The sequence below is a fragment of the Platalea leucorodia genome (assembly GCF_965183815.1).
Source record: "Platalea leucorodia genome assembly, chromosome: 2".
NCBI classification, from domain to species: Eukaryota; Metazoa; Chordata; class Aves; order Pelecaniformes; family Threskiornithidae; genus Platalea; species Platalea leucorodia.
The window spans coordinates 47702783-47774871 of NC_138824.1; the positions used below are offsets into that span (position 1 = coordinate 47702783).

Here is a 72089-nt window from a genome sequence, read left to right on the forward strand (position 1 = left end):
AACAAAACAATTTTCAGATAACATCCAGGCCTTTACTGTTTAGATTTTTTGTGCACTTATTCTCACATAATGTCGTTCAAGATGTTTTAAAATAGAGACAATATTCACATCGTTCACAGAAGACCCAGAACCAATTTAAAAACAAAGTAGCCATCAGATTAATGGCTGAACAAATCTTGGAATATTCCTTTTTCCTAAGGAATACACACTAAAACTGTTTTCTACTTAATCATACCTTACTGATAGTACAAAAAATACAAGTATTGCTAAGATCGGAGTGGAAATGTCCTGTCCAAATAGGACTTCACAATAGCAATGGATTTCTTCTTGTAGTATCCATCTGTATTGACTTTCAATGCATGAAGCATATTGCCATCTGTATTTTCTACCATTTCCTCCATTTTTCCCAACAGATCTCAAGGGTTTGGGGATTTTTTTTTTTTTTTGTTCTTTGTTTTCTAACTGGAGGTATTTTCTCACATATCTCCCACATTCCTTCATAATCTGGTGCGTATTTATATTCTTTGTTCCGTATTTCTACTCTACTGTCACCAGTTTTATCGACTCTGCCTGACTTCTGCACATTCCATTCAACCCCATTTGTTAAATGGAAACTTCAAAGCCATTTGTTTGTTAAACATCGTCTATTTCCATAACAGCACGTGTTGGCTACTGTCAAGACTAGATTTTTAACATCAAATCTGTCTTTGAAAAAACACTGAAAAAGCATACCATATAAATTTTTAAAACATTGTGATTACTTCTCAGTTTTGTTGTTTGGGTTTTTTTAGGTAGTGTCCACCATCGATGTTTGTTATACACAAATACCTAAATTATTATATTTTATTACAAGGCATTTTAAAAAAAAATAGTTATAAACTCATAGATTTTAAAGAGACAAACTAGTTTTAAAGAGAACAACTTCAAACTGGCACACACTCAAGTGTGTACTCCTGTGATGACTCTGCTTTGCACTGACTTCTCTCACAGTACATACGCCTGTCCGAAGAGGTGGGACGTAGCAGATCCTTCTTACTCGCTGTTAGACCCTCCTCTGTCACCTGTGTGAAATGCTGTCAGCCTTTGCATTCATTCTTCATGGCAACATCCAGTTTGTGTCACAGTATGTGGAAATACGACTTTTTAAGAAGAATCCACTCTGAGAGACAAGCACACACTGCCTCAGCCTGTACTTACGGACTCTGTACCATTTCCTCTAGATTCATAGCTTACTCCACAAAACTGGCTAAGCAATCATCTCTCAGTGGCAGCTTGCTACACTCTCTTTTTCTGCAAAAACACCAAGCTACACTGAAGAAGCTGTACTGCTGCTAATGTGAGCATTGGCTCCCTGAATTTGTCTGAAGTGTAGCTATGTCTGTTTGGCACATAATGTTCCTTCACTTCTGTGGTCTCCTGCCTTAACCGTACTTGTGGCCAGCAGAGGTAATTAGTGTAAGTTGTAAGGGAGACAAGAGACGTAGGGATCTGACCATGCTACCAGTTTAGACAAAGTACAGCTATGCACAGCTATGATGAGCTTGCCAGAATATACCTGAACTAGTTTAAAACTGTCTCTGTGACTAACAGGAAATAGCTGTGGCAGTATAGAGATCCGTGCAGGCTGCAAAATCCATCCTAGACCAAGGCAAATATTTGAGATGTTTCCCACCCTGAGCTCTGTGTTGTAGTAATGACATTTAAAGCCGGTTCAGATATAGCCGCGTGGTATTTGGACATATCCAAGGACCAGATTTGCAAGACTATACACGTGTACATACACACTGAAGAAAGATGACGACAATGTAATTGAAAATCTGTATTCAGCTGCAAAATCTTAAAAGCAGCCCAGCGTCCCTGTCGATGCCTCTGGCATTGCCTGTGCTGCATAAAAAAGGAAGAAAAGGTGAAGAAAACCAAACCAACCTCCTGCTGTTTATTTCTAAGAAATTTAGTTCCAATGGTTTCTTTAAGCTAACTTCCTCCTTGAAGTAGCTATCTAAACTCATATAGAGATCAGAAATTTTGTGTAGTTTACATAACCAAGATCATGTAATTAAAACTAAATAGTTTATAAACAGAGTTTGAAAACAGTGAGGAAAACAAATACAGTCAGTAAATTCACAGCCTGGTTTCAGGTCGGTCCATGAGTAAATTAGGTACATTAATTTCATTAGATTCACATTTGGAAAAATCTATTTATTTCCCACTGACATTATCTGTATTAGAGGTCTGAAAACCAATGTTCAAGATGTAAAATGAAGCTACAAAAACTGAAATCTTATTTTTTGTTCAGTTTTTGGATAGAAATGTACAGCTTTTATTCTAAATTCTTTATATGGTACAGCAAGCAAAATAGGACAGTAAGCATAGTATTTACTTAAAATAATACAAAATTGTAGAATAATATCAATATGCAGTATTGGTTTTATATATGTTTGTTAAGGTAAGATTAACCTAGTTCTGAAATCTATCTATTATGTAAGTTTCATCAGAAACCTTAACAATTTGAATAGGCTTATACAGGTGAAGAAGTGTAAAGTTAAATATAGTGCTTTCGCATTTCCTGGCCATTGATTGAATAAGGAATGAAAAACAAGTTTAAAATTGCCAACAGTCTTGTACTGCTTGCCTTTGTGCCATTACGTTCAGACTTGTCTGAATTCAGATCACATCCTTCAAGTCAACTTTTTGCAGAACTGAGCTTGCAACAGTTATTACTACCAAGAAGATTCTTTTCTTGGCTCGTTTTCATGGTGGAGCAAAGTTTAAACTGTTGTAAACTTGCTGACTAATTGTTATTAAGCTTTTTCTTTACTAAAACAAATCTGAAGCAATAATTTCTTTTAAACGTCGTTTTGACACTATTTTGTTTACATGCTATTTAGAACACTATTCATGTTTCCTTAAATACAGATCTTTTACAATAAACAATTTACTGCAGGATCCAGAAAACAGTGATAACCGCTACTGCCACTGTAGGCCCTTAAGGTTTAAGAAGGTCAAACTGAAAAAGTAAATCTTAAAACTAATATTAAAGTGGTTTAGTCAACATGACTTGTTCATCTAAGCAATAAAGTCCTAACAGTTCTGAAATACACATTTCTCACATTCAGTATCTATTTTGTACAGGAGAGTACAAGAGAGATGTGGACATACTGGAGAGAGTCTAACAAAGGGCCACGAAACCGATGAAGGGACTGGAGCATCTGTCCTGTGCAAAAAGGCTGAGAGAGCTGGTACTGTTCAGCCTGGAGAATAGAAGGCTCGGGGGGGGATCTCATCAATGTATATAAATACCTGAAGTACAAAAAGTGCAAAGAGGATGAAGCCAGGCTCTCTTCAGTGGTGCCCAGTGAGAGGACCAGAGGCAATGGGCACACACAGAAACACAGGAGGTTAACATCAGGAAATGCCTTTTTTTTTTTTTTTTTTAACCATGAGATTGACAGAGCAGGAGCACAGGTTGCCCAGAGAGGCTGTGGGGTCTCCATCCTTGGAGATATTCAAAAGCCATCTGGACATGGTCTTGGGCAACCAGCTCTATGTGGCCCTGCTTGAGCAGGGGGGTTGGACCAGATGACCTCCAGAAGTCACTTCCAACCTCAACCCTTCTGTGGTTCTGTGATATGAAGGTGCCTTAGTGCTTACTGATTACTTTGCATTATAGATTAATATTATGCCATAGTCAAAACCTCTGGAACCAGACAGTTAAATTAAAATATACAATTACAATATATTTTGAAAATATAAAGATCTGACAGAAATGCATGACCTTCTTTTACCCTTCTACCAGTACAATGACATAGCCTCCTACCCAAGTACATCGTTTTAAAAAAAAAAAGTTACAATGCTCCACAAAGAACAAGAACTGATAGATGGACATATTTAAAGCCTCAATTAATCACATCATCTGTTTTGAGTTCCCTAAGTACACTGATAATATTCCTGAAGAAAAAGAAGCTGAGTCTCTGTATATCTGATAAGTTGTATCACCCACCCAAAATTTGTCCCTCCGTATGAAACTCCCTCCTCATGCACACCTCTACTACCTCTATTGAATCCACCCCTGCCTCTACTGACTCTTTTCCCAAGCTTCTATGGAATATTTTCTAATTTCCCTGTTAAAGACATTCTGGTTCTTGCCTACTGTCCTTTCTTCCCTTAAAAGAGGTGCTTCGCACAAGTTCAAAACTGAAAGTTACATCTTAATAAATGCTTACTCAATTGTATTCTAACATTTACAGACTGAAATGCTATTTGGTGGCTATTCACTAATGCCCAAGTTGGAGTTTCTAGGAGAGTGTATTCCACAGAGCTGAGATACAAAAAAACACTTAAAAAAACGGTGGAAGTCAGATGACATTTTCAAAATTTCAGATCAACACTCCGTTTCTTTTTTATACACTTTTCAGGAAACGTCATCCTGGTCTGAGATGTCACATGCAACACTTCAGAAACAGTTCACTTCGGGGAAATTTGTTTCTAGCAATATATAAGACACTAGAAGTTAAACCTATTACATGAATGGTCCAAATTCCATTTCCCATGAAATCTGGTAATAAAATTAAGAGATTTTCCTTCTGTTTGGTAACAGAAGCACAGTGCAGTACTCTGTACAGACTATTCTTAAACTCAATGTGACCTTTACTAATAATTGTTCCTTTCAAGACAGAATAATTAAACATAGAAACTTTCATTATATATGGAGGTAAAGAGGAAAAAGGAGGAAATCCTGTTAGGAAAATAATAACATTAATCCATTTCTAACCTGTATTTCTCTGCCAACTTTGTTTCCTAACTGTTAGGGCTTTCGAATGTGCAACAGAGTTCTTGTATGAAGAACACAACAAATGCAACGAACAACAGAGTAGGCCCGCACTTCCCAAACTTGTTTTGTTTGGGTAGCTTTAGTAACCGCTGCATTAGCCAGATACGGGCTGCAAGCGAGGTCCTGGGCGCACGCAGAAAGCCTCACGCTTCCACTCCCCACCTCCCCCATAATCCTGTATATCTTCACTCCCACCCCCGCCTAGAAACAAAACTCGGAGCTCGCTCTCCACTTCTCTGCCCTCCTACGCGCACATACTGGCACTTCACTCCCTCGAGTCTTCACCCAGCTTATCAGTAATGACTGCCTGCACGAAAACACTTACCCCGCCGCGCAGGTCAGCCCCCACACAAGCGAGCAGCCTGGATGAAGGCGATGAGCTGGGCTGCAGGACAAAGTTCTGCATGCAAGCCATTAGTGACAGCAAGAAGCTGCTTTCGTGAGAGCATTTACCTTGCAGATCAGTTACGCTCCGCAACACGTACAGACACCCCTCTCCACTGCAGCTAGGAGCTGTATCTACAGCTATTTTGAAATTGTTTCGTACCACAGCTGCATCTCTGACAGTCTGGGAACCCAGGAATGAGTCATCCTCATCTGATGCGCCACTATGGGTGAAGGTGTTTTTCACTGGTTTTACCCCAGGAAGTCAAAAACATATAAACACATAAACATTTGCAATTTTAGAAGGAAAAGAGGAGGACAAAGTCACATTTTCTTGTCAGAGAATGGCGCTTTGCCTTGAATTTTCGAAGGAAAACACGAGTTTGAGTTACGAAGTGTTCGTAACTCAAAATTGTTACAGGGAGATGCCTATTCAAGATCATTCTCCACATCCAAAGGATGGTCAGTGTCATATCCTACATTTTCTCACCCCATGAAGGCAAGTATCTAAGCAAGGCACCGTTTTGGGACACAACAGCCTCACGGGATAGTACTACAGATAAAAGAGCAAGGAAAAGGCTTATGTGCAGACATCTGGTCATGAGCTAGGCACCGCGTATGCACAGTCAGCTGGGAAGGGGCTGAGGATGGCCGCCAGCGCGGCCAGTCAGCTCGGCTGGGCTGGGCTGGGCTCAGCACAACGTGCAGGCCTGCAGCAGGGCCAGGGCCTCTAACAGCTCCCGGCCTAGCGGATCGAGGGCAGGCAGCAACCCTCGGCGCCTTCAGCGGCGGCAGAGATGCCGAAGCCCGCAGGCGGGAGGCCGCCGGCTCCGCAGCCCCGAAGGAAACACGGGGAGAGGAGCGACGCCGGGGCGGCAGGCGGGGGAGGGAGGCGGCGCGGCCCTGCCTCCGCGCCGCAGCCAGCGCTGCCGCACGCCCACAGACGCGGGGAGAAGATGGCTGCCGCAGCCGCAGCCCGCCCCCCACGCCCGGCGTGGCTCTGCCGGCGCCTCCCCTGGCGGGGGCGGTACACGGGGAGGGCGGTGCCTGGGCCGGCTCCGCCGCCGGGGGGCGGCCGCGACGGGGGAGGGCCGGGGCGGCGGCGGCAGGGCCGAGGGACGCGGCGCCGGTCGGAGGAGCTGCGGCGGCGGCGGCTCTGCGTGTCCGCGGGCGGCCAGGATGGATCACCACCAGCCCGCCAGCCGCTACCGAGTGGTGAGTGAGTACGGCGGCCCCGCTCGCCTCCCTCGCCTCCTCGGGGCGGCGCGGCGGGCCGGAGGAGGGGGTAGCTAGGGCGCCCTTCCCCCCCGGCCCTCGGCTGCCGGGCTCGGGGGTCTGGCAGGGCCCCCCCGGCGCTTCTCCAGCGCCGCTACGGGCCCGAGCGCGGCCCCGCCGCCTCCCCTGTCCCGGCGGCGGCGGCGGGGCTCTGACAGCCGGGCCTTGGCCGGGCGGCGCGGCGCCGGCGGGAGGTGCCCCCCCGGCGGCCCTCTGAGGGGACGGCTGGCCGGCCTCGGCCGCGCCGCCGGCCCGCACGGGAGAGCGCCTTTGCCCGCCCCCCTTCCCCTCCCTCCGGCTGCCCCTCGGCGGTTGGTCCGGCTCGGGGGGCGGTGGGTTTTCCCGAGCGCGTCCCCGCCGGTGAGGGGGTGGCCGGCCTCTCCGCAGAGCGTCGTCGAAGCAGGACTGCAGTTCACGCCTGCCTCGCTGCGGAGTGAGGGACGGGGCAGGGTCAGGTATCGCTGGTTAGCGCCTGCCGGGGGGTGAAGCGGCGTTTCTGCTCCAAACCCCTGTTTTTAATAGCGCGTAGCTGTCTGGCGCAGGGCTGGAGTGTAGTGCCTGTATGTGTGTTGTCATCTTTAAGGCCGTGTGGCTGTGTGTGTACACACACCCACACACCCACACACCCACACACACCCTGGCTTACTGACGATTAGATGCAGGGGGCTGTAAAACGCAGGAGGCTGACCTTCAGTAAGCCTCGGCGTGCCCGTGTACGCACAGGCACACATGCACGTACGCACAGGAGCACCCTCGCTTGCTGAAGCTCAGTCTTTCGGCACTTTTCAGCTCGTTGAGTCCAATTTCCATGTCCGTTTCTTTCCTTCCTAAACTTCACTACTGAAATAATCGTTTAGGATGCAAAGATTTTCCTCCTGCCCGAATTGATGGTACTGCTTGTTTCTCGCAGTCATTAGTTTAACGTCAGTTGTAGTAATCTTGCAGTCATTAGCTTAATGTCAATTATACTCGAAATATGTAAGCTTTTCTGACTATTGGTTGCAAAAATTACTTCGGTGCAGTCAGTCTCCTCAAAAGTTTCGATTTTATTCTTTGGTTTCTTGTACTTCGTGGCTTTGATATGTATGTAAGGTTGTACTATAGAAGTCTGAAATGTTTGCTACTGTTTGTAATTCAAATTTCTACTGCAATCTTCTAGCTAAATCCTGAATTATTTTTCTTACTGTTTGTGTTTTACAGCTTGAGCAGTGAAAACAATGTCCACAGAAGTAATCACATTTACTTCTGTGCATATGTAGAACTAAATGCTGATACTTGTATTCAGATTGTTCTCAGGTTATGATCCAAAAAAAAGGTAATACGAAAACCCTTGTAATAGCTTTGGAATATTTATTTTGATAGTCTTACAACGTGGGAAATTTCTGTATGCTCTTGGACAACTGGGATTGTCACACAGCTGACGAACACACCTAGCACCCTGCGACCTCTCAGGAGTGACGTATGCCTTTAGGATGCTAGTGGGTCGCCAAGTGCTTTATGGGTCAGGGCTTTCCAGCATGCTGCTTTTCCTGCGCCACGCTGTCATAACTTGGAATCAGCAGAAGTCCTAAAGTCATTCCTCCTTCTTCGCAACGGAGAACGAAAATGCTGGCAGAGCATTTTCTTAAGAGCCTGCAAATGCTATCCTCCCCGAGGCCTGAGGTAACCTGGATATGTTTTAAAAGGCCTTAAAAGTATATGCTATTAAAGTTCAGACAAATATAAGGGAAATTTTAATTCCATTACTCAAAGGAGTAGGAAAAAATACAGTAAGATGGAATGAAGAAATAATTTACCTCTGTAATATTTTTATGTTACATTTGATTAGGAACTTCCAGTGATAGTGCTTGTGCCCAAGTTTGGGTAGACGCTCTTTGGTGCAGGCTTCCAAAAGGGCTGATCTTAGTATTTGACAGCAGGAGTTGGCCTAGTCGGTTCCCTGCGTATATTAAACTTTGTGGTCAATTTGTGTCACTGAATTTTGATATGGAAGTGTTCTCTGAAACCTGCGTAATTACAGCACATTAAGTTCTGTTGAATTTGTTTTAAGTCACAATGAAAGTGCTGTATTAATCTCTGATATACTCCAGAGTTTAAAATACGACCTTACTGATTACTGTCCCATAGGAAAGAGTGTGTTGTTTTGTCTTCTCTCTGTTATATCTGACTGCTAGACATTGAGATTTTTGTAATGTTATTTACTTACTGTGTTGGGTCAGAGAGTGGAAGGAACAAGGCAATTGCAGATATATATAATTAGCACCTGATTATTCAGGCATGTGATCTTAAGTGTTACAATGTATTTGCTTACATAATGGCTATGATAGGTAGTAAGCAATAGATTATTGCAGATTTTATGGTTGTGTCCTAATTTTTAAGGACGAAATATAGAAGAGAAATACGACTTAATGCGGCTAATATCGCATTAGTTTTGTGAACGTCCCACTGCCTAGTGCTAAGCTTATGAAATCTGACTAGTTCTGCTATGCTCACTGTATGTCTTTTTGTTTTTTTCCCCCCATGAATGACAGCAAACACTTTTTTTTTTTTTTTCAATTGTACTCATTCTGCCTTTACTTCTAACTGATCTGTTTTGCGCTATTCAGGGCAAGTTCTCTTCTAAATAGAAAGAGTTATAGGCGTACGTTATTATTGAAAGAATTACTGTCTTGCATTTCTGTTCCTGTCAGTGACAGTAGCGCTTCAGTGAAGTTGAAGGAGCTATCTCACTGCTGCCTCTTTTTATTTGTGGTTTCTTCAAGTAAGTTAAACTAAAAGGTTTTAAGAATGGCAGGCAACTTAGTTTTGAGCTTTAGCACAACAAACTGGTTTTATGACTGCTTATGACACAGAAAACGTGTGATCATAAAGCTAACCCTCAGCTTCTCGTGTTTTTTATCTCTGTCAGAAATAGCACTAAAGCTTCGTTCTGCATCTTATTCTTTCTTGTGCACCTGCGTTTTATTTAAAAAGCAGTTTAAAAATGTTCGAACCAGGCAACTGTTAAAAAGCTGGTACTTGGAATTGCAGCAAAGTGAGTGTTATGAGCAAAGAGCAGGCGGTACATCGGCATTACGTAACTCTCTGCCACTGGCATGTGTGATTTGTATTGCTTTGTGACCCTCCTTTTTTGTCCTCTCTTCATAGGGCAAAAAAACAACTAATTGATGGGTAAGAATTTGTCATGCTTCCCTGCAGGAATGTGACATCAGAAGTAAATTAGCCAACCTTTGCTGTCTTGCTTTACTTCCTTTTTTTTTTTTTTTCCTTCCTTAGTCACTTGCATGCAGCAATCCTTTTGGTAAACGTGTTTTAAATTTTACATTCATTACAGGTATAGTCAGTTCAGTTGCGTCGTTTCCTCATTGTATTTTTTAGTTTTTCTTCCCCTAGTCTGGTTGTTGTCGGATAAGGGGACTGAGGCATCAACTTTAGGAGAATTATAATAAAAATTCTTTAGCAATCATTCTCCTGGTTATTCTTTTTACCTTCTAGCTCTTTGTCATCTGTGCATTAATTTGTGCATTACTATCTTGTCTGAAATGCCTGCTCCTCATCCAGCTTGTTTGCAGAAAAAACGATTTGAATGATGCTTTGTGAATCTATACTGAAACAAAGAAAAAGAAATGCAGCCGTTCTCTGCAGTGCATAAAACTGGGTGAGCAACTAAGTAGTAAAGCTCAGGATTGCCTTTTTTTTTTCTGTGAAATGTGATTTTCCAGATAACCGAGTCATGAGGGAAGACTTCACGCGCATATGAGTGATTTAGGCACAGAAATCCCATTGAAGGCTGCAGGGCTTACATGCTGAACTGCTTAAGAATTATAATCAACTCACCGCTCCCCCCAGTCTTTCTTGATTAAAGCCTTGCGTTATCAGTCTGGGGTCAGGTAGTCATCAGTCTTTAACTTATGGGGTGGTCGGAGCTAGATAGCGAAGTGGTGAGATGGGTAGGTGGCAAACCAGGACAGATGGAGCCAAAGGCAGCAGGCTGTATGGATGCCAGTTTAGCTGTTGCTGAACTTGCTGTGCCACTGTAGCACCTGGGTTTGGTGGCGTTTGTAAGTGATGTGTGATGCAAGACTCTGAGACAGCAGCCTGCTATTGTACAGCACTATACAAGGGTAAAGAAATTGTGATTTTTAAAAGGTATGTGAATCTTATATGAATGTAAGTGGTGTGTGCTTTTTAGAAACAGGGTTAAGAGATGAAAATTGCTACTGTAAACACTTTATTCCAGTCCATTTGCCTGCATAATGCTGCATGTTATGAATAGTTTTACAATTATCTCAGATAAGGCTTAATTTTCTTTATCTCTTAACTCCATTGGCATTGACTTTTTACTCTCACAATGTCATCTGGTTAAAACCCTTAATCAAAGTCAAGTTGTCTTTGTAGGTCTCAAGCACATGAAAGTCAACCTACACAGGAAATGAGCGCAAAGACAAATCTCTTCCTCCTTCCTTTCTTTTCATGGGACTGAGCCTAACAGTAATTGGCAAATAAAAACCCAAATATTGTTTATTCTACACCTTTGATATAAGACCCCTAGATTATATCTAGCATATTTTCTATAGTACTTATTGTCTTTGGAGAACTCTTATGTAATTGGTGTTACTGAACAGATCGAGCTAGCTTATGTTAGGGAAATTCTGCTGCTTTCCACAGGTCTCGTGGTGAAGTCGTAACTGGCAGATAAAATACCGCGTTTAGGGGACTACCTTTATGGTACTGAAGAATATTGAGTAAAGATGCGTTAAGTGATAAGCGTTACTGTTGCTTGCTTGTGACAGTTGCACTGATATTTTTAGTGATACAAACCTCTTAATCCCTGAAGATAAAATTTTTCAGTGCACTGGCTTTTTGCACTTGAAATGCCTAGCATAGACCTTTAACAGTTTAGAAGGGCTAATGAGGATCTTCTGAAATGAGGCAAATGACACTTTCAAACAATGACTGTCCTTGAATCTTAATTGTTTTTTGGAATTTAATAGTAAACATTTTGAATTTATTTCTGTAACATTTTTACCTGTGATAAATTTGTCTATTACAATAGGGTTTTTTTCTTGAAAGAATAGGTTTAATATTTTTACAAACACTTTTCCCTATTTTTTATGAAGAATCCTGCCACAAATGAAGAAGAAAAATTATAAAGGTTGAGGTATGTTTGCAGATACAGTAGTGATGCAGATAATGCTTAAAAAGTAATACATTTTACATTTTTCTCACTTATTAGTTAGATTTTTAAGTACTTTCATGGTTTCATATGAACAAGGAGATAAACCTCATATGTCTTTGTGTGTTCCTCCCAAATCAAGGTGATGAGGTACTAGACAGGTACAATCCTTTCTTTCTGTTCCCTGTTGTAAATTTAAAGCGAGGTGGTCTAACTTTGTGCATTGCCATCACTGTCTGGTTTTTGGATCTCTGTTTTGGAGGGCCAGAGATACAACACCCAGCTCTGCAACTGATTCACAGGAAGAAACGCTGGCTCACTGGTGCAACAGGAGTAACAGCAGTTACAGCAGCTTTCTGGTTCTTCATGTGGGCACAGGTTGTGGCATGTGGGCAGTTTCCTTTCTTTTTGGCGTGGGCACAGAGGGACATAAGGTGGTTTTTATCAGCTCTGCACACAAATTGGTTTAGTTATATGGGGCACCAGTTTTACTGTGCTGAACAAAATAAAATGAGTTGTAAAAGCCAGCAAGATGTACCTGGGTTGTTCCACTCAGGTTTTTTTCCAAAGGTCTTGGTTGAGTCTGCACGAGGGTAGTGCAGGAGTAGAGGGTGCAGGGCTGGTCCTTTCTGGTGGCAGCAAGCTTGTTGGCGTGGCTGAGACTATCTTGTGAAATTGTGGATTTTTAGGTTCTTGAAAGACACACAAAACCAAAAGAAAGATATACCTGATCTGAGCAGTGACACTAAGTCATGTAATGTAAAAGGATAGCTTCAGGCTGTGGCACGTGTACATGCCACATCTAATAAGCCTTCTAATCTTATTTAAAAAGGCAGAAGTTAAGTAACAGGAATAAAATGCCTTCAAATAGCAGTGTTCTTAGGAAAAGTCAGCTGTGAAGTGGCCAAGCTAGGTGTTCTTTTCATGCTGCTTTAAAAAAAAAAAGAAACTCTGAGCACTCTCTCAGCTTGTTTGTATCTGAAAAATGCGTTGGGAACCACATCAGCATAATCTCAGAAATCAAGCGCTATGTTAATACAAAATGTTAGTCTTCTAGATGGGGAAAATGAGGTACTTTTGACAAATGGCTAGTTCTAGGCTTATTTCGAAACTTTCTTCCCAGTGACAGTGTTGACAAAACAAGGAAGATGTGGCAACTGGTAATGTCATCACACCTAACGTTGTGAGACCTCAGTGCTCAGTTTACAGTCATAGATCTGAATGTTGTGTGGAGTTTCACAGCCTCAAACCTCCTTCTGGACTTCAGGTGTGTCAGCTGCTTTGGAAAGGGGAACGAACAAATTGACGTATACCAGTACACCCACATTAGGCAAGTCATTTTCAAACGGAGAAGAAAAGTAATCTTAAGAGATTATGGGTAAAAAAAGAATGAAAAAATTGACAACGTGTTAGGTTGGAGCAGCACTGCCGACTCTTCCTACTGAAACTGAGCTATTGCACAGCCAGGACTGTGGGTTTGAGCTGCCTCAGGCTTAGGTCTCCCACTTCCTGGACAAGTACTGTCACAGCTAGCTGATTTTACTAAAGTGGGCACCCCCTTCGCCAGCTGTGTTTTTAATGAAAATGACTAACAACTTCTGTTTTGTGCTGAAGTCATTTCAGACTTGCACAGCCGGGGCTGACAGCACATGTCACGATGCGGATGCCTTATGGCTTTGAGATTTACACTGAAAGTGGAAAATGTATTTCCTTTTTAACATTCAACTGCTTATTCCACTTAAGCATCATTTCCATTATCGTAGGCTAAGATTAGCCTAAAACTGATATAGTCTAATTTAGTCCTCAATCACTCTATAGCCAAAACATTAGATATTTGAGTCACCCTCCCCCCCCCCCCCCCCGCCCCATCCCTGGCTGTGCCTCCTCCAACTGTGTTTGGAACAGACAGAATGATTTAGAAAACAAGCCTCCAAACTTTGGGTGGTGTAGACACAACAAAATCTGGTCAATAGCCTGTATATTATTTTACTTTATTTCTGTTTGTAATACCATTTTTCTTTTTCTTGAGTTACTGTTCAAGGTGTTTGGCAGAGATTTGTCATCTTCCTTCTTGTAAAACATGACTCTCCGGTAAAAAAAATTAAAGAAAAATTTTGGTCTCCAACTATTGTATGGTTACTTAACATATTCACAGACATAGTTTGTCCATTTTAGCTTTGAACAATATCTTACCTTTTGACAGTAATCCTATAAATGTTGGCTGATTATTGTTGTAGGAGAGGTCAGAAGCATGTCCTTGGTAAAGGTGTATATGTAGCTTGAATTATTGAATGAGTTTTTGATCCTTTGATTAATCCAAAAAGGTTATGTAGAGCAGCCTTGAGGAAAAGTTATTGACAAAAGGATGCTTACAGTATCAGTTATCTCCTTATTGCAGAAAATTTTCTTTTTTTTTTAAAGTAGCACAAGCTCATGTTTAAGCATTGCTTTGGTAATGGTTAGTGTAGTTAATACTTGTCATCTTTGAGGAGTGAGTGATGCCTTTGGTAAAGCATGAGACAATTGGAATAAGAGTCCTGGGTGATACTGAGGCCAATTATCCATTTTGATCGTGGTATTTTTGAATCAATTGTCATGTTTTGGAATTTAAGGGAAACAGTACTTAAGGTATTTTTAAGGAATGTACTGAAGCATTAAGACTCTTAATTGAAACTCCAGAGTTGTGGTCACAAAATTGACTTGTATCAAATGCATAGATTAAATGGTTAGGAAGAAGACTCGCACAAGCTGTTTACTCTTAAAAACCTGTTTGAAATTGTAGAATGAGCGTGCATAATTCAAACAAACAAGCAGGCCACTGAAGCCCTGCAGTGCTGGGCCACAGCTGATGATGAGTGGTGTGGCCTGTGTTCCTTTATCATGTACCTCAATGTCTGCTTTTTACTATTCCCTATGGTTTACAGGTAGCACTAGTTTGGTCATCTTCCACTCTCCTCTGAAGAGCTGAGCTTCCTAGACTGCTGCTGCTTTTGTAGTTTTTATTTAGCTGCCTTACGATCAAAAAAAACCTGACCTGCTGGAAAGCACCTGCCTCTAGATGTATGCATCATCTGTCTAGCAACTGAGATCCAGAGAATGGTCCTTTGGGCCACATATTTTGTAGGCTTGCTTTAAAATGCTTAGTTGACACGCTTTAGCTCTAACAGTAGGGTTGAAAAACCTTTATACTATCTGTTGAAACATAAAAATGCGTTCTTTAAAGAAAGGGCTTTTAATGTTCATTGTTGTTGTGTTTGTCTTTGCTACTAAACTTTGCTACTAAACTTTATTAAAGCTGCGAGTGCCATAGTGGATGGAAGAGAAAGAAGACCACAAATCCAAATGAGAATCTTTTCAGTAGAGCCTGTTCTTCTGCATGCAGTGCACAGAGTGTGTTCAGCTGGTGTTGTGTATGTGTGTGGGTTTTTTAAGCTGTTGAAATTTCTGTCTGTATTATCTCTCTAATGATTTGATTTACTGATATCTTAAATTAAGGAGCTTGAGTACTCCATTTTCCAGTTACTAAAAAAATGAGATATGCTGAAAAAGTCAGGCACAATTGACCTTCTAATAAGAATAAAGAGGGTTTGCTCTTATTGATTAATAATATCCTCTGATTTATGTATTATTTAGTTAATGATTTCATTTCGGGCTAACCAGTACTGTAGAGTAGGAAACTGTTCCTGCTTGACTATCTTTTATTCAAATGCACAAGCAATAAAACCTCTGTGTTGTCAATAAAGTTGAGACATTTGAAGTTTTTCTTAGAGTTTTACTGCAGAATTTTCCAAGACACTTACTTACCTGTCATACAGGAGACACAGACGCGAATCATTTTTTTCCCTACCTCTCTCAAATCAGGCACTTTAAGGTGAAACTGTGTGCTTCTTCTGCAGTTCAGTTACCATGATACTTCTCCAGGAAAAAATCCTCTTTTTCTTATCCCTCTACCTGTAAATTGAATTTGCCATTTTTAGCATCTTTCTGCATTGTCTTCATTAGGAAGCGCTGTGCATGAACCTTCCTACTGTACTTGGGCTTTTAAGTGAAACATGCATAATATATTTAGAGAATAATACTCAGCTTTTTTAATCAACATTGAAATTTTCAGCCCAGGTGAATGTAGGCTAAAATGGAAGCTGGAACTAACTGTTGAATATTGAGTTTGCTCCTGGTGACAGCCCTGTCCATTTCCTAATTTTACAGGCTTTCCTATTCCCTCTACTTTTCCAGTTTTATGTTTTGTATGCTCTGTGCGCCTTTAGAGTGACGGGGATCTACTTTCTGTACTGATTCTATAAAGCTGCTGGTAACTAATGACATGACCTTTTGACTTGCAATTCTTGGAGCTGTCACTGATGGTTTGCTGAAACTGTTGGCTAGTGGCAGCTGCCAACAAATCCTGATGAAACATTGTCCATCGTCAGGGAAGACGCTGAGAATGAACAGGAAGCATCACTGTATGAAACCTGGGACCTGCCCGCGTGTTGGGTACCGTGTGCCGTTTTGGGGTCTCGTAAGAGGAGCCTCAAGGAGCTACGGAAGGTGAAGGGAAGCAGCCGTCTTAAAAGTGGCGTCTGGAATGGGTGGTGGCAGTTGGAAGTGATCAACGCTTAAAAAGGTCACCAAGGCAGTGGACAAAGCAGTTGTGGAGCTGTTATTCACCAAATTAGCAATATTAAAACTGGAGAGCACTCACTGAAATTCGATTTGAATCGCAGAAAAGACAAGGAGAAGCAAACACATGCGGTTTGCTAATACACAAGATCATTGAGGCAGATAGTACTAGCAGATTCAGCAAGACAAATTCACACACATCAAAACCCTAACAGATGCAAATGGAATAGGCAGAGATGTACACTTTACCAGCCATAATATAACAGCTGTGAATGTCGGGGGAGTCTGAGGAAAATGGGTGGTGAATAAGTGACTAAGGCTTGTATCCTGATGATTGTGTTGGAGACAGAACATTTCCTTAGTCTGACCACTGGTTTCAATAACATGCTTCTGTTTTATTAATGGGTCTGTGTTATACGCTCTTACTTCCAACTAGAAAGTCTTCAAGGAGGGGAGCCTTATTTTGGACTTTGTTTATAACATTTAAACCAGTTCCTCAAGCTTTTTTCGAGTTACCATTTGGCAAACAGAAGGCTACGTGGTACATGGTAATCTTTTTAGTAACTTCTAAATTCTAGAGTAACTCAGAGTTGCAGTACTTCATAGTGTACATGCTCTAGAGTAAGCTTTTTAGCAACTTTTTTTGTAGAAATATTTTTATACTCATGGTTGAAGATTTGAAAGATGTTGGTCCCAGCCATAGTCTTTATTATTATTAGAGACTTCAGGTTTTTGTTGACAAACTTCACAATTAGTTCCTATAACCATGCAGTAGGAAAAACTTGAAAACTAATCTTGATTTATATTTTTACAATAAATATGAAGCATATATCTGTTTGGATCATACCAAAATTCCAGTATTCAGAATGAATTCTGAATAATTCTTTAGTAGAGAAGAAACCTTAAAAAATAAGTGGAGAGAAATGGATGTATTTTAAAGGATAACTCTACACTCCTAGTCGTGTTAGTCTTGGAATATTTACTTTTCTAAAAGAGTTCTCATATTGACACATGGTATGTTATTGTCCTTTACTAATAGCTCCACTTTTGCTGTTAATGTGGGGGATGGGAAGGAACAGATGTCTTAGAAGCCATAGAGAATGAATGCAAATGTGTATGTTGTTTTGTTAAATGTATAATTAATTGTTAAAATCTGGATTATAATCCATGAAAAATGAAAGAGCAAGTAAAATGTTATATGTAAAGTAGCCATTGGGATGGATGGAGAGAGAGAGAGAGATCGATCTGTATATCTATCTATACACACACACACACACATTATATATAAATATATATGTGTATAATTTTTTTATTTATTTTTTTTTTCTTCACAAAGTCCTGATCACTGTTGTTGGGGGTTTGTTTTTTTGTTTTGTTTGGTCTTTTTTTCTGACATGCTTATAAGCCTCTTTAAAAAACAAACAAACAAACTTGAAAAATCCAGTAAGTTAAAGATCCCTGGTTAAAGAGAACTGACTAAAATAATTTAACTATCACTTAAGTGAAGTGCATGCAAAACACTTTCGATTGCTGTGGATCACTTTATTTTTATGCGAGGAGTCTCACTTTGGCAGATGAGCCATTCTGCTGCAATATATTTTTCAACGACATTCAGTATAAATCTCTTTGGATTCTTTTCAGTAGAAGTTTGTCTCCAGAGGTTGTGGGTTTCCATGGTACCTAATCCTTATTTAGCAGACACACTTGGTATTTCTACACAGCTGTGGAATGGCAGCAATGGACTTCTGTTCTGCTTTCCTGCTTCGAGTGCAGATTTTGCACCTTTGACCTTCTAACATATTGACTGGTGTTGAACACTTTCTGCAGAGATGCATCAAGGGGGGGGGGGGGGGGGGGGAAGAAAAACACTCCACTGTCATGAAGGGCCGTTGCTAGATCTGAGTGTGTGATAATTGATGCTTGACAAGTGATGGGATGGTGGGGAAAAAAAAATGATGTGGATCTGTTCTGTGCAGTTGGGAATTCTGATCAAATTTGATCACTTACTTTTAAATACATAAAAGCAAAAAGTAGCTGAAAGTTGCTGGACTTCCATGTTTTACTAGAACGTACTGAAGAGCCTTATAAGCTTAATTGCTTGGTACGTTGGTAGAGTATTTATTAATCTGAAGGCTCCCCAGTCCCTAGAGGTTGATGTTTCTCTGGAGTGTTGTGGTTGTGGCCAGGACTGTGTTTCAGAAGAGATTGCGTTTGGTGCTGAACTGCAAATAGCTGCCTTCCTACTAGCTGGGAAGTTAACACTCTGGTCTGCATGGGTTTGTGGTAAGTTGGTGTTACAACAGGAATTTGAAGAAAAAGGCATGATGATGTTGTAAACTACCTTACTGGTAGCGGATAAAAACTGATTCTGATGAGAAAGCTAGTAAGTTAAAATACAATGTGGTTTGTTTTTTTTTTTTTTTTTTCCCCCTCAAGAATTCTTGTATTTTACAAAATTGTGAAATATTTCTTTCAAAGGCCATTGTGGATATTTTTTTTCCTGATAAACAAGAAAATTAAAACATTTATTTTGCAGAAGGATTCATTTATCTCTTCTGCTCTTGTAATTCTTATCTAAGTGTAATTACAGATTATTGGTTTTAGTTTTGATTGTTCAGTGGCTACTTGCAACCTAAATTAGGGCTGATTGATCTTAGCACTTGAATGGCATTTATGGGTTAATGGTATAGGTTTTATGGGTTTTTCTAAAAACAAAAAAGTAATAGTCGATAGCCTGAGCTGTTGAGACTATTAGGTGTCATTCAGAAACAGTAGAGATGGGTAAACAGAGGTCAAAGCTGTCTCTAACATGAAGTATTTTTATAACAGGTTCAGAATTAAATTTTATTGCAAGATTTCCTTTTGTTTTTTTCCCTTGAAAACCCCAAGGTTAATATTTTGCTATTTACAGATGAATAAACCTATTTTTAGACTACTAAAGCTGAAAAAGTGCAAAATGTGGTTACAAAACACGCATTTAATACACAGCCTGTATTTGTTCAAGTGAAATTATTTTTATGTAGGTAGAGAATTCTGCTTTCATGCCTCAATCTCAAGCTTCATTTGTAGGGAGCAGTTTAGTACAGATTTACAAATTACTACCAGTAGGCAGGTGTAAAAGGCCTTTGAATTTTTCAGCAACTGAAAATATCAGGTGTAACACAGAGAGGTAAGAAGCTTCCTGAAAGCTTAATGAAGATGGTAGCAGTTTTCTTTTTAACCTACTGTTGGTTACACCTCTCATATTGACTATGGTAGAATTTCTGTGGAATAAATACCTGTGTACCAGTATGGAAGATGTCATGAATCTAATGCAGAAACGTTGGAATGCTTTTTGTGCACTGCACAGGCAATCTTGAGATGAGTCTTCCGTGCGCTTCCCTCTAGCACTAGAAGCTGCAGTAAGTGGCTATTTTTGGTTGACCTTTTGGCATAGTCTGAAAAACTGACTCTAGAAGACCAAAGTGTTAACTTCTCCGAAGTGAAGATGACGAACCTCTGCTGCTAAGAGTGTTGCTTTTTGTGGAGGAAGTGTACCAACCGACTGGTTTGCATACAAAGGTTGAACTTGCATGATCTACTTAGTTGTCTCCACACTTTTACTTAAAGCAGAGTATTAGGTCCAGCGTTATGGAGTTTCTATGCATTGTATTTGTTTTAATGCAGTTTGAAAGAACCTGTGAACTGGTCGGTGTGAAGTCAAAACTGGAGGAGCCAAGCTTCTTCAAAAATGTAGTACCATTTGAAAGGCTAGAAAGGAGGACACGTTAAAAGTCCTTGTAATTTACGTTTGCTAGTGAGAATGCTGTAAAGCTCTGTGGTGCCCCAGGCAGAACCATCACTACTAAAAATTACGCAAAAGCTTACCTAAAAGTCAGACTTTATCAAGATGAGCTGGTAATAAAGGTATAAAAGGAAACATGAGAAGAAAGCTGCCTAGTTGTTCGTTGGTTTTGTTTTGGTGTCGTCCCCCCCCCCCCCATATGGAAGTATCTTCTGCATAATTCTATGCTATGCTAAAGAAATTATATAAATAGCATGAAAATAGTGTATGTTTATAAAAAAGGTCTTTTAAAACGCTTCCAATGTGTTGTTGAATTTAATTATGTTGCAATAATTTTATAATGTACTGATTTCTCTAAGTCATATTTTATGAAATGGGAAAACAGCAGCTTTTGAAATGTGCATAAAATCAGGTAACAGAAATAGTGAGTGCTTTTTGTGTGTTACACTATGACTAGAGCTAGCATGCGCTACTTTAATGCACTTTATCAGAAAACATCATACTAGTCTTGTGTATGTATGGTACAGGTGACATAAGACATCTTACTTATCCTTTTTCCCTGATATTTTTTTTTTTAAATTTGTCCTATTTTAATAACACCTGTATTGCCACTCTTGTACAATCAGTCAGTTCATCACAAATGAGCAAACTCTGTTTATCCAGGGAAGCAAATTTTTGTAGGTCAGACAAAATTACTATCTGCAGATGAATGAAAAGTGTTAAGTAGAGAATGAGATCTTCCTCCCAGTTTAAGTTTTTATTTTTGAAAAGCCTGAAGAGTAAAAGCATCTGCACCAGTTCCCTCAGTAAAGGCTTCTGTACCAAGCACTTTCTTGTGGTTCATGTTCTTTGTAGGTTGTCAGCTGATTTCAGACATTGCGTCTGACTACTTTGGAAATAATTACAGAAACAAAATAACAGACTTAAGGACATAAATTGCAGGAGGAGATGCAGTCCTCCTTTAAAGAAATTATTTATTAAAAAAAAAAAAAAAATAAAGACAGCTGGATTTTCCAGCCTACTTTGGTGCTGAAAGGTCTGACATCGATTTTAACGTCTTCTGAAATGAAATAGTAAATCATTGTTTTATAGAGCTTTTTGGGGAAAAAACCTGAAGAGAGTATAGGGTAAAAATCATATGAAGGAAGCTAATGTTTTGTGGTTTTTTTTTTTTTTTTTTCCTGTACTGTACGCTCTTTAGTAGTTACCATGAGATTTTGAGTCATTGGTGGCAGAAAATCTTTTGCTCCTTGATTGAACTTTGAATTTTAAGTGTCCTAACATAGGTATATCTTGAGAATATGAGAATCATGACTTTTGAGCCTGTAATGTACTGTAGTTCAAGGGCTGCAAAAGCAGGGATTGAAATACTTGTATAAACAGTTTAATATGTCTAATAACAAAGTATTCCCTTTTCTTAATTGTAAAGCTCCATATAGCCAGCCAGATCCCTGTGTACAGACTAAGATGTGAAGGAAAAAAATGTCTTTGTGTCCTGCTTTTCAGATGTGAGGGTGGGGGGCAGGGGATGGTACTTATTTACAGTTGTCTGTAGTTTAATAGGTCGTGGCAATTGTTTTGACCATAATCTTGGCAAAAGCAGCTGTATTGCTTACTACCATATCATGGTTCATTGGGGGCTTGGGAGGGGGCTGGGATGATGAACTGTGAGTTCCCCTTGGTACTTTAATTAAAAAAGCGGGCAAAATAGTCTTACTATTGGAAAAAAAAAATATTAGATACGATTTCTATACTTTAAATGCTGTTTCAGGTAACATTTAAGTAAGTAGCATAAGTAATGCCTTGAAACAGACATTTTCTGTTCCCTTCTGAGTTTTTTTAGCTTGGTTTCTATGGCAATGAAACCTATGTAGAGTGTCAGTCCTCTTCTTTCCCTGTCTCCAAAAATAACTTCTAAGTTTACCAGCCAGTATAAGCCAAAATTAAACAGGAAGGGGGAGGCTCAAAGGTAGTCAAGTTCCTACTGGTTTCAAGCAAGCGGGTGACTCCACAGAGAATCAGTGCCCTGTGAAGACAAGGCAGAGTTGCCACAAGACAAAACGATATAACCACTGCTGTCTGCCCTGCTAGCATAGGCAAAATTTCCAGCTTGCTGGGGCAAGTTCTGCTACAGTTGTGGGTTTTTATTGTTTTGATATGGTTTTCACTCCAAAAAGTTTGGACAGTGGAGTCCCCTGAGAAAGTTATTGCCCTGAGGAGAGACTAGGAGACAGGACACCTGAATGAGAATTAACAAAAGCAGGTTTCTGTTCATGGAACAACTTGTGTTTATTACTCTAGCTGTAAACACTCAACCTGCTTAATCCACTTCTTGTGATTTTTATGATGGGGTATTCTGCAAGGAGTCTTATGATTTTTCTTCAAGTTGCTGCATTAGGATAACCTTGATGCCTTTCAGAATTTCTGAAAGGTCTGTATAGTAGAAGACAGGATAAATAGAAGTGCTTGGTCCCTGAATATGAGTCCTACAAAACAAAGACCTTTTGAATGCACTAAAGGGCATAACGGGACTCTTTTGTATGGAGCCCTTAGGATGGAATTTTTCTGTTTCCTAATTGCAGTTGCTATAACAATTGAATGACTTGTTAACTTGGTCTTTGAAGGCAAGAAGTCTCATGTGCATGTTCTTCTCCCATGCTTATGTTACCTCCATCGTTTGTAACTGTTACTAAATTACAGATAATTTGGAGAAAGGTAACTTTCAAGAAAGCATGTTGAAGACACAAAATTGATTTCCTCAGTAATGACAAAGTAGGTTTTGAGCAGTAATATGCTCTTTGACCAGTGAGCTGCTGTGGATCTCTGTGTGTCTTGAGGATAGTGACAGCACATAATATGGCTTGGTAGGGAAGAAAAGTTGCAGTTACTGAAGTGGAGGGCAAAAGGAGAAGAAGGGAGAAATCCATTAAGTAGGCTTTACTTCTTACCCTGCTCGTAGACCAGGTTGTTGTGGTGGGGTAGTCAGAACTACACACACACATCCCAAATGAGGGTGTGTGTACCAGCCATTAGTGTAAAATTATGCCAGTAATGTTCTATTATTTGTCTCATTGCTAATCAAATGACAGTTTTATTTTAAAATGGTTTTATTTTAGCTATATCCATTGCAATACTAGATTTTTCTTGTGAATGATTGTACTTAATTTAGAACCATAACATTTATAGCTCTCAGGCTATTTTTCTGACCTGCTCAACCTTTTTAGAATTGAGTGTTTTGTCTTCTCACTTGCGTTCTGTATCCCTAAATATAGTAGGTTATTTTGAAGTGGTTTTGTTTTCTTTGGCCTTAACTACTCTAAATGGCTATACATATTTCTCAGGTTACTACTTCTGGATCACAGATTAGCCATTAAATGACCTGATTGCTCAGTACTCAAAACGCCTCAATAACACTTATCAGTTCCATTGAAGGTGACTTCTCCGTAATAGTATGTGCTCATGTGTGTATTGTGCTTGTGTATATATATACTTACATATGTGTGTGCATATATATGTAGTTTGTATGTATAGATAAGCCCTTTAATCTTTAAGCTATAGTTCTTTCAATACAGTATTTGGAGGGACTCCTGAAAAACAGTGAAAAATGCTTTAGCAACTAACTTTATCAGTTTTTCTAATTTGACACATATAAAGAGAAGAGTGTGGTAGAAGCCATAAGAAAATTGCATGAAGTTGTTCTGTTGCACTAACTTCTTTTGAAGTGTTTTCTTCTTTTCCCTTGAACTATCTTTTCAGTTTACCTGCCTACTGTTGAAATATCTTCTATGCTTGTAATTCCTGCTGTTATCCTTAGTTTTTCATTAGAAAGAAAGACACGGAATTTGTAATCTACAGGACTTGAACGTGAGCCAGCGGTGTGCCCTTGCCCCAAAGAAGGCTAATGGTATTTTGGGCCGCACTGTGCAAAGCATTGCCATTAGGTTGAGGGAGGTGACCATTCCCCTCTGCTCAGCATTGGTGAGGCCACAGCGCTGTGCCCAGGTCTGGGCTCCCCAGTACCAGAGAGACGTGGGCATGCTGGAGAGAGTCCAACAAAGGGCCCCCAAGATGATGAAGGGACTGGAGCACCTCACATGTGAGGAGAGGCTGAGAGAGCTGGTACTGTTCAGCCTGGAGAAGGCTTGGGGGGACCTCATCAGTGTATATAAATACCTGAAGGGAAGGTGCAAAGAGGATGAAGCCAGGCTCTTTTCAGTGGTGCCCAGTGAGAGGACCAGAGGCAATGGGCACACACAGAAACAGAGGAGGTTCTCAGGTTCCCTCTAAACATCAGGAAACAGTCTTTTTTTTTTTTTTTTTTTTTTTTTTCTTTTTGCAGTCTCTATCCTTGGAGGTACTCAAAAGGTACTTGGAGGTACTCAAAAGGATGTGGTCCTAAGCCACTGGCTGTAGGTGGCCCTGCTTGAGCTGGGGGGTTGGACCAGATGGCCTCCAGAGGTTCCTTCCAACCTCAGCTATTCTGTGAACTTTTATATACTTCGATATAAAACAATTTTGGTGTGAATGTTACACTACTTAACAAGGAATTTATCATTCTTCTCAGAATGTGTTTTTTTCAATTATCTGATTGTGCTTTGCCCAATATGAAATTAATGTAGCTGTATTCTTAATTCTCTAATTATTCTCTAATAATTTTTTTCTGTAGGGTGTTCATAGAAACTACTAATTTGAAGTTACAGAATTCTTTTTTCAGATATGTTCAACTTACTAATCTTATTTTTTAAATATGGTGCTGCAGTGGTTGCCTTCTAGGCCTCTTATCTTGTAGTTTGCACTAGTGGGAACTAGCACTTTTTTGTTTAATGCTGCTACTCTTTCTTCCTAAAGTTTGATTCATAAAAGGACCTGGGGGTGTTGGTTGACAGCCACCTGAACATGAGCCAGCAGTGTGCTCAGGTGGCCAAGAGGGCCAATGGCATCCTAGCTTGTATCAGGAATAGTGTGGCCAGCAGGACCAGGGAGGTGATAGTGCCCCTGTACTCAGCACTGGTGAGGCCGCACCTCGAGTACTGTGTTCAGTTTTGGGCCCCTCGCTATAAGAAGGACATCGAGGTGCTGGATCGTGTCCAAAGAAGGGCAACGAAGTTGGTGAAGGGTCTGGAGCACAAAAGTCTTATGAGGAGCGGCTGAGGGAGCTGGGGTTGTTTAGTCTGGAGAAGAGGAGGCTGAGGGGAGACCTTACTGCTCTCTACAACTACCTGAAAGGAGGTTGTAGCGAGGTGGGGGTCGGTCTCTTCTCCCTAGTAACAAGCGATAGGACGATAGGAAACGGCCTCAAGCTGCACCAGGGGAAGTTCAGGTTGGATATTAGAAAAAACTTCTTCACGGAAAGGGTAGTCAGGCATTGGAACAGGCTTCCCAGGGAAGTGGTTGAGTCTCCATCCCTGGAGGTATTTAAAAGACGGGTAGACGTGGTGCTTGAGGACATGGTTTAGTGGTGGACTTGGCAGTGCTAGATTAACAGTTGGACTCGATCTTAAGGATCTTTTCCAACCTTGATGATTCTATGATTCTATGATATTCTGAACACTATCAAGTTAGCTAAAATAATCAAAAATGCCTTTTCGAAGAAAAGATATTAGTTGCTGGATCCGAATTCCATGGTTTTAATCAACATTCTTGCTTATCCAAATTCTTATTCTTGTATATGCTTAACTGGACATGTCCTTTTAAAACTGCTTTTTAAAAAACCAAAAAACTGAACAAACCAGTAATTTAAAGTTTTATAGGGAAAGGATTCTTTCCAGACTGTATAGAAAAGCAGAATGTTTTGAAAAGTCTTAGAATTTGAGTGGAGAAGCTCTCTGACAAGATGCAAGAGTATAAAAATACCAGTTACAGAAGTAGAAATGTGTCTTTTTTTTTTTATTTATTTCTTCTAGATTGATACAGTGAAGGATAGTGTTGCTCACCTGTTGTATTGTAAAATGGGTTAGTGCATTTTATCAATGTATTTAAGAAAATAAAAGCAGTATTGTTAAAATACTTTCTATTATATGAATATTTTATAGTCAGCATTTTCCCATGTAGTAAACACTAAAACCCCCAGATTTTTAAGACTCTGTAAATATCGCTGATGAGAAGAAATCCATTGCGGGGGCACAGGGGGAAGGCAGTTAAGATTAGCCGTTTGCTTAAAAGGATTTAACTGGACTGCTTAAAGTAGTCACGTGCTGTTTTGTAAATAATTTTTGTTTTGTTGAAGAGTAACCTTCTCTCTTTTTGAAGATGATTCTGCAAGTACTACGTTGTCATGGAAAGTATTCCCTGAATGCGTCTGAAATTTGTGTGTTTTTCTTCTAAGCTTCACAATGAGGATGACCCCCCAGAGTCTTCAGCAGCTGAGCAGCCTTCCACGTCTACAGAGACTACGCAGACTCCCCAGACAGCAGCCTTATCTGAAGCAGATACTTCCCCTCCACCTTACTGTAGCATAGCTGTAGAAGCAGCTGCAACCTCAGGTATTTCTCTTACATAACGGCTTGTCAGGGAGGAGTGTGTATGAATCAGCACTTGGTTCAAAGTGGTACGATGCCATGGTATGTGGGTTTTTTGTTGTTTGTTTGTTTGTTTGTTTTTTTCCCCTACGCACACAATTGCAGTAAAAAGCTATGCTTTCACGCACAGCCCTTTGTCTGGTTTATTCAGAAGAAGCACACTTCTAAATTACGCTGATTGTTCCAAATTACTAGACTAAATAGATGTTCATTAATTAGTATAATAGGTTTTGTTTAAGTGTGAGTGTAGTTCAGTTCCACATTTAATCTACATCTTTGAGTAGTGCTCCATTATTAGACCTCATTAGCAATTTTCGTTGCCTCTTTATAAAAAAAAAAACCAAGACACCAAATCGCTGATTTGTCAAAACTCAAGCTTCTTAAATGTGTGCTATTGTTTGGTGAAAATACTGCCATGAAAAGATTCATTTTGCTTTAAAGGCTCTTGAACTTCTTGTGGAAAATGAGTAACAGAGGTCTTTTTCTCCATTTGTTCACTGCTTCCTTTCTCATGAGATTGTGACTTTTCTTTGGGGTATCGCAGACTTAACAGCAGGCAACATCGAAGTCCCTGTTTAAGCAAAGTTGCTTGGATTTACATCTTCCATGTGCCAAATAAATATTTTAGGAGTAACCTGCAACCTAATTTTTTTAATGTTGATTAAAGGAGCAATTTCCTGTCCCTGTTCTTTGAGACAGCGTTTGCAAGTATAATACATAGCTATGCAGAATGATCCCTATATATAACATCTTTGTGGTGGTGTGCTGACAGATCTTTTTACCATGTGAGCTGTGCTGACAAATCTTTACCATGTAAGCAATCTTGTTACAAAATACTGTTGGCTGTAGGAGGAAGCTCAAGGTGTATTTTAAATAGTTTTATTAATTTTGTTAATAATTCTATTCTGTATGATGATGTTTTACTATTTCAATAGGTAAGAATGAAGTCTGTGGTCCATTTTGATAGAAGGAACATTTTTAAAAGGATGTGGTGAAACTGAAATCTTGGAAAAACTGATTTTCACAGAACTGGAGTTGGCAACAAGGCCATGCTAATAAAAATACAGCATGATTATTACTGGACTTAAGTAACTAATTGATATTGATAATTAAAAACTTTTTTTAGGACGTTTCTGTGCATGTTTTTTGCATGATTTGATAAAGAGTCTTTGGTTGGAATGCCTAGGGATGTAACTCAGCAGCTATGGTTTTTTGTTCATAAATTTGTTGGCTCCTTGCAGCATCTAGGTTAAGGTTTCCACCTGGAGTAGCAACTAAAAGCATCATCAAGCTGTTCACTATTTTGTTTTATAAAAATAAATTTTTTTTTAAACTTACAAGAACTTGAAATACAAATATCATCAATTTCAGCCTCTATTGAAAAAAGTGTACTTTAAAGCTCAATAGTTACCTGCATGTAAAATTTAATATTCTTGACATCTTTCTGGCTTAAAAATGCATAACCTCTTTATTTTGAACAGAAACACACAATGAATTTTATCCTGTACCACCTCCATACAGTGTAGCTACCTCTCTTCCTACTTATGATGAAGCAGAGAAGGCCAAAGCTGCAGCAATGGCAGCTGCTGCAGCAGAAGTTGCCCAACGAGTAAGTGATATAGTTCTGCTTTATTTCAATTTTGTGAAACATGTTAGGCTAATATAATTATTTATAGCAATTGCTCCCATATTATGGCCTATTTATTAAAATAATGGTGGGCTGGTGATTTAAATATTTTGGATGCTTAGGTTTTGTATAGATAGTGTAAGTTAGTTCTAAAGTACTATGAAAAGTGTATCATATTCACTCTTTTCTGAGGCATAGCTGCTGTCTAAACAGCTTTAAAAGCCAAATGTTGCCCTGTTTTAATAGTTTGCCCAGTATTTTGTCATCTTTTAATTAGGTATGCACTACTAATGTTACTTTGTAGAGTTATTGCTGGTATTTAGTGCTTCAGATGGTTAAAAAAAAAATAATTAATGAACAAAGTAGACCTTTAGAGAGGAAGAATTCCAACAGTCTGGAAGGGGCAAACCCCCAAATAATGTTGATCTTTTTTAAAAGGAAAGGTCCCTGTTGTTTGCTCTGTGAAAACTTTAATACTGAAGTTCAAAGAAATGTTCCAAGTACTTAAACAAAAAACACCCACACCACGAGTTATGGTAAACAGTAAATTAAGTAATAGGTATAGATTCAGTGTTTATAGTTTTGTAAGAATTAACATTATAAAGAATACAGTCTTCAAAATAGAAAATTCATATCTGCAATTAGTGTTAAATGTTATTTTTGTAAGCAAAGTTCTTCCTTTTTTTTCCTCCCAAGTTTTGGACTGTGGAAATTCTGCTGTTTGATAGTATTGGCCATAATATACTATACCCAAATTAGGCTTCCAGTGCTTTTACTAAAAATCTCCATCTTGAGAATGTGATTGCATTTGAGATGTATTTAAAATCTTACCACTGCAGCATGCTTGTGACTGGAAAAAAATTCTGCTCACCCAGCGGGAGGCTGTTCCTTCCCTGACTGCGGTGCAGCAGTCACAGTGCACAATACTCACCGTAAGGTATGCACAGCTAAAGTTAAAGTGGATTTGTGTAACATCGACAGTGAAGGTGTTACAGAAATCTGTTGTACTAAATGCAGTAGGGAACCAGGGACATTTGAATGGTTACTTGCCAAGTTTCTGCTATGAGGTGATGTCCGGTTGTAAACTTCTGACTGCTTTAACAGGAGCATGGATTCCACATAGTCTGTCCTTACTGCTTGTCATTTAATTAAAACTTTGCTGAAATACTGGTCTGAATGAAACCCTCAATCTGAAATTATAAACCTTTAAACTTACTTGGAACAATAGCAACCCAAACCTTAACTTTTAGGGTACCATTACCAGTCCTGTGACAGTTCAGACAGGACATGTGCAACTCTCTTGCAAAATTCTTGTTGTTTTTAACTTTGTATGTCTAAAACCCTATGAGGTGTAAGTTTCAGATATACAACCAATCTTCCTTGACCTGAATTTCACAGGGAAAACCTCGGGTTTTATTTCAAGAATAAAGCTAAGCAAAAAAACCCAAACCAAAACAAACAAACAACAACAAACCAAAAAAAGAAAAAATACCAAAAAAACCCCAAAACCAACCAAAAAAACAGGGTTTTTTGCTGGTCATTTTAAGCTTTTTTTTTTTTACTTTGGAGAGTTGTTTCTCACAAGTTCACGTCACCATGTCAGAAACATCTTTTGCCCTTCCTCAGAAAATCTGCCTGGTTTTGAACAAATTACAAGTTTTTGCAAGATGAGTTTCCACAGTTGATACAGCTTCAAATTTAGTAAATGTGTGGAGATTGTCTTGCATGAACAAGTTTAGACTGCTTATAGCTCTGAAGAGGATGGGACTGCAGATATGCTCTCCCCAGAGAACATTCTCAAATGTTCTGTATCAGTAGGATTACAGGACTAAAAGTAGATACACCTTATGACTACCCTTGACTGCTTTTGGTGAAAACACTGGAACTGAGAAATAGGAATTTCTGGTGTGCCCTGAGGTAGTTTTATTATTCTTGGCCTTCGGTTAGAAGGGAAGGGGAAAGCCACTTGGTTCAACTGCAAGGACATCAACGGTAGGTGGAGGGAAGAAGGACAATGACTCTGAGCCTCTGAAGCTTACGTGTTGTGGGAAGAGAAGTCTGGTTTTGGTTGGGCAAGGAGGTAACTGGCTCAAAGTGAACACAGGCAGGGATCCGAGAGGATGGGTCTAAGTGAAAATAAGAAAAGGCAAGGGTGAATGGAGAGCAGTGGTGTGGAGGGAATACAGAGACATTTTAAATGAGAAGCAGGAGGGAGAAGGATAAACTGGGATCGGTGGAGAAAGGAACCCAAGTGGGGATAAAATGTGGTACTGGGAAAGGATCTGAAGCTGGTGTGTGAGAAAAGAGGAGTAGGGAGGGAGAAGGAATCTGGAGTTAAGAGGTAGGAGAGCAGGATATAGTGACAAAATGAGAAATGAACTTTTATGTAGTCTGCTTTTCCAAAATATACAGGAGAACTTGACATTCAAGAACTAGGTGCTGACACCACAAGAATTTCACTTACGAAAAATCAGTAGGAACACACCATCATTCCCCCAAAGCAGATTGACTAGAAAGTTGTAGAGTTACGGCAGTGCTAAGTTAGTATCAGAAGTCTACTCAGTTTACCTAAAAGCCACAGTCCCGTTGACTGCTAAAGATCTCATTTGATAGAATTTCTGCTCAGTTTGCTTCTGTGTTTTCTGGCTTTTTATTTTCTTTTTTTTTTTAAAGCACACGCATGCACACACACAAGCTATATTAAAGAAACAGTATTAAGGTTGCAAAGTTGAGATTTGGGGAAAAAGTAGGAAATGCTGAAGTTGAGTTCTGGTTTTGTAGATGATATTAAAATTATGTGCCAGTGCAGTTTTAATTAATGCCATTTTAATTACCTTACCACGTGTACTGCCACAAAATCCCTGCCTTATTTAATACCTCTGATGGACTTACACTGGGGTGGACTAAGACTGTAATAAGACTGTCTTAATCTGGCAGATGGCTGGAATAAGGAAAGAAGGTCATGTTATGGTTAGAGTGGTGGTTTGCCATCTTGAGGGGAAGGATTATGATCCTTAGCTCTGAATACCAGGGGAAGAACAGATAAGTGACTTAAACTTTGCACTACTGGTGTGTAGTTAATTGTTTTCTCACTTTCACTGTCTTGGAGATTGCAAGCAGTGGACAGCTGCAGACAGTATCTGACTTGTGTATTGCACATTTTGCAAAACATACACAAATGATATAACACGTAATTTTTTCAGTTTTTATTTTCAGCCTTATGAAATTAGTGCTCTTATGAATGTGAACTCTGCTATGATCTGTGCCTCTAGTTTCTTCCTTGTAAAATGAGGATATATTGCCTCTTCACTACAATAATGTGAACAGTTGGAAAAAGCTCAATATCCTTATGTTACCTTGAGTGACACATGAAGCTGATAATGGTATAATCCAAGGTATGCAGTAAAGAAGGCTACAAACCTACTCATTGAGCAAAAGAGGGGAAAATGGTATAAAAAGGCAGCACGCTTAATAAACAGCTTTCATATTTTTTTCCCTGGATCATGTAGGGATCTTACAAAAAACATTAGTGTGATCATATTAAAGATTTCATCTGTATGCACAGATTGTACGAACAATCTAAACTTAACATTTACTGAAACTTTCAGTACTTGTTTGTAGTTCCTTGTGTAGCTTGCTTTACAAGAATAAATTGTGTACAAACATTTAGTGCTCCCCGATAGCTCCATGTATCAAAGAAATTGTAGCAGCCCTACGTCATCAGTAATGATAGCATTAGTTACCCTGGCTTTTGATGTTTTCCTTTTCAAATTCTCAAGGTCAGTTTTGAAAGGTCAATTTAAACGAACAAAAATATTGCTAACAGTTAAATGACTTGTTTGTATGTTGCAATGAATGGCTTTTACTTAATGCTTTTCAGTTGCATTTGTCTTATGTTTTTCTGTTTTTACATGCTTAGCACGCCCAGTTTAGGGAGTCTAGGAGTCTGTTTGATGAAATATTCCTCAGTCGTCCAGAGGTATGGTATAGTTCTCTCTAGTTTAGACTTTAACTATGAATTTTCCTACTGGCAAACAAACGCTTCTGGGGTTCGTTGCGCCTTTTTTTCCCCCGCCATTAACTAGTCCATATTGTTTCGTATGCTGAAGATATCATTTATGGGGTTTATTAAGTAATTTGACCCTTTCCTCAGAAGTTTTTCTCCCTAAATCCATTGCATTGAGAAGAGTTATATCAGTTTAGTTATCCAAGGGGTTCCTGAAAACTGGGATTCTTTACTTGATTAAAGGTGGTTACCTCACTATGTGCCATGCTAAGTTTCAATTTGAAAGAAGATAAAAAGCATCTGGGGGGGAAAAACAGTCCTCTTTTTGCAGAATACTACAGAGAGCACTGTAGTTTCAGAGAAGTTAATAGGTTTGACTTCAACAGATGCTGTGTACCATTCGATGTTCTTTCGCTTAGAGAAATTACTCTCTGTGACATGCCATTTATGTTGATAATATATTTTGCTGTGTAAATATTTCTCTGGTCATAGGAACAGTAAGTTTTCTGTTTATACAGATCTCAGCATATTTAGCAAACAAGAAGTATTGTCTGTGATTCTTAACATGGCGAAATTTGTCAAAAATCAATATGAGATACTGAAACAGTATTATATATTTTATGGATATGTGTGTGTTGTTATTTTACGTTCTTCTCATGAAAAATAAAATATATATATAAAACCAAAATATATAATTATTCTCATTGATAAAAATGTCAATATCTAATAGAAGTGTTAGTATGAAATTACGTTTAGTTCTAAGCATCAGCAGAGGACAGTTATTCTGCATTGTCCCTTTTCATTCCTCAACGAATGGTGGCAAACAATTACAGTTTGAAGAAAGACTGGGGCGGTTGACACCAACTAGATCAAATGAGAGCACTGTGAAGGACAGCCAGTATTAGTGGGGCTTGAGCAGTGGCCAATAAGTGTCTTCTGTCTTCAGGACTGATCGTAAAACTACATAATACTAAATAATGTAGATATAGGCTGAACGTGATTTAAGTGCAGGAAATGATTTCATTTCTTAAACATTCTCTTAGTTTTCATACACCAATTTTTGGAGACAGTAAATAGAACTCAATTTAATGTAATTCCCTTTTGACACGGAGTGTAATAAATACAATTTGTTCACACTTACTACAACAGTGCCTACTTGCAGATGTCTGCTCACATGTCCCTGGGTTGTATATTGACCTGTGTTTCTCACATGTGTAAGCCTTAGAGAAGCCTGTGCATATAGAGAAACCTGCTAAACTTGTTATTGTAGTTGAGCAAAATTTTCTTTTTCTGAAGCAACCTTTTGCATAGAGCGTAATTCACTAATTGGTTTGGAAATGCCAGTATGAAGTACAGTAGTTAGCAGACAGTTTAAAAAAAAGCCCAAGAATTATTTTATATGGGGTTTTATAGACCTTCTGAGATTACAATTGAAAGTAATTTTTGTTCTTCTGACTTGAAAAAGGAACTTTTGTGGCATACATTTCAGAGATGAGCACATTCAAATGCATCTCTCTGTTTAATGCATTTTCAGCCCTTCCTTCCCTTCCTTCCCCCCCCCATCAGTCTTGTGGCTGCAGCAAAGTTGAGCTAAATAAACTAATGCTTTCACAGTCACTTAAGATGACCATTTAGGGACATCTGAAATTATGTAGAGTTGGATTATAGCCCCTTAAGATTGTTTTTCAACTACCTTTTTGTGCTTTCCTTGGTATTGTCTAGGTGAATAGCAGTGTTTTCGAAGTAAGTTATCTGGTAGAGAGTCTTAGTTAATCTGAAAAAAAAAGAGCACAGCTGGAATTTCATGGCCGTGTTACAAAGGGTAAAGCTGGCTGCCTTGAGTTGGTACAGTTTGTTCTAGCACATTTTTAACCATAATTGCTATACCCTGGTAAATAATTTTGCTGTGTTGACAAAGGTTAACATGTCAATCACATGACAGAGCTTTAGATCACTGTGATTGTTTAATAGTCTTTTAGCGATGAACTTAATAAACAAAATAACATTTGGTACAGCAGCTGAATAATGTGTTAAAATCAGAATTACATTATTTCAGTAGTAAGTGTTTGCTGTGGGTGAAACAGCTAAGTAAATCTCACTTGACTGATCTCCCTTGATTTCATTTTTTTTAACAGATCATTTCTTATCTCAATTCTAATACATTATGATTAATTGGAGAAAAAATAGGAAAAGAATGTTACTCATGCTATGTCTGGACCACGTGCGTGTCTAGACCATATTGCCGCTGCTACTGACGGCATTATTTAACTTGTATCATCCTGCTTTGTTTTGATATTATTCATTTAAGTATAAAAATGGTGTGTTTAACTGGTTTTACAGTTTTCATCAGGCTGTCTTTAGTAAGTGCTGTCATCATGAAAACTTTCACGTTTGCCAGTCTACAGTTGCAGCAGTTTCAGTCATGCGCAGAACTGCATCCGTAAGATCTGCCAGGTTCTGTACTCAAGTACTGAGAAACCAAACAAACTCATACTTTCAGTATTGTAAGATCTAGTATTTTGGCACGGTGGAAGAAATCTTTGGATCGTTTTGACCGACATCTCTGTTTACTTTTGTTTGACTTAAAGTACTGTCCTTTTTGAGTTTAGAAGACTTTCAAACACTTTTAATGTGCTCGCGCCCTCTAGTGTCCCCGGAGGTTTTCTTTGCTTTTCCTGTGGGTTATAGAATAGTCAAATTGGTTAGTGCAATGCTGTTGCATCAGCAATTTATTTTAAGATACTAACCTTATTCTAAAACTTTATTCTATATTTTAGGAAGCATTAAAAGACTTTTCTGGCAGGAAAAAAAATAGAACATAGTATGTAATGATTTTTTCAAAAAAATATTTAATAGCTTGGCTGCATATCAAGATAGTTACAGTAAAAAAAGAGATTTCTCTTGGTTTTGATTGTCATAGTACTCATCTGAAATAATTTCTAGCTTCATTTAAGATGAATAGGCAGTATGTACATATCTTTTACAGAAACTTTTCAGTTAAATTGGGGCTTTGTCAATATAAGTAACAATTAAGAGTTGTTTTATAGATATGAATTATTTTTCTTTTAAACTTCCTTGATGTGGACGTGTTACAGAAATGTCAATTTTCTTCTAGCTTTAGAAACATAATTAATACTTTAATCCTACATATAGTTATTCTAAAATAAACTTTTCACTAATTTATCACTAACCTGTAAATCCAGGAAGAAGAGTATCCACCACGGGATGATTTCAGTGATGCAGATCAGCTTAGAGTGGGCAATGATGGCATCTTCATGTTGGCATTTTTCAGTAAGTTATCTTGTATCCCAGACCTACTGAGGTATATCTTAATTGTACCTTTTTTCTATGGAATATAAAAGATAGCTGTGATAAACTGCGTTAATGTACTGAAATGAATGGATTTTTTACCTGTACACAGATACAAACACTTCTGTTCCACATGTAGCAAATATGTTGCACTTTTTCTTCTGTGGCATCTGTCACAGATAAAGGGACAAAGCAAAATCATAGTGAATGTTTTGAGGCGTAGCAAGGCTGCACTGTTAACTATGAATTGGGAAATTCTGTCATCTTCTAGTTGGACTACCAACTTGAATTAAAGGCTGGATCACAGAAATCTGGCAATTGATTTTTAAGTAGAACAAATTTGAGAGAGAGGTGATATACCATATAAAAGTTGCTGATGTTAGCGTAGTGAATTAAATAGCTGTAGGTGGATTTTTGAAACAAATCCAACAACACTTATTTTCAGGTTGAACTAACCACTAGCATATAAAAATGTACTGTCTTCAGGTAACGTCTGACTGCAACCAGCACTACTATAGCACTTCTTCAGGTACTGTGTGTGTGTGCATTGTGCATATCTCTTATCTTGTAACTTACGTACTGCACTAAGTAAAGTTAGATTTAGCCACTATAAGTTACTTCTAGAAAGAAGCTGCTTCTGTTTTGCCAATTGCATATTTCTTTCTAATTTCTGGGGATATTTTTCCTTTCTGAAATAAATGTGTTTAGCAGCCTGGATGGAAGCTTGGTATGGGGGATCTAGCTGTTCTTTTTAGCATTCATCAGGATGAAAGCTGATTGATTAGCCACTGAAATATCCTTTTTATGTCTTGCAACCTAGATCTCATCTTAGTTCTGTTTTCTTTAATGTCTTTCACAGTCTCTTTATTTAACTGTTACAGATGCAGGTTACAGAACTTCACAGAAGTTTTTTTTCATGTCAGTGTACGATGTACTAGGACAATGTGGTGTTTGCATCTTGGGATAAAAATATGTGTGTCTACCTTACATAGCAAATATATATATCCATATATATGGTAACAAAGTGAGTTTTGTAGTCCGACCTCTTTCTGTAGTTGGACCATAGAAAGGGTATATATTCTTGGGGGCAAAGGGGGGACGACTTAATTTTTCTTTTTTCCTTTTTTCCCTTTTCCTATGTGCTACAACTTTTTGTATTTAACCTATTTAGGTTCTGTATTGTGTGAACTTGTTCTTGCTTTTAAATCCTGGTTCAGGCCTTCATTAGCACTGCACTTGGAGGTCAAGTGGATTGTTGGCTCTAATATGTTTTAAGTCCTTAAAATCACAGCTGAAAACAGACTTGTTAGCTTGCAGCTAGCAGCAGAGTAGTAGTAAAAATCCTGCTATGCAGAAGATGAACTGGAATCAAAAGCTCCAGAAAGGCTCCAATGATGTTCACATGCAGTTGGCCAAAACTGTATGCCCTGAATCTTGCGTGCACCTTCAAGAATGCAGACGTTTACGTGGATAAACTGGCAACTTTCTCTTCAAATAGCTGTTTAGCTGAGACTGACTGCACAGAGCACTACTTTTACACATTTGACAAAAATACTCTGTAGATCATAATTTTTCCTGATTATTCTGAGACTATGTTACTGCCAACTTTGCTCGTCTATGAATGAAATGTATAAAATGAGTGCTTACACATTGCAAGATATTTATGCAAGTGTATGCTTATTTGGGATCTGTGTTGGCTGTTACGGATACCAGTTATGTATGGAAATTTGATAAAGTGTACTTGTTTGTGTTCATAGTATGAGGAGTTCACTAAAACTCATAGCATTTATAGACCTCTGATATTAATTTTCAGTATTTTTTCTTAGGGAAATAGGAGAACTAAATGAAAAATGAGCTTAACTTAATAAGGGTAGATCATAAATAGTGGGTGGTGTATTCTTGTCCCTCTAATAAGGAGATAAAAGTCTCCATAAAGTTGATGTATGTAGATTTAAGAGAGCAGGAATTAAAATGAAATTTACAGTATGGCTATCTTTTGGGTTTTTTTTCAGGCTGGGGTATGTTTAAATGCTGCAAGTAGAGGTGGCAGATCATAGAGAGCCTTGAATAATTTCCCTCACTTAGTTAAAATGCAGGAGAACAGTGTCAGGAACTGCGCTCTAGTGCGAGGAGCATGGAACAAATGGCTTGTTCCAGGTGTGCTCTCCCACCTCCTCCCGTGACTGTTACGTACAGCGTTGGTAGAAAGATCTTGGGGGGGAAGGGGTCAGGCCACCGGTTTTAAATATAAAACAGTGAAGTTAGCTTTTTAAATTTCATTTAATTCAACTGAAGTATAATAAAATAAACTTTTTACTGAGCTTGGCTGCGTATTGCAATCAACTAGTGATATGTAGCTACCATCTAGTGGTAGCTGCCCAAGTTGCACAAAATTGCTGTCTTGAGGCCATCTAGTGGCCAGATCTGTTTGTTTGGGGTTTTTGTTTGTTTTAGGAGCTTGGTGCATGCAATTTACAAACCTGTTTCCCATCTGAGTTGTAAGGTACTGTTCTTTATGTTCATGTTTAGTTATGTTTAACATAACTAAATAGAATGACACAATATACTCTAAAGAATAAAAGTCCTTTGTGTGAACAGGTGGTTTTTTTAATTTAGCACTTCATTCAGAAACTTAGTGGAAAAATTTGGAAAACAACCTATTTTATTCCTAATATGTGGTAAAGTCATATGTTTTAAGAAATTGGTTTTGCTGTTGAAATTTGTGATTATGTTGGTGGGCAAAGAATCTGCTCTTTAATGGTCAGGGCTGGTGTTTGTCAATTTCTGATTTTGAGGTAAATTAATATATTAGCGAATATATTCATTTTGCTATGAATGCAAAATGCAGCAAATCTTGCTATCAGACCATTTAATATATTTTTTTCTATTATGTATTTTTAAGTCAGCTGTGCCTTATACAGCATAGTAGAAACTTTTCAGAATGCCAGAGGAATTTAATAGGCGAGTTTCTCAGTGATTTTTTTTTTTTTATATGCACAACAAAAAGGAGGAATTTCTGAGCTGTTTCTTTCCATTTTGAACACAGCTGTAATGGTGATAGAGCAAGTAACTGTCATGACCCTTTCAGTTTGATTTTCATGCTTAATCTGCCCATAGTGGAAGTCTTTTGAATTATGTCTGATTGGCTCATCCTGGTTCATTATGTGAAGGAGGTCGTTTTGGGCAGTAATAAAAGGCTTATATGGTTTTCCCTTATATTTAAGGAGTGCTTTAGAAATATCAACCAGCCTTTTTACCTGTGGGCCCCAGAAGGAATTGCAGAACTCATCTGGATTCTTTGAAACCATGGAAGGGAGTTCTGGGTTGTCCCTACAACCTAGGAAAAATAAATATTAATTTGAACCTCATGGATGTGTTAATAAGGAGGAAGAAATGGAGAAAAGTGTTCAATCATACAGCTGAAGTTTAAGTTCTCATATAGAGATCTGATTTGTTCTTTTTTAATCTGGACAATTTAAACACTGTGTACAGCTCACACCAATAAAATCTCATGATGTGTAGAAAAGTAAATATACATATTGTCCCAGATGCTGTATTGGAACAGATAATAACTGTACCAGAATTTTGTAAACTGATGTTCATACAGTTTTCAAAGCTCTTAGATGCTTCAAACAGTCGATAAACTGTGCACAAGCTAGGATATCTACTTAGGGGGGTTTCAAGCGGGCACAAGTTGGAAGGCAGAGTTGTAGCACAAGCTCAGGGTGAGCACAGCCTCCTGCTGTATGCTTCCCAAGGGGTGGTAAGCATGGTCTAAATTTCCAGTGGAAGGATTCTTCTGTGTGAGTTTAGGAAACCTGACTTCTGTATGTCCACATGACAAATGTTGTGCAGGTTTCCCTTAGTCATGCAAGAGAAGCTGAGGGGAAGTCGTTTGACTGAAATTGCAAATGTTGGAAGGAGATAAAGGAACTGTTTTGGGAGTGCTTATTTCTCTCTGGTTATCAGGGGAGCCTGGATGACCTTCATACACAATCATCTAACTTCTTTCTTAATATAGAAAGAATTTGACTTACATGGTTTCTCCGTACATGTTGGATATAATGCAAAATCATTGGAGTGAGGAAGCTGCTAGTTGGGTGTTAATTAAAATTTATCAACAAGGGTAATGAAGCAGTAGAAATAAATTGCCTAGGGAAGTTTTTGAACATTCATCACTGAGTAGTTAAAAAAAAAATTGTCTGTTGAAGTTGATAGCAAATGCTTCTAGCGATCATCATCAGACTTCAGGTGAGCCCTTCGGGAAGGAGCAAAAATGTGTCCCAGTTCAAGAATGGAATAAATTCTATGCAGGAATGGGAAAAATAATTTCTATTAGTGCGTGATCTGGAAAGTATTATTTATTGTAGTATGCTTAGTGAACCTAGGCCAGGTATGAAACTTTAAGCTCTTTGGTGTTTGCTGTATATTAAAGTAATAAGTCATTGGACAAACAAATCGTGGAATAAAGGATGTAACTGAGCGTGGTTGCTTTTTGTGTATATAGTTGCCATTATAATCTTATCACAGGCTTGAGCCATGGTTAAAATTTGGAACCAACATAGGTCTTCAGACCAGTTTTGCCAGCTTCTTTTTACGGTACTGAATGTAAGCTTAAGGCAAGTGATTAATGTGTAGCTGTGGAAAGCTAAGTAAAAAAGATCAGCAAGTGAAGTGCAAGAACAATTGAGGACAAAGCAGATTTGTTCTAGTAAGCTTGTCATTGTTGCATCTTCTGATATATTGCGATATGTACAACTCAAAACCTTTGCACAAGATAGCTTAATAACTTGAAAAAAACTAAGTTTTCTTTGTTTACTGTAAATTGTGGGAGTAGAATGAAAGGATGTGTCAATATTGCTTTGCAACTTAATGAGCACTGACAAAAAGCAAGCATGGATTAATAAATTATTAACGACAAAGTACAGCTTCATACATCGTCTTTGCCTTGCCCCTGTAGTTATTGGAGAATGAAGAATGGCAACGGATACAAGCTTCTTTGTCAAAACCAAGTTGAGTTCTTTTACCCCAGCTTGCCAATAGGCAAAAGACTTTTGATTTCTAACTTTAATTTTTGATATGAAAATCCTATGCTGACCACTGCCCCTTAGAAGAGGACTTTGGGTGTGGAAATAGCTGATGGGTAGCTTTATTTTGCGTGTCAGATTCCAAGACTTTTACAACATTCAGAACATCTTGTGCTTTGTATTTTTCCTGGGATTATCTTGCTGCAAACCATAAAGAGAAATACAAGTATAACGTAATTGTTGTGGGCGCTACATTGGATATCAAGATGACTTTATTAAAAAAGACCTTTAGTCCAACCCTCCTCCTCCCAAAAAGCAGCTTCTTAGCTGTTTTTAATTATGAGTTTTGTTGTCATGAGGAAATAACTCTAATGGTTATATTCTTTTTACATGAATTCCATTAATATAGACTTACTTTCTCCTCTTGTTGGCATTTCAGGAATGTATAAAACTCAGAAATCTTACTTTTATCAGTCTCACTTGTCTGTATGGTGTTAGAGTAGCAAAGAAAGAGGCTGAAGTCATGATGCCAGCGCAGTCAGTGCGAGTTTCATCTCAATGATTGAAATTTATTAAAAGAAAGAGGACAATAGTTGAAACTTGGGCTCAAGTATGAATCCAAACGCTAGCGACCTCTGGGATAAGAAACAATTCTTGCTGCAGAGTGTTTAGTCCTGCAGTGCGAGTCTAGAAGATGAACAGAGAACCTGGCTGCATGAAGAGGATGGGCAAACAGAAGTTAAGAATGCTTTTTTTAGTTAAAACCATGATGTGGTGGTAGCAGCCTGTTAGACTTTCTATCTCATTTTTGGGAATGGCTTTCTTTGTTACGATAGCATGTATTAGTGTCAGACCAGGAACATTGTCTGTGTGAGAATGTCATGGGAAGCTGAAGCAGTATGAAGGACAAGGTCATCTCTTCAACTGCTGAGCAGTGTCATTTACATTTCACCAAGTGAGCGGATGCAGGCAAATAGTGGAGGGTTGCACTTGTTGCAGCATGAAGCTCGTGCAACGACTTAGTTGTCTCTATTTACTAGATAGAGAAGGAAGTAGATACATCTAGAGCAAATAGCAGATGCTTCCTTTTACTAGTCTGTCCCTTCACCATTGTATTTTCTCTCTCAGCTTGGTGAAGAAACTTGTGCTGTGACTTCTCTGTGGCAATATAGGGATGAAAATTATGAACAACTTTTATTGCAATAATTAGGTGGAATTATACAGAAAATAACGTTAGTAACACTTAAGCAGATGCAGCGTAGGCCACAAAGCTCAGACAAACTTGCATGACTGGCAGAAGATATACATGGAAATCATCATGGAAAAAGATAGATAGGTAGATGAGGCTAATCTTGGTGTGGAGAAAAATAATTGGAAGATAGATAAAAATCTTAATTGTTGTAGTCTGCTCAGAAGCTGGAGATGCATTTCTGAAAGGAAAGAATGGATTTTGCAACGAGAATGAGACAGTGAAGACGATTTTTGGAGTAGCAATAGGACACAGGGGAGGTGAGAGAGAAGCAATGGGAAAGAGTGAAAACATGTAGACATTATTGTTGCCCATCTTAAGTTTGTTAAAATGATGCAACACCAAGGCAGTGTTCGGAGAATCTCCCTAATACGTTGCCTGGGTTTTACAGAGGTGGAAGTAATATGTTCCTGATACCGCTGAAGACGGGGAGTTTTGATTAGGTCCTCACTGCAGAATTTTTCTAGTGGATGGTTACAGATTGAAACTTAAATAATGAGATTTTTCTTCTGTATATAGTCCAATTTTATTGGGCTATGCAAACTTGCATAGTTTACAACTTTTGTATAGTTTATGCCTTTTCTTTCCCACTTGCGTTGTCTGCTTATTTGATGGAACAGCACACTGATTAAAGGAAAAAAGCTATTGTGAACAACATTGGAACATGCTGATGCCTTCGTTTTCAGGAGTTGGGCAAACAACTTAGTGTTAAATATCCACTTAATACTCATTCAGTGGCTGTGGATTCTATTTTGAATATTCCTTTAAGTCAAATTGAAAGGAGGGTAAAATTGTCACTGTGTTCAACTTGGATTATAAGAACTAATTTTTTCCCCCTCCTGTATTTATGATTGGGAAATATCTAATTTTTATAAAGCATGTACAAGTTAGTTCAGGTGTTTTAAAATTTCTTATTTTTTTAATATTAAAAAATTATTAAACTATTAAAATTGTAGGTTTTCTGGGAATTCCTCTAGTCTGCGTAGTCCATTGGAAACATGTCTATCTTCTGTCCTTTTTTGTCACCCTTTGTAGCTTGAGTAGTGGGGAGAAAGGGAGAGAGTAAGCTGTTACGCTGAGACAGGAACAGAGACGCGTTGAAGAACTGCCGTCTGAAATCTGGTACCCTTAAAAGTACAGTGGATTTGGAGAGCTTGCTTAACAGAGAGAAATCCTGTTTTCAAAACAATGTATGCAAGCTTTCTCAAATGTAAATGAGTTTCTTGTGATTTGGAAAGATAGGTAAATGTTAGGGTCACAACGTTGTTCTTATGTAATTGAAATGCTTTCTCTTTTTTTTTTTTTTTCTTCTCTGTTTATAGCAATTTGGATCAGCATTTATTATTCGAAGTTGTTTGTTGTGTTTTTTGGTTTGGTGATTTGGGTTTTTTTGTGTTTTAAGATTAGTAATTAGCACAAAAGTAAGCTTTCTCATTGCCACCATCTGTTACCTATGGCTTTGTCCGAGGCAAGATGTTTTCTCACTTGTACAAAATGACTGTGTGATGTAAAGTCTTCCAAAACTTCTCTTGGAACTTGAATTTCTTTGCAGTTCATGGAATCCCACTTCAGTTTTACAGACTAATTTTGTATTTGTGGGCAAATCATTGCATCTTTATGTGGATTGTTGGAGGAGTTGTAACAAGGTTTTAAATTACAAAAAAAGTGGTTGTTTATAGATAATCCTCCCAAACTGTCTTTTATTTAAGAAAACTGTTGATCAATTTTCTGTTCCTAATGTTTCACTATAAGTGTTCAAACTTTTACTGAAAAGACAGACTTTTTTTTTCTGTGGTGATTTAATGTGTGAATTTTATGTGGGTTTTGTTTTTTCCCTAAGTGTGGGGATTTAAAACATTAAGGATTTTTGTGCAGGGGTTTTGTTCCCCTCTGCCCCCCTTTCATTCCTGCTTGCCTCTTCAGTGGCTTTTGTGTTTATTGTGGGCTTCCCAAACGTTTTCAGTTTTCCGCTGTCTTGTCCTCTCCAGAACTCCTGAATTGTCGTCTTCCGCCAGCTCCCCCAGCTTTTGTGTTTGATGGTTTTCTCATTAGTTGCCCTCACTTACTCCCAAAGGTGGGACATCACCTAATTGGGAATTCCCACACTTTGACCTGAGGCATGCAAACTGAAGTCAGTATGGATGATGTTGTTGATTGCCAAGTACATATGCAGATGATATGAAACTTTAAAATGTAAAACTACTGGGAGTTGTGTAAAAGTGTTAATTGAAGTAACAGTGGTAGTTATGTTCAATGTCCTTTTTGTTTCTTGATTTCTTGAGCTTCTGTTTAAAACTTCCAAGGCTTCTTATATCTTATGCTTGAATACAGATCTAAAAGAGAAGACAGTAACCAATGAAACATCAGCTTCTCAACTTATCTTCATTTCTATACGTTTGCAGAGCAAGAACGGATACTTTTATTCTGTTTGATCCAAACTGGATAAAGCTGAATATGCAGCCTTGATACATGCACGTATGTGTGCATATAACTCTATTTTTGGTTATAAAAGTGTAGCAAGGTTTTTTTTCTTTGTTTTAGTCTAAGTCTTGTATGTTATAGTCCTTTGTTTGCATTTACCCTTAATGTCTAGTGTCATCTGGTTAGATTTCTGTAGCAATGTAATACTTTCTTTTATGTGGCATTTTCTCTTGTTTAAAGTAGTAGGTTCCAGCCTGTTTACCATTTGCTTTGTTATTAAGTGACTATACCATGGGGGATGTCTGGGTTCAAAGTCAATCTCTGAAAGCCTGAATTACCGGAAGGGAATTACTGACTGTGTAAGCATGTCCTTATTAGTTTAAAAGTTAAATTAATGTTAAGTCTGTTTGCTTAGCTATACAGATTAACAGAAGCTACTGTTTCTTTTATTTTATAGTGGCGTTTATTTTCAACTGGATTGGATTTTGTTTATCCTTCTGTATAACAAATACCATAGCTGGAAGGTATGGTGCAATCTGTGGATTTGGTCTGTCCCTGATCAAATGGATTCTCATTGTACGGGTATGTTTCCTGATTCACGCTGTACAGACCCTGTTTGTAGAACCAAACCATAACAATTTATTCAAGGATGTATAATAATGGAATTAAAAATCAGTATATTAAATTCCAGTGCTTAACAGTGCCTAGAATTTTCTCTTAACTTCTACTTTAGTAGAGAATTCACGTGCTATATATTCGTATGTGCTTACTAATGATGAAGCTTAATCTGTTTTTATCTGACATAGCATTTTATGTTCATCTTTCCATGAAAATAAATGCAGAATGACTCATTCTTTGCACAAATATTTAAAAGCATCCAGAAGAAGTGGAACAAGTACCTAAAATGTCACTGGTGGTATAGTGTCCTATATGAAAGATTTATAAATGGCTCAGCCTATTGGGGGTGGGGGATGGGGATCAGAAAACATTTCTTCCTTGTATCTGATCCTTTTATTCCTTGTAAGATACATACTGAATCAAGTCAAAACTGAATATGAAGTTAGTCACATTTTTACCATCTTAGATGCTCAATTTCTTTATATTTTCACTGCAAGACTAGTTACTTTTCAGAAAGGTACGTTAGCCAAATGGGAGTTAGTTAGCTGACTAAGTGGATGCTAGATGAAACGTAATGATTCTTTCTAAACGTGAATTCTATATGTCAGTGAGACACGACATTTAAAGTCTCATCCTGTGTAAAGAAGAGAAAGATCTTGGATAACTTAGTCATCTTTTATGTCCTGCCAACTCTGATATTTTTTTTTTTTTTTTTTCCCCTGTGTGTGTGAGCTAGTAACTTAACTTGATTTGGTCTTAGCACGGTAATACAAGGATTGTAGAGAGAAGAGATTGCATGGTCCTTCCTGGACATGTCCTGCATTCCTGCATCCTTCTTAGAACTGAGAGTGATTTTGGTTTGTTTTTTTGGGGTTTTTTTTGGTTTTTTTTGGTTGTGGTTTTTTTTTTTTTTTTCCTTCCCCAGGTCAGGGGAATGCTGCTGGACCAGATGTGATTCTGGTGTATTTAGCTGGAATTCAGGGTTTAGGATGAAATTTATCATAAGGGAATGAGAAGATACGAATTTTTTAACTATGCATTCATTGCGGATATTTTCAGCTTCCCTTGAGGCATGCTAAACAGAGGGCAGAACTTGCTCATTGTGTCAGTTTTATTATTCCTGTGTGCTTGAAAACGTGCTCATAACAAACACAAAATTAATATATGCTAAACTTCCTTGAAGAATTACCGTGTTCTAGACTATATTTTAATTCTTGTATATAATCTGTTACTAATTCTAAAGTATTAGAGCTGACCACTTCCAAGACCTCAGGGGTGGTTTTTTTTTCATAGTGAAGATTATCATCTTCCTGTGTTGTCTCCCTTTCTAGAGACAATAGTAGAAAGCTCATAAGGTATATGCCGACAATTTTGTTTTAATGGTGACACACAAGCATGCGTGTGTGCACAAAATTGTTCCGTTCCTTTGTTGCAAGCTCCTCCGAAGGCTTGTGCTGCCCTTTCTTACTCAGTCAGTAGCACAAAACTTTATAGCATCTAAACAATCCGAGTTCACGTATGCTCTCTGTGTCAGTTTTTACTGGGGGGGAGTGGGGGGGTGGAGGGAGGACAAAAGCATAGTTTTGCTGTTGAGGAAATTCTGCAACCATGGCTGCTTCTGCCTAAATAAAGTGTGAGAGTAATGCACATAGGCAGTATTTGATTGCTGGTTTTAGTAAATCTTCTTTCCAATTAAATTGAATCGTAGCTTTAAAAAAAGTGTATTGGTATATATGTTTAGAGAATTGAAAATACTGACTGTCAAGTGAGATGGGATTAATAATGTTGTCAACTTCCTGGGAATTGAGTATTCATTGATATTTTAATGAAGTGTCAAAATATGAAATGCTTACTCTGCCCAATCATGGAAATGCTAGTATTTATATAGGGATAATGTAAGTACCAATTCTTTAGTTCAACTTAGCAGTTCTGTTTCTTGATATTTTTTTTTTCTTGGATTGCCCATAGAAATGATTATAGTACAGGATTAAACCTTTAAAGAATTCACATGATCTGGCTTTATTCTGGAGAAAACATGCAGATCTCAGTGCACAGTTACTTGAAGAAAAAAACAACTGTATCTAGAGTTCTTTAAATGTCTTGAATTTTTATCTGGTTGCATATTTGGCCCAGTATCTTCTCTTCTTTTTTTTTTTTTTTTTTTTTTTTTTTTAAGGACTAAACTGAATTATGTGCCTGAATTATGTGTTTTCTTGGTTGATACTACTGAAATGTCCTAGAAATGACAAATGGGAAGCACTGTGGCAGGATGCAGTAAACATACTGAATGATAGTAGGATGGGCAGTGTATGAAAATGTGCAGAGCTATTAAATAGGTTATTTTAGTCCTTCTGGCAACTTTTCACACATCTCCCCATTGGTACTTTTTATGTGAGTTTTGGAGACATTTGATTAGCCTTTTTATCATTGAAGCATGCAGTCTGGAGTCTGGTAAAGGCACAGATACCTGTCTCCAATACCATCACACCCTGCCCTCCAGCTGCCTCCCACATCACAGGGAGGACAAAACTGTCTACCATGGTCACTAACAGGAACAGTTGAAATGCCACTTCAAGGTTCATTTAGTTGTGTTCAGCTCACTGCTGGGAACTGAATGCTGGTTTGAAAATGAAAAGACTTTAATGAGTTGGGGGTCTTTATGGGGCTGGTATTCTTGGCAGCGATTAACAGTAGGGGGTATACAGAAGGTCAAAAGCTCTTCTTTTGAGGGGTCAGCAGAACATCCCTGTCTGATAAGATTAAACTAATGTGGCTTTTGGTGTTAATATCTAAAGCAGCAGGCTGCTGTAATGTGTTTGGGATGGCAGGCATTGGGAAGAAAAAAGGAAAATCGACAAGTGGTGATTCATTATAATAGAAAATGTCAGATGATTCTGGCAAGTAATACAAGTTTGTTTGTTTTGTTTTTTTTTTTTTTTTACACGTGCACAAACACACACACACACATATATTTTTTTTTAGAGGTTTTAAAATAACTTTGCCACAGACCAACTGACACTGGAAGTGTTATTTGTACGTTAAACAAATAACAGTTTTGCATTTTAGTTGAATGTATTACTTTTATTTAAATTTGCTTTTTCCTCTGTGCTTTCTGTATTTGCATAGTGCATTAAATGTCTCTTAGTCATCTGTCTTACTGCAGCTAAGCCTCATGTATGAATTTCAGTTTTCAGATTACTTTACTGGATATTTCAATGGACAGTACTGGCTTTGGTGGATATTTCTTGTACTTGGTAAGTGGCAATTGAAAACATTTCTGTTTTGATGTGGAAGTACTTAAAGATGAATCATGTCATTGTAAGTAAGAGTTCTGTAACATGTTTAGCTATGTGTTTTTCTTTAGCTGCTGATAGTTTTGTGTGTTGTTTTTATTTCTGTCGTATTCACGAGGTTATTGGTTTCCATAGTGGTGTTATTGTGTGAACTGCGGACTATTCAAATAACCTTCAGCTCAAAAAATTTTGTTCTATGTATGTATTATGTACATACCTGAGACTTGTAATTTGTGCTTTTTAAGCTGCTTCTACTGATCTAGGGGTGCAGAACTGTGTAATGAAACTTTGGCTTTATGTAGAGAACATACTGAAAAGTGAGCGATATCGAGTACTTACATGTATAAACCTGTGCGTCAGGTATTAAATTTTAAGAAATGTGACTGATCCTAGGAAGGTGGAGTCTGCTGTCTTGTACATAGGTCACGAAATGTCCTTTTCTAGTCCTTTGAAATGCATACTGCATCAGTTGTTTCTCAGTCGGACAAGAGAATGGCTTCATGCTTTCTGATCACAGCGCTCTTGTGATGTCAGCTTTCTCTTAAGAGGTCTGTCTGCCCATGTTCAAAGTCTTATATGCATCGAATTCTGCTCTTCTGTCTGTTTTTAATTAGGATATATGAAACAACAACCACTATACCGTTTTTCCTACTGCGGATTTTGTAATTTGAGTATGCAATCTGGAATGATTTTTTTTACAGAAGTGAATGCTACTATCCATTTTATTTTCTAGGTCTGGAAGCATAGTAAACTTGCTGTTTCAGTAGGTGGCACTCTTCCCTTGGAGTCAATTGACTGAAATAGCTAACAGCACATGTTAGAATGAAATGTTGAGTAAATTAAAAAAAAAACCAAAAACCACCACCAAGATCCTGACTGTTTGTGACTCGCTATTTATCTCACAAGAAACGCCAGAAATCTTAAATGATGTTACCTAAAACTTTCTCTGTCTGCCTTTTAGTAAAGTTTGAGGGCATTCATCAGACTTCTTAATGCTCAGTTTGCTCTACTGTTGTGCACTTGGTTGCTTGAGATATATAGAAACTGCAAATGTGTAACGCATCACAGCACCAGTCCCTCGAATGCTTTCATATTCTGTTTGAGGTGACTGCATTTAAGTAGCAAGTGAAATGACTCTTTACAGGTACAAACATCTCCAGATAAACCCTTAATTAAAACAAACCCTTGTGGTGCCTGAAATTGGAGTTTGACACTTGGATGAAAATAGTGTGTTCTTCCCTAACGTTCCCCCCCCCCCCCCCCCCCCATGTCTATGGAAAAAGCTGTGCATTTGTAGTTCCTCCTTTTCCTAGTCCTTTGCAGCACTTGTTCAGAAGTTAGCTCACTTAGATTTAGGAGAGCCTTATCTTCAGCCTTAACTGTTTGAAGGTTATTTTTTTTTCTTTTACTTTAACTCTCAAAGTTTATAATATGCCTTGGAAGAAAAGGCACTGTGAGGCATGCAGTATGCATCCAGCAGTCAGCATTCCCTTGTCTTATGAATGCTTTGCATGAAATATGCCAACAGTGTTTTTAAACTGATAAAGTGGATATACTGAGATTGCTAGAACACCATAGAAGGATTTAACCCAACAGAGCTACTTCGCAGGACATGGAGGAGTATTATCAAGTCACGGGAGCTCTGCCAACCAGTTCTGTATTTCATTGTTTCAGATAACTTTCCCTCTAGAGCGCACGAAGTAGCATGTCCCACGTCTCTCCAGAACTGAATGAACTGCATAGTCTTTTGCATAGTCCTTTGACATACTTGAGCCCACCTGTTGCCATCTTCTCCTCTCTTCTGGTGTTCGCCTATCTGTTTCTGTTCCCTTCTTTCAACGTTTGGAAAAATCTGCTCACGCTTCACGGAAAAGTGAAGTGGTCTACTTCCAAGGAGCTGTCATGTACAGTGAACAAATTGGAGAGAGAGACAATTGTAGTTTTTAAATCTAAATGTTAGCCAATGTTTCTTTTTGAAGAACACAATGGAAAGTCTGGGTTTTTTTCTTCCCTAAACAGAGAAATATAAAATATGGGTTGAACTTGGACTGGTTTTCCCACATGTGTAATGCAGAAAGTATGCTTTCAGGCACCTCAACAGCTGCCTGCCCACCTTTTGCTGTTTCAGCTGCTTTTCAGTTGAACGTGGGACTATCTCTGGTAACGTCTGGGTAGCAGCTTTTGTAGTAGACTCTTGATCCAGATCTTAGTGCTTTCTTCTCTGTGCAGAATCCACCTTAATCACAGAAATGTGTCTGGCGTAGGTCAAAGTTCCAGTGGTTAGCAGAGCATTCTTTGTGCTTAGGGTTTTTTTGTGTGTCCTAATGAGGCTTTGGTTTTAAAAAAGCAGAAAGTAAGTAAATAAAACAAAAGTTTACAAGTAAAAAGCATTTAGAGAAGAAATGAGCATAGGAAAAAAAATCAGTCTCTCAACCTGGAGAGCAGGAAGAAAAAGCGCATCACATAGCAAAATATCAATGTAACCATAGAGATTGTTTATTAGGATGTCAGATGATGAAAAGGATGAAATCCTTTGCTAAACTTGTTAAGCTTCAGTTTAGATTTTTCATTTGAACCTTTGAAATCTTAATGTATACGTGTATATATACTCATAAGCATATACCTTCAAAGTACCTGTGTGTTCATTCATTGAGGAGAATGACTCTCTAGGCTTGTGTTTCTCTCCACTCTTTGGGCAGATTGTTTTATCTGTGTTGGATTCTCCCTGATCCAACTGATGAATGGATTAATCTGTTGAAGTTTACTTAGTGGAGGAAAATGGACCAAAAAGAGCTGTGTCCACTGTGCAACAATGTGTTTTTCTGGGCTAGTTTGTTCAGATGTCCAGTGAATCTCTGAATTGATAAAACGATGTTGGCAACATCATGTTACGGATTTCGATTGTTGCAGCTGTAACTTCTGCGTGACTATTCTGTATCTCTTGTTCCTCTTGTCAGAGCTGAAATATTCTTTCAAATGCAGTTAAATTTAAATATTTAAAAATAATTTGAAATGTGGAGTTGACAAGAAAAAAATGTAATCATAACACATGTTGAGTAATTTTCTTTGAATCAACTGTTGTTCTTCCTTCTCTTGGACAGGTGCATTTTCCTGGATGGTTACATCTCAAGCCATAATCTACTATAATTTATTATTGGCTTGTTGCTAGAGCAATCCGTACTGTCTTTTTTTTTTTCCTTTTTCCTCCCTTCCTCTTTTGACTTGAAATACGTTTCTCTTATATGTTTCTAATGGTACGTTTTGTGGTTCGGGTAGTCTTCTAACACACTAGTAACTTATTTTAAGTTGTTACAAGAATTCTACTGTAAAAGAATGTGCAGCATGTATTCTTTTTTTTCCCCCTTCTTTTTAAGTTCTTTCATGCCGTCTTTTTAGCAGATGATACTTGAACCCAGAATGAGTGTAAAATTTCTGAAAAGCCTTCCGTAAGGCTATATCCTAATATCACGGGATAAAATCGGAAGACTTGCTTGTTGAATTTGTGACTGATGCATAAACACCTTGCTTTACTTAATTTTTTTAAAATGTAGATTGCACTGTTTTAATAAGAATAATGTGGGATAGCGTGTCCTTAGGTTTATATACTTCATCTTGTGCATTTTCTACGCTTTCAGGACTCCTCCTGTTCTTTCGAGGCTTTGTTAATTATCTTAAAGTCAGAAATATGTCTGAAAGCATGGCAGCTGCTCACAGAACAAGATTTTTTTTCTTGTACTGAAGGTAAGCAATTTTTAGTGATAAGATTATCTCTCCCAGGAAAACTGAGAAGAATGAAATACTTGTATTAAAAATGAATAATCAAACTTCTGTCACAAAACAGAAGTCGCATGGGTTTTGAAAATCTGTCATGAATGTTGTATATATTCTACATGGACTTGGAAGTATCTGAAGTCTCTTGAAGTCATGAAATATGAAAGTAAATAGTGCGTCCTTTTTGCCTCCAGCCCTCCCTGGAACTAATGTTCAGTAACAAAAACGAAGAGGAACCTGTTGTTTTTCCTAAGCAAGAAACAGCATCTGCTGCCTGTCAGGATACTGTCTTTTGTGTTAGAAAACTGGCTTTAGTAGTCAACCTGTTGTCAGCAAGTTAGGAAGCATTAATCTGCCTGCATATTAAATCTGATTGACATGGGTCTGAACATGCAAACAATAGATGAGTATTGTCCCTCTTTATATGACTGGATTAAGACAGTCATGTACAAGTATGATTACTGTGTATGCAACAGTGTGCTTTATATATCCTTCAGGTAGCTGACTAATCAGTCTGGCACAAATCCACTTTTTTTTTTATGTACTTTTTATCCTTTAGGTGGATCTGTTGGACTTCACTATGTAACTTAAACCATGGGTATCTGTTTGTGTTCAACTTTTTTTACTTAAACCGCATGACAAGATATATTTAAGCCTAGAAATAAGTACCGTAGCATTTTCATTATTCTGCAGTTTACTTAAAATGCTTAAATACTGTATTTTGACTTAACTGAGAGGCTATGTTTGCTAATGTAAAGCAGGTTTTTGTAAGTTTTCTCCAAGTCACAGGATCAATATGAAGTAACCAGCAACACATTATTGAACCCTGAACAAAACTGAGACAGTATTTGCCTAGAAAAAAAATGGTTCCTTTTATATAAGTCAGTGATATGCATTTAAAAACAGCTAATGATTAATATCTATGCTATACTATATAGTTCTTGATCACGGAAGAAATCTGTTAACGTAACGGTAACATGATATTTCTTTTTAATCTGCCATTTTGTCAGAATTATACAGTAAGTTAAAGTTAAATAACTAAAGCGTATATTGCCTTTTAGTAACCAACCTAAATTGGCATCTACATGGCAGCATGTCCTTTTTACAATAGTTACATATCACTCCTTGTCTAAGTAACATGGTAACCTCTTCATAACACAGGAATTTGTAGAGATGAGACTGGAACTATTTGTTAGCTTTCAGTACAGTAAAGTTTAAAAATACTATTTAAAAAATAATTGTTAGGACTAACTGGTATTTGAAAACTGTAGCATGAAGAGAATAATGAGAGTGTAGGATAATGTGGTCTGGGATTCTTTGCTCTCCTGCAGCTAAAATTTTGCTTTAGGACAAAACACTATTTTATTCAGCATTAATTGAAGTTAATGAGTTGTCCTATCTGAGTTCAGTGGCTTTGAATTTTTCCTTTACCTGTAAGCATCACTGACATGTCTGGGCTGATAAGGTCTGTGGAGTGTTTAGAGAGCTGGACACATACTTATTTTTTTTTGTTTGTTTTAAGCTTCTTAAGTATTGAAACAAGGAGTTCAAATTAATTGCTATCACACTTAAATGTCCTTGTTCTTGCATAGACAGGTAACTTCCTCTACAGTGACTATTAGTTTTAATAAATAACAAATATTACCTCTACAGTTACAAAATATTCTCAGGTGTTCTTTTGAAATGATAACAAAATAACAGTAAGTTTTCGGGTTTTATTCTCCCATCCTGACATGGGGGGGAAAAGCCTGCTTCTTTGCTGCTTCTAGGTTTAATGTCAGTTAGCGATGTTACTTCTAGTGAGTCACCGCGATGAACTGAAGTACAACTCTTTCTTTATCTTCAGACTGCATCGAACAGACATTCCTTTCCTATACCAGTGTGAAACTTCCAGATGATCTGTAACCCTCCGAGTTAATAGGATAGAAGACTACTAAAACCAGAAGACAAATTAGTGAAGATACGGCTTCAAAAATGAATGACAGGATGGTTATGCTCAAATACCGGTTCTGGTCATTCTAGTAATTATTTGTAATTGCTGCCTTTGGTTTTAGCACATTTGTATATGTGCTTATTAAAAAGATAGTATTGAAGTAAGAACAAACCATCTGTTAGTATAGATTAGGTACAGTCAGACTCGGTTAATCTGTGCTTCTTGTATCTGAAAGATTTAAGTGGTAACTTGTTTCACAGCGTGTATGTACCACTGACTTGTTGGTCTGAACTTTGAGTACAATGAAATGCATTAAATGATTCAGATTAACCAGTTCAGACAGTTTTTTATATAAGTTAGATTCATCTAATGATTGTGTAGAACATTTTTAAGTTTACTAAACCCCAAAGTTCCTTGTTGTCACAAACTTATATTCGCCGATATTTTATCAAATTCAAACCAATATACTGGTTTGCTTGAAACTGATACTCCACTTTGAGTCCCCTGTAAATAACTCTGCATAAATGACTGTTTGAATTGCTTCTTAGGAAATATGTCAAAATATATTTTGTAACAGCATATTCTCTAGATTTTGTTAATTGGCTATTAAGGGTATAGTTACTATTAGATGTAATTTTGGAGGTAAAGGCATTGAATTGTTTGTCTCATCCTAACTTTCCTCACGTGAATTATTATTATTAACTGGTTTGGGCTTGAGCCTGAAAGTCGTTATTCATATGCATGATCCCATTAAAAAATAGAGTTTGTTCATATTAGCAGGGATGGACATCTTTAGTCCTTGGTTATGCAGTTGGATCCTCGTAGGTGCACCTTTGTTCCTGAAACAGAGTATTGCAAATGTATTCCCTGGGTTATAACACTGGCTCTGTTTAAGAAGTCTTGAGCTCAGTACAAACACAACACCCACCCTGAGGGCTTCTCAAAAAAAAAATCCATATAGCTACCTTACAACGCTTGTTTAGAATAAATACTTCGCCGTTTCCTAAGAATAAACTAATTTAAATGTAAGGTAATTTTGGAAATAATCTATGAAGGGGAAAAAAAAAATCATACTTTTAAAGCTCTGAAAGTAGAAAATGTGTGTTGCACCTCTCCCAGTATTCATTTAAGGGATACCGTTACTTTCTTATAAATATCATCTCTTTAAGGGGTACTGTCTACTGTTCACGCATGTGTGGTTTCCTTTAAAGTTTGTGAAATTTATGCTTCTCCTTAAGTAGGAGAATACATCTCTCAGTCCTTTGTACAACTGGAATCTCAGTTGCAAAAATACATTGGTTGTCGGTTGCACCTTTGAGGAAAAAAAATACAAATACTTTCCTCCAGTTTTTCTTTTTATATTAGAATTCTGCCTTTTTATTACTAACATTAAAAACAGTGAGGTTTATGTTGTTTTAAGCTAGTGCTGTATTCAGTTTTGTATCTATAATGAATGTTTAAAATATACATATATAAACTGGTCACATTATTAGTTTTCTTAATCTTTCAGAGATACTGAAAGTGACTAGAACTTTAGGGGCACCTCCACTTCCCAGCTTTTTATGGAAAGAATAAAATCGAGTATTATGTTCAATATCCAATTGGGATTTCCTTCTAAACTCATCTGTTTGTTTCTGTGTTCTTTTGCATTCATTGTCCGTATGAAAAAGAAGCGGATAATAAAACATTGCTTTGTTTTGCTAATTAAGACTTACGCTTTTTGCTTTTTTTGTACTTCACATTGAAAAACGCACACTGCGATATTTGTGTCAACATGAAATTACAGACAAATTACTTGGCAAAATAGATACTAACCAATCCTCTCTACTCTTCTCCTTTTCATCTCATGTTTTATGGCAACAAACTGTAAGGACATTTCTTTAATGAGTTAATACAACTTTGCAAAGCATGCAATATTTTCTATGTTTACCAATACCAACTAGTACTATTTTCCAATCATATCAGTTTTCCCAAATTAAGTAGCAGTCTTCTGACTGAATTATTTCTGTTTGCTCCACTGCATTTTACAGAAAGCTTCATACAGATACTTGGTTTTGTTCTGAGCTTTTTTCTGGACTAGCTTGGAAAAATTCTTATTTGGACAGAAAGAATATGTAGGGTTAAAAATGTACACATGTTATCTAATCCTCTATAGTTGATGCAGCAGTTTGGTAGCCTGAAATCTCATCAGCAGGAGGAAGGGAATTGGGACACTGTTTTCAAAGACTCTGCAATCTCTTCCAGATGTGTCAAATGCTGCATATTTTCCTTGCTATTTCCTGTGAGCTTGGTTAGGAGCAGCTGGCTCTGTGGTTTAGAGACACCTGGCCAGCTTTGCTTTGTGTCTTAGCTGGGGGGGGGCAGGAGGAGAGGGGAAGGGAAGCTCCAGTATCGCAGTGAAGTTGACTGTAAACAGATTTTGTATGAATGCAAATAAGACTTTGAAGTTTGGGGCAAAAAGAGCTGGGGGAGGGGAGGTGGGGAGAGAAAATTCCATTTTATTTGAGCAACTGGCATGAACATAATTTCTTTATTTGTGTCATCTACTTGTATTGATGTGGACACCACAGGAAGGTGGACATCTTGAATATGATTCAAGTAGCCTGCAATTCTATTAACACATTTCAGAAATGATCCATCACTCACACTTCCAGTCCTCTTATGGAGAGGAGGTTGTCCCCAAGCTTTCACTTTGCTGTCTCACCTAGAGTATGAACACCATCCTCATCCTACAACACCTTTTAACCTGGTGTCAACATGCTACGCTTTCTGAGTCAACTTCCTACCTTTTGAATGATGACAACAGGTCAGGAAGAGTGGTTTTATTAATGTGCTATGCTAACATCAGAAAGCTTTTAATCTCTTTTCCACTTTTTGAGAATGTTTTCCCATAATACTCTGCATTAGTCCCTCCTGTGTAGTTGCTTGCATTGTTCACTTGAACAAAAAGTTCATCTCATGAAGTTACTCTTTCTTCCTGGACTTTTGAAGAGAAGGTGAATAACCTCTGGTATGGAAATAGATGTCTCTCAGTAAGGAAGAAAAAATTTCTAATCATGCTAAAATGTGATCAGCATATGTGCACAGCTACCCAGAAGCAGTGGAGTCCAGGGTATTGTTTGTCCTATGTATGTTGTTCTTTTCCATCATCCCAAGATCCTTATCTTTTTCCTTTATATTTCCAAGGATACTTTTACCATGTGTATCTTCTCTACTTAGCATACCCTTTCCACTTCCATGCCCCTTCTCCTTTCTCTGTGCACGTGTTAAGCACCCTGTAAGGACAAGCAGAAGGCTGCCCTACTGCGTGTTGGCTGCAGTTAATAAATAACCCACCTAGCAATTTCTAATTTTTTTTTCTTAACTGCAATGATGGTTTGTATTTTCATACGTCTATATTTTACAGGTAAGCCAGCTTTTTAAAATCAATGACTTTAAGACAACTGAAAATGCTTAAAATATGTGGCTGTGCCATCTACCTGTTGTAAGTATTGCATATGCAAGTAGAATTAAAACAGGGGCAGAATTTATTTTAGGTGTGTTTTCCTTTAGCTCCTGAAGTGTCTGTATGATCAACTTTAAACATTTTTCTGATATGTAATTTTTTTTTTTCCCTCCACCCTTCCCAAATGAAAGAAACGTCAGCTTTCCTGGATTTTTGTCTATGGTATATTTTCTCCATAAGGAAACTTGCATGCAGTGAGGCTTAAAAGTTTTGCAAACAGCATCAGCTCTCCAGCTATTGTTCAAAAATTGGTTTTGTGTAAAACAGAAAGGTATCTATTCAAAAAAGTTTAAAATGTTTTCGTTCTTTTATATCGAGGGATGGTTACAGTTACCCCCATGTTTTTACATCTGTTCTTGTAGTCTTCACTCTTAATTTTTCTTGTGGTCAAAGAACCACTGTGTTTGGGGGCGTATCCTTAGTGTAATAGGAGAAGTTGTTCATTGATTCTTCATTAGACGTGGCTGCATAGATGCCCATCCTTCTTAATTTTCTAGGTTGGTGTAGTCTCATGACTTCTAAATGCCCAGTTTCACATGGAACAGACTGCTGCTGCTATAAATTGTTTATTAGTAAAATAACTATAAAGCAAGCTTCACTTGCATGTGTTCATTAATTGAGTCATGTCGTTTAACATAATTGCAGTAGCATTGCTGGTCAGTCCACTTCTGCTGCTGCTGTACGTAGCTGATGAGAGCTCACTCCTGGAGTCTGAAGTCAGGTGTATTTTTTCCATTAGTGGTGACCGGGTGTTTGAGTGAAGTCCGCAGGTCTTACTGGTGGAAGCGTTACTGGAATAAAGCCAGTGCTAATCATTGTGTAACTGGTAGCATGAGCATCTGCGGCACCATTGCTTAGCTGGTCTGCTCTTCTTTCAGTCTCTGACTGCTAATTAATGAATTAATTTGGCAAGGGCTCTTGCAACTTTCATAGAAAGTCTTTATACGGATTTTCGTCTTAAAGGATGATGAGTTGCTTTTGATGGATCAAATTTACCTCTTGGAACAAGGAACTTCTGAAGACAGCCCTATCAGTTCACTTCTCCGTATACATAGAACAATGGAAATCATTTCTGCAGATTAAATTGATAAGCCAAATATTACTATTTCTACCTGAAATGTGAATCAGAACCCACCTAAAAGCTGTTACTTTGAGGATAGTCTGACACTGCGGTTAAGCAAAACCAGGAATTTCTATTGTAAATAATTATCAGCAGTCAGTTGTAGTGTTACTCTACTTTGGATTCTTGAGTGCTGCTGGTTTTTCCCTGAGGAGTCAAAGTTTTGTTTTTTTTTTTTTTGTAGGAAACTCGCAATTATGCCAGTTCTGCTGGTGTTCATCATAACATGGGCATATGTTAAATGCAAGAAACCCCGACAGCATCATCCCATGGTTAAAAAAGTGTATGCATTCAGGAGACAAATGTTTCTGAATTCTGACTGACAGCTGACATGATGTGTTGGATTTGGCAGGTTACATATGGCTTAGCTCAGGTCTCTGCCTGATTCCTCCTTCATAAGGATGGTGAGTGCTGCTAAGCAGTGTGCTCTGGATACGTCATGGGCTCAAGCTGAGATTGCTGCATATTAAGCAGAGATTCACTGTGAAGGGAGCAAGAGAAACCAGGGGAGGAGTGCTTGGACCTTTTTAACTCTGGGTTTGCAACAGCTGATGTAGCAGGTGTTTCTGCAAGACGATGGTAGCACATCTGAGTGCAGTGCTCACCCCCTTCCTCCCCAGTTGACCAGCCACTTTGTGTACCTACGTAATCTGTGAAAACGGCCCTTGGGTTTTCTTTTCTTCGTGGAGACAACTGGAATAGCAAACTCTCCTCCACTTGGACAGAGACAAGGAGGTCCCAGCTGGCTGGCCACGAAGGCGCTTGGCCAGCAGTTGTTAGCCTAGCTGGCCCCCTGGGAAACGCCTCTGGCTCTTTCCCTGCCTTGCCAGAGGGAATGCAATCTGCAGCCCTGTTTTTGATTATACAATCTGCATGGCATATGCAGCCTTCTCAACTCTTGCAACACTGAGGTTTACATTAATGAAGAAATCAGTGTTGTCAACTTTATATTTTTTCACGAGTCTCATGATACTGGGCAGCTTTCTTACCATTCACTTAGTGTGGTAGCTACACGAGGTTCAGTTTAGGGTGGAAAAAGGTATATTCCCTCCCAGCATGTTTTTTAAAATCTCTTAGATGGGTGTGATGCGTTCATGAACACTTGGTCCTGATCTTGCATGGACCTCTCTATAACTACCCGGTACAAAGGAGTCACTGAAATTTGTGACTGGCTTCTTAGGAATTACCATGTTACTCATGAAATTTGCACTTTTTAAGAGAAAATGCTGCTTACTACAAATGTTATCTATCCAGTTACTGCAACAGCTGTAGGAGGAACATAGCCCTGAACAGTAATAGTTCTTACTAATAGTGTCTAATGTAATACATTATTTCAATGAATGAAAAATTTCAAGTACTGTGTTAAATTTTTCATGTTGGAGTGTTTTTTTACTTGCTTCTAACTTTGATTTTTACATTTAACTGGTATGAAGTTTTTTTTTCCTTTGTGGGATGTAGACAGCTAGAATGTTGGAGTTCTCAAAGACTGAGTCACTTAATTTGGTTGTTCTTAGAAGGTTGTGCTGCTTTGAACTGTGAATGTGAAAATTCACTTAGGGAGGTTTCAAGAGCAATGAGTTATCAAGAATTTAAGAATCAAATTGATCAAGGCGGCATACAAGAAATGAAGCAAAAGCAAAAAAAAGGTCAGTCTTTCAGCTTTTCAACTTTCATTATAGCTAGTCATGCAAAACTAACTTTAGTTCTGCGAGGTCTTGCCTTGTGAATCATCAGCATTAATAAAAACTCAGCAGAAGAAAGTGTTCTTCCAATTATGCTCTTATAACTGAGTTTGTTTTTCGAGTCTTCCCACAGTTGACGTGCATATAGTCCATTATATAAGAATTCCATACAGAGAAAACTCATGATTTTGTAAATCAAGGAAGATATCTGTCCTATGATAATAATTAACTTAAAATTTTGTGCACTTGCCATTTTTCCCCATTCATGATCAGACTCTTCAACAGGTTGTTGTGAAGCCAGTACAGTTCTTAAGACTGGGTATATAGGGTAACTCCGACATGTGCGTGCGATGCAAGATGCATAATTCTTGCCTTCCTCAATTCCCTTGAAGATGCATGATGCAAGAAGATCCTTCAGCTTTGTTGACTTTGTAGTATAAAAATGAATAGTTTTAGAATATGGGAAGATACATTGTTCTTCATCTGCTTTTTGCTTTCCAAAGTGAAGTAACTTACAAGCAATTCCTAAGTTTGCAGTCAGTAAATGTTATCACAAAGCATTTTTTGTGTTTGCTTTTATTTCCCTGCTGCTGTTGTGAAGTATTTCTCATTATGATAGTTGGCCTATATAAGTACTATATATAGAATTTGATCTCTCTCTGTGATCCCTACCTATAAAGTGACGTATTTTATGCATATGCAGTATACCCTTCTTCTGCAATGATATCAAGAAAAAAAGATGGTGTGTGCTTTTTAAAAAAGAAATCTAGTGAGGTTTGCTTTTCATTTGCTTTGGAAGTTTCAGCAGACCATTTATTAGTTCTGCAGCTCAGCCCTAAACTGTAAATTGCAGTGATAATGGTGATTTTTGCATCTTTATTTTCTTGGGTTTTTTTCTGTTCTGGTTTTTGAGGCCTGTGTTAACGCTTGTACAGTGCTTAGCACAGTCCCGCTCCCCATCTTTTTTAGAGCTTCTAATTATACAGCATCTGTGTTACAAAAGTGACTAAACAGCTAGTGTGTATGATTTAATCCAGATTTGGGGCTTGTGAAATGCATAAAATGCAATCCAGTAGTATTTGTGCTCCTAATTAGTACAGAATTGTTTTGCCCTTCAAATGAGAAATACCATACGGTTAACTCTCAGCTATCCAGGGGCAGCTTATCTGCATGATGAATCAGGGAATGCGACAGGCTGACACCTGCACTGGTCTTGTTTGGCTGCCAGCTCTGTGCTCATCAGTTTAGTCACGGCAGCTATACTGCTATGAGCCTTGGTTTAGGTTTGAGTTTGGAAGTGCTATCACAGCTGCCCTGTGTCCCAGATCCTGAGCTAGTAAGTCCTTTGCAACTGAGCTAGCTGCATGCTGAGCTGTTTTCGGTTTCCTAGGCTCGCTCTCTAGTATCTGGACTGCTGGGAAATATCGTGCAGAAATTTCTATGTGGACCCAACTTGGGTCTGACATGGCTGGTTGCAACTCAGGTAAAGCACATTTTGTCAGGCTCAGGCTAATGCCTTTTGGGCCACTCTGAGCATCAGCAGTCTCCAGCACATCTTGAGTATCCATATTAACAAGATCTTTTTTCAGGATAGTGAGAAATTAATACCAGGCTGATGTATAGAACCTTTAAGTTCCTTTATGAACCTGGTTTTACATCTATTGCTCAAGTATACAACAGGTTGAAGCTGCGTTCCTGCTCTCAGGATCATTTCTATGTTTAGAGTAAAGGAAAATCTCTTTGCCTGAGTATCCCAACCCCTATCTGAGTGCTATAGCTAGGTTAAAGGGTTAGGTAGCCTCTTACCTGCTTTCCTTTGGACCAATAGTTTCCACACAATGCAGAATGAGTCATTTGGGTTGGATGGGACCACAGGAGGTAATCATCTGGTGCAAGCTCCTGTTCAAAGCAGGGCCAGTGCTGAGTTCAGACCACATTGCTTAAGACTTTGTCAGCTCGGTCTTGAAAACCCCAGAACTCAGTGATTCTCCATGCTCCCCGGGCAACTTGTCCCAGTGCTTCGTTATCCTCATTCATCATCATCTCTGACTGAGTTTCGATGAGGGATGTGCTCAGTTGCTCCTTCCGTAGCACCCCAGAGCTCTGAGCTCCCTCCTGGCAGGCAAATCCTGGCACGAGGAGGGATGTAACCCGGGTCTCCGGGTTACGGAGCAGCCCTGCAAACTGCTCAGCTGTCAAGTGATGAAGGGGAGAAAGCATTTTGAGAGAGAGAGTGTCCAATCTCTAATGAATTGCCCACATTTCCAACGCTGAAAAGGGATGGTGGGTCTTCCTCTATTCCCTGCCAGCTTAAGTACCTTAGTGCTCAGAGCACTGGATGCTGTCAATTCTCTTAATCGTTCCTAAAATTGTCACTTCCATGAGGCCTCTTCCTCCATACATGGCACCTGGGTAGTCTCCTGTGATTCCTATTTCAGACTAACTGTAGGTTTAAGTATCAGGATCACTTGCAGCGGGACTCATGTCATGTAATTTCAGTTGCCTAAAAGTTTAGTCATCTACTCTAAGCTAGTCACCAAGGATTACTCTGTAGTCAGATCAAGAGATGCATCTGCAAACGATGCTTTTTTCCACCCAAAGCTGTATGGCCAAAATGGAGCCAACTGAATCAGCGTTGAAAAGTATTTGGACTGCAAACTGCACCTTTCAGTACCTTTAAAAAAATGTGCCCTGCAGGTTCTTAAGAAAACAATAACTTTTGGTCACACTGGAGCTTGCTGAAGAGTTCCTCATAGGAAAATTGCTTTTCCTTCTTTGAAATTCAGTTGAGCAATTTGCCCCAGCTTCCAGTGTTCCTGCCCTTTGGGCACATCTGTCCTGTGGCTGAGGATACCACAACTTCCAGAGTTGCCAGTCCCCTGGGTTCCCCCAGGATCCTGCCTTGTAATTGGCAATATAATTCAGTCTCTGGTGTTTCAAATGGAATGGTTTGGGCTTTGTGAAATCCTGTTTTCCTATGCTTTGTTTCACAAGCAAATAAGGATCAGCTGTTCGCTCCATTCTGGTCCAAGAACTGAGGGGACAGAATGCAGATGTAGAATTTTTTTCACAAAACATGACGTTGAGCTGTGGGACTCCTTTCCCCAGTATTTTGGTATATTATTGTGATTACAGTGGCTAAGTTCTTTACAAAGACCAGAGGAATCAATTTCCATGGCCAGACTCCATTTTGGTATGGCTTGTGGGGGCTGTATGTTTTCATGGTAGGGCTGGCAAGGTGTGTTAAGAGGGCCACACAGTGAGCTGCTAGTCAAAATTTGTTATATTCCCTGCTCATTTACCTAGTTTATGAATAGTATTTGTAGCTGTTATTTTTGGTTTAATTGCTACTTTAGCAATTTTGAGATTTTGAGAGGTCACCCAAGTGCTCTGAGACCTACAGCCCTGTTCAATTCTTGAATCTTCCTCCCACGAAAGCAAGAGCTCTACCAGTTCTGAGTCTTACTGAGCAGCTTGGTATGAAGAATAACAAAACCTGCTGCAGGAGTGCTGCTCAGCAGCTAGACACCACTTTCTAGATAGGGCTTAGGGACTTGCACTGTCATGAATTAAACCAATTTTCAGAGACAGCCTGGGACTCTTAGTACACTGCTAAATATGTCAGCTGCAGAAAGGGATCCTTGGCCCCCAGGCCAGCGGTGCAGGGTGGCTTACATCCACGCTACTGTGACCCAGCAGACCTGCAGTAGGCTGGCTGCATCCACACGGCAGGCGTCCACACCACGTGGCCTTGGCTGTTGCTGGATGCTAAGACAGAAGCGTTGTTTTGCATTTAAGTTTCGGTTCAAACCGCCTGAAATGTGGCCTATATGCAACTTTTCAGACTGGTGCTTTTCTAGCATGAAGCAGATGATTTGCAATATCTTAGAGTGCTCAAGGGTTCAAAGACTGCTGAGATAATCTTTGGAGGACTGAGACAGTAGCAGAGGAAAGAGAGTCAAACCTGGTGCTGCCTTTTGGGAGCCTCCTCTGGAATAATTCTTGCCAGAACTGCATCCAAGTTTGGTCATGGGGAAAGAGCTTAGCTAGAGCAGTCCAAAATAGCACCAGAGAATGACCTAACAGCAGTGCAGAAGATTGGCACTTCAGTGCTTGCATTCAATCCCTGACTCCTTCATTGAGCAATGTGGGCATAACTTTAAAACCTATTTTTGTGATGCCACAAATTTACTTAGCTGCGAGCTCAATCAGATAAAACCCCGGAAGAAGCCTCTATACTGTTTAAGAAGTTGTGTAGATTGTCTCTCTCAGCTCTGGGAAACTGCTTCAGTTGTTCCAAACTAAGAAGGATTTTCCTGTGAATTGGAAGGTTAACCCTGAACGTTTTAGTCTGTTACTTGAAATGAGAAGTGATCCAAAATGTAGTGCAATAAGATGAAGGACTTGAGAAGCATTTAATTGCAGCCACTGGGGAACAGGAGGTTCTACCACCACTTGAAAGCTCAAACCTGCCCTCGCCACCACTATACAAGTTAAAATGCTGTAATTGTGTGACTTCCAGACACGTAGCAGAAGGTGCACATTAATATTTAATTTTCATCCCATGAGACATAGGAGTGCCTCCCTGCTCCCAACTCTGCTCCGCGTCCCATCTTCTGGCAGGCTGGTTTCCGTACAAAGGAAGGGAGTTGCAGTGAGCTCTGAAAATATCCCCAGGTCCGAACAACTATGAAAGGAAGGTGTGTTACAGAATGCATTCACCCTGCCCAGCCAGAGAGACCATGTTTCAGATAGATAGTTTCACAAGCTGTAAGGCCTCAAATCCTGCCAACGTTAGCACATAATCTTTGCTTTGCATTTGTAAGTGGTCCCCTCGCTTTCGAACAGAGGGGAAGTTAAGAAGAGAGGCCTCTTTTGTAGGACTGGGTTTTAGTCTGATTTTTTTTAAATCTCAATTAGTGTTTTTGGTTAAAAAGAAAACACAGCAAATGCGACTCATTTAATATTGTAGTCAAGTTTTCCTCCTTTGGGTTTCTGTAAAGAAGTACAGAAAGGATTGCAGAGCTGTTGACACAAGGGTAAATGATAACCGGTCACTCTCTGAGAGGCTGGATGGGTATCTGGAAGGTAATGCTTCACCTGGGCTTTGTGTTCAGGCCCAGCGGTTGTGCCCACCCAGAAGGCTCAATAAAAACCTTTTTGATTTTTTTTTTTTTTCCTTTACCATTGTTCTACTGAGAGGAGGCTTCCTGAATTCAGCTATATAAACTTTTAATGAGTGACCTATTTGCAAAACTCCTTTCCGCGTTGGCAAATATAGCGTGGATGGGGAGGGAGCTCCTTGTGCTTTCCGCACCATGGCTGCCCTCTCCTCCCTGTCCTCTCTCAACGGGACCCAACCGAGGCAGAGAGAGCTTGACCTGAACTCGCCAGCTGTGAAATAGAGTGGCTGGACACGGCGTTTCTGCACCATGCTCTATCAACACCAACAAAAATAGGCACCTTGTGGTGAAACTGGTGGCGTGCACCATCTGCCCCAGCTGGTGAGAGACTTCTCAGGCCTGAAGTAAACAGCTCTTGCTAAACGCTGAGGCCTGCACTATTGTTGACATAGTGATAAAATAGCAATTGCAGCCTACAGCATGCTTTCTTTCACTGCTTTTGAAAAGTGTCATGCGTCCGAGCACCAGAAAAGCAATGGGTTTGGATCCGGCGTGTCGTGCTTTACAAGGAGAGGTCCCAGCGCCTGTCTGGATGGGGTGTAACAGCACTCGCTCCTGCTTCTTCCTTCTCCACTCGGTGCTCCAAGGGTTGGGGCTTTTCTCCAAACATAGGAACCTCTAGATTAATTTCTCCATACAAATAAAAGATACTTGCTTGAAATAATATTTATTGCATATTGGTATTCTTTAGGCTTAATGTATTCCCAGAAAGGGGGGATTAAGAGCTAGAACCGGGGGCAGAGAAAGCCCCAAAGCTGAATCAAAATAATCAACAGAAGTGATTGAAAAAGGTAAAGTTAACATGTAACGTTATGCATTCTTTGAAACCCAAATGACTTCATACTATGCAAGACAATATGGCACAAGAAATTTCTAATGAATAATCCAGTTCATCATATGATGTTCCAGTAAATACTGCAAAACAGAATTATTGCTCAAGGTTATACACTCAGGTGTTTTTTATGAAAATATTCCTGCGTTAACTTCTATGGACAACTCTGGTCAGAATTTATCCCACAGACAGTTAGCTAGGAGTTTTTAAAGAAAACATCACCAGTAAACTTTAATTACTGAACTTTTGCTTTAACAGAAAGGAGTTCATAGACTGTACTGATGACAGCTTAGACCTCCATCTCTGACAAACTTGAAAGACATTCGTACTGCTACAGTGAAGATGAAATGTATACAGTACATATGTTGTAAAGAGACAGGATGCATAGAGAGGAGAATAAACAAGCATCAATTAACATCTGGTTTCACCTGAGGCAGATGCAGGTTTCACATCTTGGACTTTGTTCTGTTCTAGAGTTCACACACAGGCTTTGTGAGAGACCAGATGCACATGTTGATTGCGAGCTGAGTCCATCTTACATGTCTATGGTACCTAAAAATGCATAGTTTAATGCTGCGTGCAGGGAGGACAAAAACATCTATGTTTGTCTTGAAGTTATACTCAGAAAGTGAAAAAAACCCGCCCGTTTCAAATCCACAGCATCACTCCCTGGTCCAGTGGTTTTCCAGTGAGCTGCCCTGTAGGTAGGCCCATTTGCAACTCTGTAAAAAATTGTCATTACAATTTGCTTCCTAATATTACACCTGCTGTTTCTCTACGGTAACTAATAAAAGGTACAAAAGTGATAGCCATTTGAACAAGTGACCTCGAAATGCCAAACTTTGGTTACAGGGCAGTTCAAGGTTTGTGTTGTGTCTTTAGCCTGAAACTTGAGTTCAAACATTGGTTAATTCAGCGTGTTGGAAAGAGCCTGATAGTTTATTTGTGTGCATCTCAAAACCGCTGCATAGTTTGGCATGGGAAGGGAACAGCAGCAAACTGGAGGGTCAGGAGTGAGGTCAGCTGGCAAAATGGTGAGGAAGTTTGCACAATACCTGCCTGCTGTTGGTTTGGCTCTATCTAGCTGATGCTAATGTCTCTTGCTGTCAGGAGCTCTGAAGTCACTCACAAATCAAACAACGTTAAAGAAACACATGCTGCATTGTAGATGTTTGTATAACACTGTAAACATGAATCAATTTTATTAATGGAATGTGCTTTATCAGTGGAAATGGGAATATGGATTTGGGAGAAAGGAGATTGATGGGAGATGGGTTTTGTTTTGGGGTGGGCAAAGAGGAGTCTCTTCTGCGCAGTGAGATTCATTCCTCTGGAAGGTCCCCACCAGGTGTTTTGGTGAAGTCCTGTGGAGGAATGTGCAGTAATAAAAAATGGAGATTCAGTGAACAAACCGGGAGGCAAGGATAGATTTATGTCCTTGGCAGCTCAGGCCAGTCTCCATATGTTGTTAACATTAGATGGCGAGAGAAATTAACTGTATCATATGCTATTGCACAGCCTGTATTTTGAGCCTCTCCTGTTTAAAAACAGCTTAAAACAAATGGAAAAGATAAAACAAGAATTTTCCTCAAGTGAGAACAGATGGCAAAGTTTTCAGGCTCTGGAAGGCAGAGGGAGACTTCTTCATGGCCAGGGGGAGGTGTGATGAGGAGCTCTCCTCAGGGCACTGTGTCACCTCTTTCTGCAGCAGGAATGTCTAAAACATCCAACAACGTGCTTTTTGTCACAATAACTTACTTTTTGTAGCCAGCCACCCTCCCTTTGCTTTACTATGGTTCAAAGCTGAAAATACTACAGGCGTAAAGTTCCTTGATAGACATGGTCATTACTCCTGATGACACTTGGTTCATTAAACTGCATTTTCCAGTTCCTTCTTCGGCAAGACTTGGGGCCTGTAATGTGGTACCATCAAGCATCTTGGTCTTTTTCCTTTCTTATATATCAGGAAATGTGGGAGTTTATTATTGATTTCTGTGGCATCTAAGTTGTTCTCAGGCAGTCTATCTGCCCAGCCGGCACCTCCGGCTCTTCCTGGGCTGTGGTGCCTGCAAGGAAAGGAGCCGTACCAGACATCAGCGAGACCCAGAGGTAGCCTGCCACCGGCGTCTGGAGCCTCCAAATAAAGCAGGGAGGATGCTTTTAAAACAATTAGCTCAGGAACTCTGCAGTTTGGCCCTATGTTTAACTAATTTATTAAAGATGTGGGCTGACTTGATTTCCTTAAAAGCCTTAGTTGCAATTATTTTCTTTTAAGATGTGAGCCTTTTTAAGGCTCTGAAACAAACAAACAAACTCCATTTCCCATTTTGTCCAAAAATTTTGCCACTAGAGCACCTGATTGGGGAGGCTTCAATTCTCATTTCACCTGAAGGGGATTTTTTAATTCGTATCCATTTGAACCATGACAATTACACCCCAAAACAGTGCCTTCAAGTAACAAGGTGTCTGAGTGCTATTTTCGCAATCCCTGATGATGACTTTTTCTTCCCCAATAAAAATTTATTGGGTCACTGAAATAACAACATCATTAATGAATTATTCACTGGTTTGCTTTACCTCCCAGTAGAGTGCCCTAACTGATAGGCCTTAAAGTAATTTCCCTCTCTCTTTGTTTAGTGTATATTTAAGTAATTACTTTATACAAAGGGGTGGAACAGCTCCAGAAGGAGAGCTTGGCAGAGCAGGGATGCTTTGTCAGGGTAGGCAGGATCCTCTCTCGAGACGGCTGCTGAGGTTTTCACATCCCAGTAGGAAAAGACAGAGGCTGAACCAGTATCTCCCAAATCCTGCAGGCAGGCTGTTGAATAAAAGCACTACCACATTTTACAAATGATGCCGAAGTGCAGCCGTTTGAACATTTTGTTTGCCTTGCAATAGATTGGTTAGTTTTAATGTCAATGAGGACTCCTCTCTTCAAGTCCCATTTTGCTTTGGGAAAAAATGCCTTTTAATTTTTTCAGTGGTTTACTTCCAAGGCTTAAGTAAAATGAAAAAAACCAAAGAATTTATTGACACATCTACGGCTATCTGGGCCTTGCAGAGAAAAGACAGAGAGGGAGATGCAGCTGCAGGTTGATCCCTGCAGGGCAAGGAGATAGCTTTTCATTTTCCGTCTGCCGCAAGATGATGAATTTCATTGCATCTGGAAAATAGTCATGGCTATACGATCGCAGTTCAGCTATGACCTTCTGGGCGGTTCATATCACTGTGGAGCCTGGGGGTTTGGTTGGGTTTGTAATCGCTGTTGCATGTTGCACCACCTTTTCCTCAGTAAACATTTTGAAAGCTGACTTCAGTTCCAACTGCTAGAGACTTTATTTTTCAATGTAATCTGAGATCCGAAGCATGTTTTGCAGAAGGGTTGAACTGTGGGCACTCATGAAGAGTGCAGCAGAGGCTGCCATCGTTCATGCCTGTATTTCTAATTGCTGACAAATCTGGTAGCAACCAAATCACTTTATAGCCTCTGCAAATGAGAACAACTGAAATACCAGGTCAGCCAAGCACCGTGGTATGACTACAAATAAACTACAATGTCTGCACGGATCTAGGGTGGATTATCTGTCTAATCAAAATTTGTAAGGTGTATTTGACAGTACAGAATCTGAATTTCTCAGCAACAAGTCATCAAATAATTCAACAATTGGCCAGGAAGTTAATTGTTTACACTAAAACAGCTTTCTTTCAAGGCTTTGGGTGTGGATGAAGCATAATATTTATTTAAAGATGGAGATAAAAATTTACCATGCACACATAATCTTGTATGTACATCTCTGATGTAAATACCTTCTTATCCCTAATGCCTCTGACTGCTGTAATTATGTATTGAACTATTTATACAACCAGGAAGACATGAATTAAAAAGGAAATCCTGTACATCTTTTATATTAGAGCACACAAAAGCACTCGAAGCAAGGAATCAGAGCCTTTCTTTTCATATGGATTTTTTGCTTTTTAGCAGACAAAATGGCTTCCAAGCACACGTATTTTCATCTCACCACGTAGTTTCTAACAGTTACAGTATAGGTTATGCCTAGAGAAAATCAATTAGCTTTTTTCCCCCCATCTTTGTAGTAACAATATAGTAGGGGGTTGCGGGTTTGGCTTTCTCCTCCGCCTCGTTTGACAGCAGGCACAGGCTCCGTGCTGCAGCAGCCCTGGGAACAGTTAATGGCGAAGTGCTTGCTGCTGCAAGGAGATGCTTAGTAGGCTGGTCCCAACACGGTATATGTCTCCCTTACCGAGGATTTTAAACTTGTTGACTGGGAAAACCCTACTTGCCAGAACAAGATCTTTTTATACACAACGAGAACAATCTCCTATTGTCTCTGGGGATAAAATGGTGCCAATAAAAGATAAAAACCCCATGCCAACGCAGTGATACATAACTATGTTAACTGCTTCACCGCTATATTTAACTATGAGGTAAAAGCCTCCGAGAGAGGTGTTTTTTTCGATCTCGCACATCCCAATAAACTGAATGTAGTAATTACACTGAAAAAACACCAAATGTTATGTTTACAAATCCACAACTATGCAACTATGAATATTACCTTTTTTTTTTGTTCATTCTTATACCCTGGCTGAGCATCTGTACAGCGGGGCAGGAGCGAAGGTTGAAGCATCTCCCACTGCCTTCCCAGCTTTGTGGGGCTGCTGTCACAAGTGAAGAGTTCATATTTTAATTCTCTGTAGCTGGGAAGAAGATGCTCTGACCCACTTCAGTTTTTCATGGGAATACGCCATTTCTTGTGCCTCCTCTCACGACGGTTCTTCCTCTCCTACAGAAATAGTGGCTGCCTCAGTTTCCCCTCACTAGGGCAGCCCAGCTGTGTATGAGCAACAGCTGCTTGAGGGTACCTGTTTGGTGTAGCCGGTAATTTTCAGGGAGAAGACGACGACTGGGGATGGGTCTTATCACAGACAAGCATTGGCTAGAAAATTATGGAAGCTGGGTCTGGTATTTCTGATTCCCCCCTCTCAGCGTAATTCCCTGACAATCAACCCACTGAGTCAGGCTCCTTTTTCCCCTAAATCCTTCTTCTCTAACTCACTCTCTCAGTGGCCTGTCCCCATCAGGCGAGGCAGCGGATGCTGGCAGCAGGGCAGTCCAGTGGCAAGGTACGTCTCTGCACCGTGGGCTCTCTAGGGAGACTTGTAGGTGAGATGAGCCTGAAACACCTTCTCCAGAGACATTGTCCTTGTAGGGCACCAGAGCAATTCTCAGAAGGGATCTCAGATGCAGCTAGTACCTATTTTAAGAGTAAGAGCATTTAGCCATCCCAGGCCATTCAGTAGTGTAAATAAGGTCTGCAGGACATGAAGCAGGAGCTTGCAGAGCCTGTGGGGAAGATGGTGTCTCTTTCTGGAGAGGAGTGTGCTCAAGACAAGGGGCTCTGGAAACTCCCAGGCTCACCAGGGAGGCGCTGGGGGACTGTAGGATCCTCAGGCTTAGGTGCATCTGGATGGTATAGGCTTTCAGGATCCTTTGGCTACGTGGATAGAGGTAACCACAAGAATTTTATGGTCTGAATCTTGCTCTGTGCTTTTGCCTGACTTTCCCTACACAAATTGATGATTTTGCTGACAGTTTTTAAACAAATCTGCTGCTTTTTCTTTGATCTCCCATTGCTCTTCCTGTCCTGTTCAAGCCCATTTTGCAAGTTAGCTGGAGGAGTGTATTTTTCATGCTCATAGTATTGGCGTTGTCTTTGAACAGTCCTCAGATGTTTGCTGAGGGGTGCTTTACCTTGAACTATTCCAGCCCTTCCGTCTCTTTTTATTCCCCCCTCCCCTGCTCCAACTTCCCTTCACTAGGCTCAAACAATGTATCTCCTAAAGATCAGGCAGAGAAGCAGTTTATAGTATATATTGCATGTATGTATATATACAATACACATGCATGCA

The 72089-nt window shown here is 39.1% G+C and overlaps 1 protein-coding gene across 3 annotated transcripts; it reads left to right on the forward strand.

Moving 5' to 3' along the window:
- The first annotated feature begins 6305 nt into the window (after positions 1–6305).
- Positions 6306–55849, forward strand: NDFIP2 (Nedd4 family interacting protein 2). 3 transcript variants are annotated; one of them, XM_082304836.1, is made up of 9 exons: positions 6306–6430; positions 26393–26549; positions 28067–28194; positions 32132–32191; positions 35422–35509; positions 44682–44806; positions 48030–48096; positions 51771–51876; positions 53753–55849. In XM_082304836.1, the coding sequence occupies exons 1-8, from the start codon at positions 6395–6397 to the stop codon at positions 51872–51874; spliced, it is 765 nt and encodes a 254-aa protein (XP_082160962.1). In that variant the 5' UTR covers positions 6306–6394; the 3' UTR covers positions 51875–51876; positions 53753–55849. The 3 variants fall into 3 exon arrangements, with proteins under 3 accessions (XP_082160962.1, XP_082160963.1, XP_082160964.1); XM_082304837.1 differs by lacking the exon at positions 53753–55849 and adding an exon at positions 52466–52484; XM_082304838.1 differs by lacking the exon at positions 32132–32191 and having other exon boundaries at positions 53753–55835.
- Positions 55850–72089: the final 16240 nt, after the last annotated feature.

Excerpts from the sequence above, each read along its gene's own strand:
- NDFIP2 (XM_082304836.1), top strand. The coding sequence starts at position 6,395 with ATGGATCACCACCAGCCCGCCAGCCGCTACCGAGTG. Across the intron at positions 6,431-26,392 it reads CCGCCAGCCGCTACCGAGTG|CTTCACAATGAGGATGACCC; the intron begins GTGAGTGAGTAC and ends TTTTCTTCTAAG. Across the intron at positions 48,097-51,770 it reads GTGGATATTTCTTGTACTTG|GACTCCTCCTGTTCTTTCGA; the intron begins GTAAGTGGCAAT and ends CTACGCTTTCAG.